Source organism: Vigna umbellata, chromosome 9, assembly GCF_029865625.1.
Source record: "Vigna umbellata cultivar VRB3 chromosome 9, Vumbellata_1.0, whole genome shotgun sequence".
Classification (NCBI taxonomy): Eukaryota; Viridiplantae; Streptophyta; class Magnoliopsida; order Fabales; family Fabaceae; genus Vigna; species Vigna umbellata.
This window is the reverse complement of record NC_142173.1, coordinates 24,067,829-24,139,917: the sequence shown is the minus strand read 5'-3', so window position 1 is coordinate 24,139,917 and position 72,089 is coordinate 24,067,829. Positions and strand designations below refer to the sequence as shown.

General features: G+C 32.6%; 4 protein-coding genes and 1 pseudogene across 8 annotated transcripts; 3 read left to right on the top strand and 2 right to left on the bottom strand.

Annotated features, from left to right (window-relative positions):
* Positions 1–15,495: 15,495 nt before the first annotated feature.
* Positions 15,496–19,619, top strand: LOC124823153 (putative sulfate transporter 3.3; annotated as a pseudogene). The gene is made up of 13 exons (XR_015782203.1): positions 15,496–15,849; positions 16,071–16,119; positions 16,225–16,433; positions 16,528–16,699; positions 16,785–16,850; positions 17,346–17,459; positions 17,556–17,672; positions 17,753–17,879; positions 17,982–18,268; positions 18,493–18,683; positions 18,782–18,861; positions 18,960–19,030; positions 19,126–19,619. The product of XR_015782203.1 is annotated as a putative sulfate transporter 3.3 (transcript).
* A 3,381-nt stretch (positions 19,620–23,000) lies between these two features.
* STL2P (SEC12P-like 2 protein) lies at positions 23,001–30,288 on the top strand. Of its 2 annotated transcripts, none has more exons than XM_047295305.2 (11): positions 23,001–23,461; positions 23,806–23,906; positions 25,068–25,221; positions 25,872–25,963; positions 26,124–26,223; positions 28,180–28,255; positions 28,337–28,457; positions 28,603–28,719; positions 29,128–29,195; positions 29,739–29,820; positions 30,046–30,288. In XM_047295305.2, the coding sequence occupies exons 1-10, from the start codon at positions 23,141–23,143 to the stop codon at positions 29,816–29,818; spliced, it is 1,230 nt and encodes a 409-aa protein (XP_047151261.1). In that variant the 5' UTR covers positions 23,001–23,140; the 3' UTR covers positions 29,819–29,820; positions 30,046–30,288. The 2 variants fall into 2 exon arrangements, with proteins under 2 accessions (XP_047151261.1, XP_047151260.1); XM_047295304.2 differs by having other exon boundaries at positions 23,002–23,461; positions 29,736–29,820.
* Positions 30,289–32,583: 2,295 nt separating this feature from the next.
* On the bottom strand, positions 32,584–48,058 carry LOC124823155 (P-loop containing nucleoside triphosphate hydrolases superfamily protein). 3 transcript variants are annotated; one of them, XM_088098440.1, is made up of 26 exons: positions 47,501–48,058; positions 46,768–46,880; positions 46,528–46,649; positions 45,807–45,905; positions 45,662–45,730; positions 45,414–45,548; positions 45,272–45,340; positions 43,559–43,614; positions 43,299–43,458; positions 42,280–42,444; positions 41,812–41,896; positions 41,165–41,398; positions 40,976–41,070; positions 40,817–40,859; positions 40,127–40,278; positions 38,471–38,581; positions 37,672–37,740; positions 37,426–37,569; positions 36,881–36,955; positions 36,618–36,794; positions 36,413–36,498; positions 35,865–35,919; positions 33,829–33,954; positions 33,586–33,699; positions 33,335–33,451; positions 32,584–33,221 (listed from the first exon to the last, which is right to left on the bottom strand). In XM_088098440.1, the coding sequence occupies exons 2-26, from the start codon at positions 46,817–46,819 to the stop codon at positions 33,156–33,158; spliced, it is 2,676 nt and encodes an 891-aa protein (XP_087954566.1). In that variant the 5' UTR covers positions 46,820–46,880; positions 47,501–48,058; the 3' UTR covers positions 32,584–33,155. The 3 variants fall into 3 exon arrangements, with proteins under 3 accessions (XP_087954566.1, XP_047151262.2, XP_087954565.1); XM_047295306.2 differs by having other exon boundaries at positions 46,528–46,654; positions 47,501–48,057; XM_088098439.1 differs by lacking the exon at positions 45,272–45,340 and having other exon boundaries at positions 46,528–46,654; positions 47,501–48,057.
* A 1,641-nt stretch (positions 48,059–49,699) lies between these two features.
* On the bottom strand, positions 49,700–55,059 carry LOC148192988 (uncharacterized). The gene is made up of 4 exons (XM_088099329.1): positions 54,736–55,059; positions 54,501–54,588; positions 54,092–54,387; positions 49,700–49,747 (listed from the first exon to the last, which is right to left on the bottom strand). The coding sequence occupies exons 1-4, from the start codon at positions 55,057–55,059 to the stop codon at positions 49,700–49,702; spliced, it is 756 nt and encodes a 251-aa protein (XP_087955455.1).
* Positions 55,060–67,639: 12,580 nt separating this feature from the next.
* LOC124838026 (uncharacterized) lies at positions 67,640–71,191 on the top strand. Its single transcript, XM_088098284.1, has 3 exons — positions 67,640–68,070; positions 68,187–68,573; positions 69,097–71,191. Exons 1-3 carry the CDS (start codon positions 67,861–67,863, stop codon positions 70,669–70,671), a joined length of 2,172 nt encoding a protein of 723 aa, XP_087954410.1. The 5' UTR covers positions 67,640–67,860; the 3' UTR covers positions 70,672–71,191.
* Positions 71,192–72,089: the final 898 nt, after the last annotated feature.

Here is a 72,089-nt window from a genome sequence, read left to right as displayed (position 1 = left end):
AACAAAACATTATGTATGCATGTTAAATTTCTATTCATATATTCACATGTTAAATTTCTACACATATAAATTAAGCACATCAATTATAAATCTGTTTATAACTTTTTACATCAACCATAAAAAGAGAGCCATTTTGAAGATTTTCATGCACCTCTGTCTTTATGTACTATTGGATTGTTCCTCAATTTCAATTTCATCTTATAAGTCACATTATAGGGTAGTTTATTGTACATAGGTCTAGATGAACCTTCTCCCATGACAAGTGACAAGAGATTTCATCAACTCTTTACCACTCTATTCCTTCATCTACATGATTATTGTCATTAATAAAATTCTTCATATCTCATAAGCATATTTCATAACTCATTACTTACACTAATTTCATACATACACTACAAGAAAATCATTAAATAGAAATCAATTTTAAAAACCAAAAATAATTTGTTACTATAGTAACTAATTTAGATACCAATTTATAAATTAAAACTTATTGATATCTAAAATAGTCTCTATTATGAATAAATTATTATAATTGGTTTGTGGATTAGAACTAAATTAGTCTCTAATATTAGTTACAAAGGAATTAGAGTCTAAATTATTAAAAAATATCCAACTATTAGGATGAAGTTAGTTAGGCACCATGTTCATGGCTATTAATATTAGAGGTGTCAAAACAGATGATTCGGTCTGCCGGGTTTGACTCACCATGGATTGACCACTTAGTGAGGAACCTAACCCGACTCATTGGTTAGTGAGCTTAAAAAATTTTAGTTTGGTGAGTTGAACGAGTTAACTCAATTAAAAAAAGTACAACTTTTTTCTTCTTCAGTCTAACATTTTCTTTAATATGTAGCCAAAATTCAAAACATACAAACCTATTGAAAGATTTTTTTTTTCTCATTTTAGATAATAAATAAATCTTCAAATCCAAAAACTAAATCATAATTCTAAATAAAATATAAATAGTCTCAAAGTTCAATCCATCATATTCATCATAAAGGTTAAACTTCAAAAACATTATACCTTAGTACTTTAGGAAAAGAAAATAACTAATGAGAGCCAAATGTAGAAAGTGAATGAAGTGTAATAGGCGTGAGTCTCTCTCTCCCCGAAGTTGTTTTTAAGTTTGCTTGTGTTTTTGGCTGGATTGTTAAGTTAAGAGTGAGGTGAGTTCTTTTTTATGTCCGAGTTGGTGAGCTAATGATATTCATCACGAGTTAAACTTACATTAACCGAGTTCTTAGTAGGTCATGTCCATTTTTGGCCCATACTAAAATTTGTAAAATTTTTTAACCCAACTTAATTTGAACTTGTGATAGACAGATTGACTAATAAATTTTAATCCATTTTGATAACTCTAATTAATATAATACATACTAATAGAGAAAGTGGAAAAATAATATTAGGCTTTTTAAAGAACAACTCGTAAACCAAGATAGAATCTTCCCAATTAGTACCGAGTTTCATTTACACCCTATAATTAACGTTATAATTAGTATGAGCCACAATAAAATCGACCATGTTATGAGAGCACAGGTCAAAAGTAGATATAAACTCTCCAATCATTCTCCTATAAGTAAAACAAAAAGGGTAAGCAGTGACTTCCCTTAACACTTAGAAGTGGTTGGGGTCGTAGATATGTCGTAACCCATATTTCCTCTTCTTTTTAGCCCCCAATAGGCTCTATGTCTCGTTAGAATGGGTTTTTTATTTTTATGAGGAACCAGCTAGTACTTTACTCATCAGTGGCATAGTGGAAACAACTATGCTAACAACCGAAGGACAATAAAACATATATTCTACCTTTAGGAAAACTGAGTCAATATGACTCAACGATGATTCTTCTAATGGATATAACCTTCCTACTCACTAAAACCGTATTCCTAGAAGAAGAACTGGAAAAGAAAAAAGAGGATATTGAAATGTACCTAGGTGAAGAACACACAAACGAATAAGGGATGGAGCAAAACTGGAGAAAAAACTCAAAGAAAGTTTGGTAAGGTTGTAGAGAAAAAAATTCAAAATGAAGGGTTTACATAAAAATTGAAGAATTTGTAACTTTGAAACGCTGAAACGTTTGAAAAAGGTTTTAGGGTGCAAAATGGTGGCACTCGAGCATCATATCCAACAACAATATGTGGCACTCAAATGTCACATCATAGGGAAGAATGTCTCGAAAAGAGTGAAAACCTCTAATTAATGCACAAGATACTAACACCTTTAACATCCCAAAATCTCGACCTTGTTCTTAAAAGTAAAAACTTCAAGTTATTGTGAAAATCCAATTTTAAAATTATGTTAAAGTTCAAAGAATGATAAAACTCCTACCTACTCAACCTGAGGTACATTGATCCTAAGATACTAGTTAATCCTAATATATTAGGAACTGACTCAAGATATTTAAAACTAATTACTTTACTAACAATGTTTTATATTTTCTATTATTAAACAACTTAGATTCCAAATACAATAATTTATTATCTTCTAAAATGTTCCAGATAATTGGACTCTATTTCATATAACTAAATTCATTTCCTTATCTTAAGCTCATGAAAGTTAAAAATATAAGATACAATAGCTAAGAGTATTCACTCAATTCTTTTCATTACTTAAAATACTATCATATACCATACTTTTATATTTCTTATTAAATTAAGCATTAGAGAATTATTTACAGATAAATCTCTCTTAAGACTTAGTCAAAACTCAATCGCATATTATTGAGTTATCAACTCAACACTTTAAATGTATCCCTTTATCTCCCTTAAAAAATTGAGAATGATATATATATATATATATATACATAATTATACAATATTAATATTTATGAAAATTTAATATAATCATTTTCAAATATAATATTTATTTAATTCCTAACACTGATAAGTATATCTAGTGTGTATGTACAGTACTACGTACATATGCTCAAGCATTAAATTTGGTGGATAAACTATCCACTCTTAATATACTTTTATTGAGTGATTATTTTAGCTTACTCAAAATACATATTTTAAATGTGTACTCATTCTGTTTAAATTTAGATTTAAAATGGTGTCATAATTTCCTATATAAATTAATTAGTCCATATTAAGTTAATACTAAATCCGTATTGTGTATAATATAATATGGGTATACTTTGAATCCCTGTACATAACTCATACATAATGCCTTCTATATCGTAAGCAATGTTCCATTTAATAACCCAAAATAAGAAACCAAATTTTATATTATTTTAACACAAAAGAGGAGTGTACTAAGGCATACAATCCCAATTTCATAATTAAAATATATTAGAAAACTTCAAGTTCTACATTTGTTTTTTATTGAAATCACTGCAACTAACTTTTTGTGAGTACTCGCTCATTAGAGTTGAAGGGCGTAAAACTACGTTGTAACAAGTTCATGCATGAACTGTACTGTACTTATTTTGAGTTTGACACATTTAATTTTTGTAAGGACAAATATCATTACAGTTTCAACTTTAAAATTAAAATGGTAGTAATCACCTTTCTAGATTTAATTTGTTAAAATTAAATGTTTTAGTTTATTTTACCAAAACTTCATTCCTCCAACATTAGACATCTACAATGGTCCCCTTTCGAACCAAATTTTTCATGAACAAATAGCATCCTTTAAACAATAGAAAGGAAACCTTATGAGATTGAGTTAAGACTAAAATTTACTTTTTAAAATAATATCAAAGTTATTTGAAATATATTCTAGTAAACTAGATTTATTGTACCATCCATTATTAAAACACTATTATACCATTCATTAACATCTAGTTTAACATAATGTAATCAATTTTATAAAGTTAACTTAAATTAAAGTTCACATAATAATAATATTTTTGAAATTAATTATACATGATTATCAATCCTCCTCAGTTTTTATAATAAAAATAAAAAACCGTAAAATCACCTACCATACCAATTTTTACTTAATAAAAAAACTAGTTATTTATAACGTGTAATTGAATTTAATCTTAACCATCGTCTCGATAGCAAAGGAAAAGTGCATTCAACTCCCTCAAAATTCTCCCTCCCTTAGATTCCCCTCCCTATCTCCTCCCTTCAACTTAAAATTTTAAAGTACTGGATACAAAAAAAGAAAAGACAACGTGTGGTAAAAATTTGGTCAAAAGAGGACTTCATGCCAGTCAATAAAATTGTGAAGTGTAGCAAATATTTGTGTGGTTAAAGCTTGAAGCAAACATGTACGACAAGTAATTACTCACAGGGAAAAATGTTACACAAAATCTCCTTCTCTCCAACTCTCAAAATAACACCATCTCCACCTTCATCCTTCTAAGCCTTTCTCTGCCAATCACCTTAGCCAAACATTCAAAACCTAATAACAAGGAGAACAATTTGAAACTTGTGACCATCAATGGTCTTTCTGGTGGTATAGCTAATTGGGTGATGAAACAGTGGTTCTCTCTCATGATCTTAGAAGAAGACAACATTGTTGAAACAAAATAAAACAGGTTAGTTCCAAACTCAAGCATGCTTGTATGACAATGTCCATTATTATTATAAACTTTAGTTTTGTTTACTTCTATTGTTTTATATCTTCATACAATATAACATCATTCGAAGAGAATGCATGTACATAATTTTATAGCCAATGTGATACCACAAATATCTTTAAATACTAGTTCAATTTTGTTTTCACTTTTTCATGTCAAATGTATTCACCTAAAATACTATTTTATTGGTATAGTTTAACACTAAAGACAGAGAGTTTTCTCAACATGAAACCCTAAATCAAACTTAGGATATATCATGTCTAAGGAATTTGTGTTCCTTTATCATATATTATACTTTGTCATTTTGACAATGTGTATATATAAATTACAGTAAGTACTTCAAAATGTTGGTAACGTAATTAGGTTAAAGTTTATCATTTAACAAAAACTATACTTTTAATTTGCAAAATTTGTAGCATTACGTCAAAACGTGGGTGAGTTGGCTACAAAGCCAACTTTGCTTTCATTATTATTAGTCCCTATACAAGAATTAGAAGAATGTGACTCTCATTGGTTAATTTTGAGTTACTGGTCTAAATACTAGGGTTGGCATATGTCATTCATGCTTGACTTGAAAAGGAAGTGAAAAATGAGATTAGGCAAAAAGTTCTTTAGTGAACAATTTGTCAATCCATGCATTAAGGCAACTTTATTATCCATAATGTGTAGTAAACTATTGTTGTCAGATAATGACTTGTTTGGTGCAATAAAATAAGTAAGAAGTTGAGTTGTTGAAGTTTGTAGCAAGGATGGAATATTATGTTTCTTAATAGTGCCAAACCTAGTTTTATTCAATAAAGTAAACATGTAACTGATATTCAGTAACTTGGCACATCATTTATGGAAACCTTGATATATATGAGTTACTTGCTCCAAAAGAGTGACTAATTAGCATCCTAACATATCCAAATTTTATAACAAATTTAAGGAGGCTATTAAATTAAAAGGTGGGAAAGTGCTTTATGTTATTCTTGTGAATGAAGATAGAAGAGAAGTGCTTTTGCTTCTTAATAGTAATGTTGGTGACTTGGTTTTATTTCATTAATCTACGTTAATAACTTCATTCACATTTTTATAAACAAACAATTATTTAATCTTATGGAATGATTTTACTTTAACAAAATTATCATTTAATCTTATGATAAATTAAAATTATATACATAATAGGAAAATTAATCCGATTAATATTGTTTCATAAAATCAATATTACATCCAATCTGTACTCTTTCTAAAAGGATTTTCATTATGAATCGCCTTTACAAAAGCTCTAAATAAGAGCTTTTGGTGCCATATATAACCAACAAGTAAATATGAAGATGACCACAAGCATAACAAGAACATGAATATGTGAAGCAATGCAATTTTGCTTATGTGGTTCAATACACACGTATTGTATTTACAGTCTGATTAAAGATAGAAGATGTCAAAACAGAAAAAAGCTAAAAAAAAAAAAAATAGGAAGATGAAATTAAAATATGAGGATGAGTTTTCACAAAACCAACTAGAAACTATTTAAGCTAATTTGTGTTAAGTTTAATAAACTAGTTTAAAAATTCTCAGCGAGGTTCATTTTATTTGAAAACGTAAGAATTTGCTTTTTTTAAAAGATAAATAAATAAAGTTGACGAATATTTAGTTAAAAGGATAATGATGCGACAAATGTGATGGTAATATGTCACATAAATTTTTTGACAAGTTAACAACACATTAAGAACTTAAATTTTTTTAAAAAATAGTACGGCAATTAAATCAACATTTTATTAAATTACCTTAAGAATCTCTTTTATTTTTTAGTAATATTTTACTTACGAAAGAAAATTCTAAATAACTAGTGATGTTAAATACACCTGTGGGAGAACCTTAAAGATCAATCAAAATATATATCACATAGGTAATGTCAGTGCCATAGGCTTAATTAATGAAGTTAGGTTTTGCGGGACATTATTCAAACGCTTTGGGTAGAAAAGTGTACAACAAAAAGAGTAGTTTTATTTAAAAAAACTAAGTTAGAAGTATGCCAAAAATAGAACGAATACGATAATATATTATAAAAGATAATTTATAGACACAACCTTATTTTTAATATCAACAAGTTTTTATTCAAGTGAAAATAACTTAGATGTTTTGACAAAGATTTTAAATTTATTTTTTATAAATAAAAAATATATAATTTAGACTTATGAGGAAAATTCTATAGAAAAAGGTGAAGGTAATCAATTAAATTTAGACTTGAAGTTTTAGCCATTTAAAATAGAAATAAATTTTATATTAATACTAACATTGTTCTTAATTGAATTGAAAATAACAAACACAAAATACACTCACATAAATTCCAAAATAAAATACAAATAAATTTCATTTCAAGAAATCATTAATACATTAATACTTATCTTTGAATAAAATTTTAGTTATTTAGTGATATTTTTCTATAGTGATAGAATGTTAAGAATGCATCAAACAAAAATCTTCTTTTAGGATGATTTGATATTTTTGTAAAAAACTAAATAATATTTACGGAGATATTTTGGTGATATGTTGTTTTAATTAATTAATCTCAAAATATATAAATAAAAACTAACACAAGATAAGAACATATGACCTAGATTGAGTGGTTGATTTCACGAATATAAAAAAAAACTTTTATCATATTCTTTATATTTCAATTGAAACATATACATGTACTCAATTTAATTGTCAAGATATTTAAATATTATTATGTCATATTAAAATATTTAAAAATAAATAAAATTACTCATCTAATCATCAACATCTTTTATTTTCTCTATAATTATGAAAAGATGGTATATGATTTTATTTTAACGGGAGACACATTACAAATATATAAAAGATTATAATGAAAATATAAGACGAAAATAAAAACCTATTGGCTTGAATCTAATACCAATTGCTAGAACCAAAATTAAAGTTAATTCTTTGATGAAAAATTATCATTTATATAAACCCTAAATATAACTTATCATTTATATTAATGTGGGACCTAACCTATTTATCGAAAGATGAAATGTCCTTTGGTATATCTATTTACCCATTACAAAATAGAATTACTGTAAGTGTTCCTCATATCTTTAATATATAATTATTCATATATAAGATTATTAAGAATCCAACATAATAGGTGTACATGAAATCAAGGTGTATGAGTATCATTGCTCACTTTTTTAGTAAATAACAAAAAATTCTTTGGTTATTATTGGTCACTTTTTCCCTTATTTCATTTTATTTCAAAGAATTATTCTTCCTTTTAGAATCATCCTTGTTTTCATTAAATAAAAACTATCACAGAAACTTATATATCTAAGCATATATGAATTTAAAATGATAATAGAGAGCGAAGTAGTTTGGCCTTCAAGATCAAACATACTCTATGAGGATCCTTTAACTATCTTTTTGTTTCTTATTGATAATGTGATGTCATAGTAGAAAAGAATGTTGTGTGATCTAGGGACCTAACCTATTTATAGACAGGTGACAGTGTCATATGGTATTTTTAATTACCACACATTAAAGGTCTTATAACTTTTAGATACATAATTATCAAAATACTTTAACATGCTTTGATCACTTTTAATATGACACAACAGTAACAATATGTGTATTCAATATTTTTAATATATAATTATTCATATATAATACTAATGTTGGATTAAGGATTCATCAATACTCCATATCAATTATATATATATAACTTTATAATTATATAATTTACTAGATGTATCTTTAGTCAATTCAGTCTGATCTTCATATCAACATAGGATCAACGAGTCTTTGCTTCATTTATCATAATTAAATCTATTAATGGTCCATATATTAACATAAATGAATACCAAATGTCTAGTATGGAATTTTCATGTTATCTTAACATGCGTAATTCCAATTAAGCATTCCTTAAACCAGAGTGGGATCCAAACATAAAAAAAAAAATCAAATTTTAAATATACTAAAACATTATTTTTGCATAAATTATACTTGAACTATATAAGTTTATATCATGAAAACATCCAAAATTAAAAATTCCCAAAATTGAATATCACTTAAAGAGATAACACTCTCATGAAACATTTTAAGATTAATCCTTTAGTAAATCCACAACCATGAAGTATGTGTTTATATGTTTTATAAACATGTTTGTTTACTCTGAAATTTTTAAACAAAGAACTTGATGACTATATGTTGTTGTTGGAAATTAGAACTGCTAATTTACTATAAAAAATAATAATTTAGGTGATCTTTCTATATCATCCACTATATAGAATTTTTTTTTGGTTAAATTTTAAGATTAGATGCCTCATAACATTTTTTAACTTTCGTTCATAAAAAGAAAAATAATAAATATACTACACATTTTCAATTGAATTTTTATTAATTGGTTATAAAAATTGTTTTTTATAGTATTTATTAATATTCTTTTTATGAAAAAAAATTATTAAAGAAAAACTAAATATGTAACATCCCAAAAATATATAGCATAAAATTATATAAAGGAGTTATCATATAATAATATAGTAAAACAGTCACTGGAAATAAAGTTAACCTTACAGTTATTACAAAATAACCATAAAATTTAAAATTTTACAAAAGTCCTACACTATTCCAAAACTATGTGCATAACCGAACGGTTATTACCAAGTTAGGATTATAACTGAGCGATTCATACAAAACTATTAACAAGATTAAACAATAAATTACTACTAAACGAATGGTCTTTCTTCTTCCTCAAAAGCTTGCTCCACCAAGCACTACTCTACCTCTGCTCACACCCAAAGGTGATCATTGCAAGAGAAAAACCGAACAAGAATATGGACAAAACAAAAAATAAGGGTAAGCTAATGTAATTTAATTGTATATACATACATACATTTTGCACAAGTCCAAGCAATGCAAGGCCGAACACTACAACATACCAAAACCGAATACAAGCAAGCATATACCAATCAAACACTCAAATAGTTATGATCGAACACTAAAATTCATGCATAGACCGAACACCTGACTTGACCATTCGTATTGTATGAATGTGTAGCTACAGGAATTCCTGCACTTGTGGTGGTGAAACAACAAGACCCCCATCAAGCTACCCCACAAGGTTAGTCTAGTGAAGATTACCTCGATACCCTGAGGTTAAAGGACCTCTTTCCATTCTCACACATGAGTTACTCTTCTCTACTTGAGAATGAGTAATCATAGAATATCAGGATAAACACCAGCTTAGCATGATATCCACATTCATACTTTATAATTCAATAACCATTCACGAGACATTCTGCCTTGGAATTCTCTTCCACAATACTTAAAACATAATTCTCATCATTTAACGTATAATTTCATTCAAAAATCATATCCTCACTCATAAGACTGAGAACTTTGTGAACGTTGGAGACCGAACAGTTTCTCACCTCCCCAAGACAGAATGGAACGGTCTATAACAAACAAGACCTAACAATTGACCGAACACTGGCGAAGGCCGACTACTATGGAAAGCCTAACACTATATTAAAGTTGAGTACTAAAACTAGGTTAAATACCAAGACTAAATCAAATACTAATATAATATCGAGCGCTAACACTAGAATAACTGCTAATGTAAGACCGAGCGTTAACACTAGCATAATTGCTAGTATAAGACCGAGCGCTAACACTAGCATGATTGCTAGTATAATACTGAGCGCTAACATTAGCATAACTGCTAGTATAAGACCGAGCGCTAACACTAGCATAACTGCTAGTATGAGACCGAGCGCTAACACTAGCATAACTGCTAGTATAAGACCGAGCGCTAACACTAGCATGACTGATAGTATAAGACCAAGTGCTTGACCAAGACCGAACGGCCAAACGTGCACACTCCGCTTTTTGCATAATTCTGCAGAATTACGAAGAACACTAGAATTTACCCAAAACCAAATATTTTTCTTCTAATCCTCCAAACCTGATTCTAATAGGTCACAATGCACTTATTCAAACTCATCTCACTGCCAAAAATTACTCCCAACCTCAAACTCTCATTTTCACCCTCTCACTTCCTCAATTTGACACTGGCCAAACACTTTTTCTGCATAATACTTCCCAAGTCCGGTTCATAGAGTTCAGTCCTCACATTCAATCGAAAACAGAAATTCAACATGCATTTCAATCAATCATACAATTCATTACAAACATATAAACATACAAGTTAAATTATTTAGCTTCCCTTACCTCGAATGAACCAGACAAATTCTACATTTCCACCGTCTTGCCTAACCCGCAAGTGACTAACTTCTAAGGCAACCTACAAATTTCTGATCGGTGAAAAGGAACCAACCAGAGGATCAAGACAGAAAACAAATTCAGAGGAGTAGTTGATGAACACATGCAAGCTGAACAGTGCTTGCATGTAACAAAAAATGCAGGAACCTCAAAGGACGAAGGAATTGAACTTACCAACTCCAAAATAACAACTTGATCGGTGAAAAGAGAAGCTCTTGGCACCAAGAGAGCTCAGGCACGACCTGATTGATGATCAAATGAAGAAAATGTGAGACTTTCTAGAGAGAATTTCTAGAGAGAAGGAGGAGAAAGGAAAAACTCAGAAGTTTGGAGAGAAGAAGTGCATGCAGAGAATGACACGAAATTTTGAAAAGTTCATTTATATACTACCATCAAAACCGATCTATCCACTCAGATGCATACACCTGTCTTCCCCACTTTCTCTAGATTTCTCAGTTCTTACAGAATATACATAATCGAACTTTGGTAGTATAAAAGAAAACCACAAGAAAAAAATGAATTAATTATTTTATAACTTAAAATAATTCATCCACAAATTAAATGTGTGTGAAATAAATTTTATAAATTAATTTTAATTCATGGAAACGTTATTTATTTTTTATTCTTAGAAGTGCTTATAAAGAATTTTATCTGGTTATAATTTTATTCTTAGAATATTGGTGTCATATTTAGGAACGAAACAGTAGTTTCAAAGATGAATCATCGTTCCTTATGAGCACGAAAAAGTAATTTCAAAGATGAACTCTCATTTCCTTAGCTTTTAGAAGGGGGAATGGAAAAGTAGTTTCGAAAATGAACTCATGTTTCCTTTAGACCTCAGTTGATGGCTTGTTTTGGTATATTTAATAGTCTCACATTACTTAGAATCGAGATTAAGGACAATTTAAATACACTAAGAATGAACCCTCATTCCTCTAGGACTTTGACTAAGGGCTTGTTGTGGTATATCCAATAGTTTCATATCAATTAGGAATCAAAGTCAAAGACAACTTAAATACACCTTCCTCCACTATGATATTCAATTTAGGAAATGACAATGATGCCACACTCAAGAAAGATATTAATGTGAGTAATAAGTCATGGAGTTAATCACAACAATAAGTTACTCTAAGATCATCAAATTTGGGTTCACATAGTCATAACTCCAAAATAGAATTTAATTTTTTTCACAGGAATTCATATATATCATCATATTACAAGTTTATCCTTTCATAAGATGAATTAGGTATGACACTCTTAATTTCACATTAATTCTCAATAAGTAATATTAAATATTCATTAGTAACTCATATTGATGTTGACTTTAACACCCATTGTATGATAAAAATGACATTAACATCCTCAGGATCATATCACCCTCTGAGGTATGTTTTAAGAACAAAATCGTGATATAATTTCAAGCTATAAAGAAAACAATATCTTGAATGTGGTGATTAACCTTAATGATAATTATGTCAACAAACTTGAAGTTGGAACATTAGCATCATTTTTGGAGGCAAAACCAAAAGGGAACCATTTTTCCTTTTCCCTTATTGGGGTGAATGAAAAAAGTTTTTCCAAAGATGAACCCTCATTCTTCTTAGGTCTTGATGTGAGACTTGTTTTGGTACCTTTAATAGTACCATGTTTCTTAGGAGTCAATATTAAGAGAAATTTAAATACTCATTCTTCTCTTAACCCTTCAAGACACCTTTTAAGAACAAACTGTGATAGAATATGTTAGCATGAAACGACAAGTGCATCGGTCGCAGCATAGCAAGTAATAAACATTGTGTTTCCAAGAGACTTGTACAAGACATAACAACTCTTCCATTCATAACTTGTTTAGACAACAAAGCCACAAAAACACAAAACTCTTATTGGGTTTTTTATTTATCAAACAATTAGTGTGTAACAAAATTTTAACATAGAATATTTATAATTGTCAAGTCTAGATTTCATTCATTTCATTCTCATGCATTCACAATCATCTCAATTTGAATTTCATGTCAAGATCAACTTATAAGTCACTCAATTTCCTAGTGACTTTGAGTTTATGAAAACTCATCAAGTTTCAATATCTTGAATCCTCAACAAGCAACCAGGTATTAAGCTCAAGAGTCTTAAGATTATTAATGAATCATGTTTTATCCCTAGATACAATCTTCATTAGGTATTTAATTTCAATTCTAGGTTTCCAAAAGACATTTTTTAACACCTTAAAAGCTAACAATCAAGTTATGAGCGATCAAGCCACAACAAGCATTAAGAATAAAAATAAAATAATAATATAGAAATGGAAAAACATATACATTAACAACACAAATACATAAGAATTCAATTTATTACATATAATCTCAACAATAGGTTTAGTTCTCCATGGTAGAGAACTTAGGGTTTACAAAATAGAAGAGATAGGGAATAAATTAAAACCATAGAGAATAAGATATCACTCTCCCATAGTTCTTAGCAATTCTTTCATACTCTAATGGTGCCTTCCTTTCGCATCTCCACCTCCAATTTCATAACCCCTCTTCCTTTTCAACCCAAAAGAAGAAAAAACCTCCATGGATGAAGGAGGATATTCAAGAAGGAGAGGGAGAGCTTCCCAACACCCCTAGCAGCCTCTAAGAGCCGATCTTAAGCACCCAATATGTTTCTCTTTGTGCAAAAAGTAGACACCCCACAAACCCTCGTGGAGAACATGATTAAATACACATTTTTGACAGCTCAGTGTCTTTTCCACCCGGTGCCATTTCATCACTTTCAAGCCACCGCTCAACATTAGTTTTTACCGCCAGGGGTGGCTCTCTAGGTGTTGGTGGCGCCCAATTCCAAATAGCCCTAAATTGGGTTTATTCTCTAACTTTGTAGCATTGGGTGCAATTCTAATGAAGCTTAACATAGGTATTTTCTACAAAATTCATCTTTGTTATCTAATCATGTTCCTAGGTCTAGGTTGTTATCCTCCACCATAATTTCTTCATATTCACTTATTTCAAACACTCAAAAGGAGATTACAAGTAAAACAAACACAAAACAACTAAAATCCAAAACAATGCAAAAACATACTAAACTTGAGAATTAAACAAGCTAAAAGCAAGGAAGAATTGATTTTTATTCACTAAAACGAACACACCAAAATAGGTAAAAAAAACAAGATCATAATAGGTGTTCTAAAGATGTGTTCTTGTTCTTTTAACCCTTAATTGAGAGAAATGGAAATGTTGTTCCAAAGAAAAACTTTTGTTCCTCTTAGACCTTGATTGGTAGACCTATTCTGAAATGTTCAATAGCCTCACATAAATTAGAAGTCGAAGTCAAAAAAAATTAAATACTCTTTTTCTAATAACTTTTCATATTGTTTTTTAGATACAAAATTATAATAAAACTTTAAGTTCTAAAATCTAAATTTTAAGGGACTTGAAATTGAAACAATCTACCAAAACATAATAGTCATGAAAAAAGAAATTGCATGGTACATTAAAAGTGTGTGCGTGGAAGAGTGAAAAAGTCTCTCATTTTCCAAATTCAAAATAAGCCAAATTTAAAATCTTAACAAATTATCAAAGTATCATAAAATATTATATTGGTGCTTCAAAAGTAAATACTTGGTTGAAATTTTTGTGTGAATAAGTTCTTGAGAAATAAATATTTGATTAAAATTTTTCTGGTAAATAAGTTTTTGAGAAAATTATTTGTTTTCATATAATTTTTTTATCATAAAATAAAGCAAAAATCGATTAGGAAGTTCAAATATCAAATAGTCATAAAAAAAATTATACGTAAACATAAAAAATTTGAATAGCTGCGAAAATTATTAGAAATTAAGCAACTCAGTTTTATTGTGAAAGAAATCAGCCAAAAAGGCTTACTCTGTGAGCTAACTACCCGTGAAAAAATTAAGCACCCCAAATGAAGTTTATACCAAAATCAAAACATGCAATAACAACTACATGTATCTGTCGTGTGTGTGTATATATATATATATATAATAAGTGGGTTATAAGTCGGGTTTTTCTGATAATGAGTTCTAGGTTTGTTAAAATAAATAAATTTATTCTTTAATATTGAGTTAGAAAATTATAAGGAAAACGTCAAAATATTACTGTTGAAATAAGACGAGAATAACCAGGTCTTTAAAAGTTTTTGGTGTTGAACGTCTCTCCCCTCCTTACTCTGGTAGCCGATTGTGTAAGAGGTAATATGCTGAATACACTCCTACGCTTAAGTCAGAATTTTTTTCTATAAGCCTTAGTAATTCAATAGTGAGTAAAAAGTGAATTTACCTCCAAATTAAACCTCTAATCTGACTAATTCATTTATCGCTTAATATCATTAACGCAAATTTTAATCACTTAATGCTTATCCAGTTTGTCACCGTATGATATCACATTGGTAAGCTAAAAACTTAATGCTTATCCAGTTTGTCACCGTATGATATCACATTGGTAAGCTATAAGCCCACGGTAACACAGAAAGTATTATTGAGTTTATATCTACTTAGAAGTTCTACAAGAGCAATATTCCTCGTTACAATATAAGTGGATGTGTATATCTAATGTTACAAGTCCGCGACATTTATTTATAGCAGATAACCTCTTGTTCTGTGTAGGATTTGTTGAGGGTGCAAATTAATGGAAGAAACTAAGGAGAATCAGAAGCATTGCTGACATGACATGAAAAGGAAAGGTATGCGCAGCATCACATAATTTTCAGCAGTTTAGTTTGGATCCATGGAACGTAGCAATAGCACCATGCAGACGGATTTCGTTGAAGTAACATTAGAGGAAGGAACCTCGGGTTTCATCAAAGTACACAAAGTTGTTCCACCACCCTACAAGAGCAGCTTTCAGAAGTTCTTCGCCAAGGTCAAGGAAATTCTGTTCCCTGATGACCCTCTTCGCCAATTTAAGGGAGAACCTCTTCAGAGAAAACTAATCCTTGGTGCTCAATATTTATTCCCTTTGCTTCAATGGGTTCCTACTTACAACCTCAAACTCTTCAAATCTGACCTTATTTCTGGCCTCACAATTGCAAGTCTGGCCATCCCTCAGGTTAGCAAGAGTTTCAAATTTTAGAATTTCTTTTCAAATTGTGACCACATTGGACCTTCATCAAGTTCAGTTTGTTTGTTTAATGATTTAAAAGATATAAATGAGTGTAAATTTTCGCTACATGGAGGTAGACTTTTAAGTTTACTTAACATATGTTACACAAATATTTTTGATGTTTGTTTTGTCTTGGTTTTGTTCTTAAATTATGTGTTGTCATCCAGGGAATCAGCTACGCTAAGCTTGCAAATCTTCCTCCAATTTTTGGACTCTGTGAGTGTGTTGATTTTGGCCGCAGTCTATGTTTATTTTAGTTCGCAAATCAGCAGCTTTGTTGACTAGTGCTGTTCTTTGAACTACTTCTGGTGAATATTTCAGATTCTAGTTTTGTTCCTCCCCTTGTGTATGTTGTTCTTGGAAGCTCAATGGATCTTGCAGTAGGGACCCGTTTCAATTGCTTCCCTAGTGCTAGGATCCATGCTGAATGAGGAAGTTTCTCCCACTGCAGAACCTGACCTCTTTCTTCAATTAGCCTTGACTTCAACATTCTTTGCTGGGATCTTTCAATCAGCCCTTGGAATTCTAAGGTCATCATTTCCTTCTTCACTCTTTCATTTTCACCTTTATCTCCATTGAAATTCAAAGCTTTGTATTAAAAACTGAGACCAAAAATGATTGTAGGCTTGGATTTATCATTGATTTTCTATCGAAGGCAATCCTTATTGGGTTCATGGGTGGATCAGCTGTAATTGTAGGTCTGCAACAGCTGAAGGGTCTTCTCGGAATCAAACATTTCACCAGCAAGATGGCCCTGGTTCCTGTTATGAGTTCCGTGTTTAATAACATCGACGAGGTTCATCCTAAATTTTTTGCTCTCTTCGTCTCACTGCTCAATCTACTATTATTCTAAAGGAAAATGTTATGTGCTATTTTTGCAGTGGTCGTGGCAAACAATAGTGATGGCGATTTGCTTCTTGGTGTTTCTGCTGGGTGCAAGACACGTGGTATGTTTTTATTTCTCATCTTTTACTATATGTTTTTATCTTACACTGTTTGTAACTATTTAATAAAAAATCATACCACTTTAATTTATCAGTATACAAAAGCTATTCAATTATATTGTTTTGATTTTATAATAGCTTTAATATATGACATAATTAAATTATTAAATAAGATGACTAAAACTATTTATTAGTGTGCAAGATTCACATGAAAAACACATTAAAGTTAAGCATTCTTTTGTATTCTTTTTTTCGGTATGTCTTTATTTTCTGAACGAAGTTATTACAAATTAAAAAATATAAGTGTAAGAAAAATGTTTTTTTTTTATATGTACGACTTTCAACTTACTTTTAGATGTATTGATATCATTAAAAAAAAAGTTAATTTTTATTTCTATATTTGTAAAGAAACCAGAGTTACTTTTAGATGTATTGATATCATTAAAGTTTTCTATATTTTTATTTCTACTGACTTGTACCAAAAATAAACTTGTGCAGAGCATAAAGAAACCAGAGTTATTCTGGGTCTCAGCTGGTGCTCCTCTTGTGTCTGTCATAATTTCTACTGCCCTGTCTTTTGCAATAAAGGCTCAACGTCATGGCATCAGTGTGGTAATTGCTTCTGTAATCACTATCAATGAATTTTAAGAGCTACATCTTACCATCACTCTAAACCAATGTTCTGTTACATGCTGCTGTGATTGCTAGATTGGAAAATTGCAAAGAGGAGTAAATCCTCCTTCAGCAGATAAGCTACTCTTTCGAGGAGATCATCTGCCTCTGGCCATCAAAACTGGCCTTATTACTGGCATTTTATCCCTCACAGTAAGTTTCATTCTTCTAACAAATACCTTTTTCTTCGATATCTCACATCAGTAATATGGATTGGATTTATTTTGAAACAGGAAGGAATTGCAGTGGGAAGAACATTTGCTACCATGAGAAACTACAAAGTCGATGGAAATAAGGAAATGATGGCAATAGGATTCATGAATGTGGTTGGCTCCACAACATCCTGCTATGTTACAACAGGTTGGAGTTCGTAGCCTAAAAAAAAGCCTTGTAAATTAGTGAAGCCCATGTATGAAGGTGTCAAAATCAATGATATTAACCCCTTTAAACTATGAACTTCAGGATCTTTCTCTCGCTCAGCTATCAATCACAACGCAGGTGCTAGAACAGCAATGTCCAACGTAGTAATGTCTGTGACAGTCTTAGTGACACTGTTGTTTCTGATGCCTTTGTTCCAATACACGCCAAATGTTATATTGGGTGCAATCATAATATCAGCTGTAATTGGCCTCATTGATATTCCTTCTGCTTATCTCATTTGGAAGGTAGACAAATTCGATTTCGTTGTGATGTTGGCAGCCTTCTTTGGTGTCATTTTTATCTCTGTCCAAATCGGCCTAGCTGTTTCAGTAAGCTCATTGTTTCTGCAATTTCTCTACAGTTCTGCATTTTTAGAATTTAGACTGTTCAATGATAAAATCCAGATCAATCAGTATTCGATCTGTGGAAACTTTCGGTACCCTTTTTGCAAGTTGGGAATAAATATTACGAGCTCTTATTTCTTGATTTAACATTCTAGCAGCTCTTAGATTAATCATGTGATTGACAACAGAAATACGATCTTGTTGATCAGGTCGCATTATCAGTTTTAAGGATACTCCTGCAAATTACAAGGCCTAAAATAGTAATGTTGGGGAACATACCTGCGACAAACATATATAGAGATCTTCATCATTATAAGGAAGCCATAAGAGTACCTGGTTTTCTTATTTTAAGAATAAAGGCTCCCATCAACTTTGCAAACATCACATATCTCAACGAGAGGTTGATTTCATATCTACAGATTTATAGACTTTGTGAAACTTCTCAGCTGCATTGGTCATTGTTCTCACTGTTATTTAACCATTTGCACTTATTCTTAGAATATATCGGTGGGTAGAAGAAGAACAAGCTGCGATCAAAGAAAACGTCTGCCTTCAATTTCTCATTCTTGACATGTCAGGTAACTAAGTGAGTTAATTACAATTCTTTGTATGCAAAATGGGATATACATAACTAATAAATTATATGCATCAATGATATGATCTTTGGGATTTTCAGCTGTGAGTACCATAGACACAAGTGGAGTCTCACTTTTCAAGGACTTGAAAAACGCATTGACAATGAAGGGTGTTTCGGTAAGTACGCTAAACTCTGGCAAACTTAATCATTACACAAGTTCATAGATAGGAATTTAACCTCAACTGTGAGTAATGAATTGTGACAGATTGTGTTGGTGAATCCTCTGGCTGAGGTGATAGATAAGCTGCAAAAATCAGATGATGCTAATGACTTCATTCGAGCAGAATACCTTTTCTTAACAGTTGGAGAGGCTGTAGCTTCACTTTCATCAACAATGAAGAGACAAACACCAACCGTGGAAGACGCAAGGTGGAATATACCATTGTGACTGAGTACTACTGATTTGAACTTAAGATAGCAGAAAAAAAGTTTAAAAAAAGAAGCAGCAGCAGCGTTGTGGCACAGTGAATAGAGTTGGTATGGACTAACTAATGCAACTATTTAGAAAAGTTGGTTCAACTATTTATTATCTCATGAAATTGAAACCCTGTTGTTTCCTAGATTCTCTTCAAACTCAAGCAGCCCTTGACAGTGAATTGAAGTGTGGTAACAAGTTATTGGCTGTGAACTTAGACATTAGAAATGTAGCAACACACAAGCTGATTTAGACATTCAAGTTGATTTCCATGTTCTGACTCAACAAAATCTCTTGAGAATATCTTATTTATATAAAGATAAAACCCCAAAAGAGTGTACTACGTAATCCACAATGCTACTCAATCAATGTAAATAACATTCGCTTCTGAAATAAAATTGTTTAGGAAAGCTAAATTGAACTGCACACAAGCTTTAATTGAGTTTAAGATATATGTTCTAACAGCTGGTTCCAAAAAAAGCAATAGAAAGGTATATAATCATTTGCATACATAAATAAGAGTGTGTTCTGGATGAGAATAAAGGAGCGACTTATAAAAACTAAAATTGAATGCAATCATGTACATGAACTCAACTGAAACCGTCTCTGTCAGTTGTTCTACTTCTGTGAAATTGCTACATTCTATTATAATTTAATAAATACAATTAATGAAATATATCTGAAGTCAAAGATCGGAATATCTTACACTGATGTAGCTGTAAATATTTCTTCTTTCTTAAATAAATATTAAATAAATAATAAACTCATTTAATATGTTGAAAAATAAAATATATTTGTAATTATTTCGATCTCAAGTAACTTGAGATAACATATTTAGTATCAATTTCTACATCAAGGTATTATTTGTTTTGAAGTCTGAATACATCCAATAGTCTTACAATTTAAATATACTTTCTTTTTTTTATCCTCTGAGATACTTAGACCAGGACAGTAATAATTTTTATTAAGAAATTAAATTACTCAATGTGTGTAATTATTTGAGAATTTTCAATGAATAAAAAAATATTTGGAAATTTTGATTTTTTACCAATAACTTGAGTTACATTATGTGTATCCTTTTCTGGTGCACGTGAATAAGAATTGTGAGAACATACAGATACACAAAGCTACATGTGCATGACATGCCAAAAGATTAAAAATATAGTTTTTTCTTGAAAAGGAAGCATTGTTGTTTTTGTCTTTTGATAGTATTAAGGTTATGTTTGTTATGTATCTTTGATAACCACGTTTGTCAAGAATTTGCTACATATGTTACTTAAGTCGCAAACTGTAGCAGCTTTCCAAGGTTTGCATTGATGTATATATGCAACTATGTTGAACAGTGAATAGAAAGTTCATAGTGGAGTTGTGGAAAGAACTAATATATATCATAATTTGAACCTTCACAAATAAGTAGTAGAAATGCCACCATGTTTTCATTGAAAAAATAGGTAGTCTGATCTCAGTTTGTGCTCCACTTGGAAGCCTACATAGTTAGTTGAGAAAGAGAATGAATAATTATGTGAAAAAAAAAGAAAGAAATAAGAGTTTCTTCAATGAAAGAAAACTAAGTATAAAAAAGAATAATGAAAACAAGTTTTTAGATTATCTAATAAATTGAGTATTTTATTAATTAAAAACTAGAATGTGGACATGAACAATTATAAGAAAATGTATGGAGGTGAGAAATATGTATATACTCACCTACGTCTCATTTTCGTTTTCATACTTAATTTAAACAAACAAGTATTCATACCTAATATATTTTTCATCAAAATCAAAATGAATTCAAACAATATATGTGAAAGCAAATTTAATTGTCATATGAAACCAAGTAACATCTTTTATAATAATCACTTGACTACAACTTTTTCACCCATCATCTTTTCATCATCATTTCATTGAGTCGTATAAAATGAATTTCTTTATTAATATATTTGTATAGTATACTTTAGTTTATTGTCCTCAAGACTGTATCCCTCATCATACTTGAAGTTATAAGCCTTTTAATACAATTTGTAATTTCATTATTAACTTGTTATTGAAAATTCTTTTGAAACACTCATGTATTAATTTCATTCGTTCATACTTTCATAAATACTTTTGAAGGCCAGTTCATTTCAACTGGAGAAAGAAATTTCATACACTATAACAATATACTTAGTAAATTGTTCACCAAAGGTTTTAAGCATTCATAACTATATATGTTCGTTCAATTGATTTTATAAATTTTAGACATAATTCATTAGACGCAATCCATGAAATAAAATCGCACAGTCAATTTAAATATGATTTACTGATATAATTATCTTTATACTTTGTCACCTTATATTTTTTTTATTTATTTATTGTTTCAATAATTTCATTTCCAATAAGTTACTTTACTTTTTTTTTTCTTTTACTACATTCTTGCGTTTTGTCTTTATAGTTTTTATTTTCAATTTTGGAGACATTTTTGAGAGGCGCATAAACCATCCTAACACTACACCTTTTAGAGAAGTGAAAAAAACTTTACACCATATGACATCATTTGTTGTGTACAGTGTCATTTGGGTGACAAACATATTAACATGCTCATCCAAGTTGGTAGATCCATCATACTTCTTAAACACTAACATTTTTCAATTGTTAGGTAAGATAGTCTCCCATGATATTAGTATTAAATGAGTGCATTCTCAATATGTTCACCATGACCGTGACAGATAGGTCATGATGATTACTTCCACCGATGTTGCTTCTTTGAATTGTCTGGTCTGATTAATTGTGGTTGTTTGTTTAGCTCGGGTTGAATTAGGGTAGGAAGTATAAGCTCTCTCACTCCGTATTCCTTATAAGTGCATTCTTGACACAAGGTTTTCAATTCCTCCTCATACTTCCTTTTCATTTCATCCATTCCTCTCTTCATTTCTTTCATCATTACTGTAGGGTCCATTTGTTGCTCCTTTGATGCCTCTTCTACTATTATGTTGCTCGTCATGTGTCTCGTGGTCACCATGAGAATTAAAGAAATTCACACTCGCCCCACGGTGGATGCCAAAATGTTTCTATAGGACCAGTTGGACACTCTTAACTACTTGAATGCTTGGTCTTCTAGTTACTCTTGTCTTCAACTTATCTGTTCTTAAGTATATTCTATTCGTCTTAAACGGCTCGGGTGGTACTTGTAGAAGACACTTTGACGGTTAAGTCCGTATGTGACCGTGTGCAAGGGTATTGACTGTAATAATAAATGTAATCCAACTATCTTACCTAGACCTCCTATTTATACTATTTGTAATGGACTTTTACTTATCACGAACCTAATTACATTCTAATTATGTCTTAACACAATTATTTGGTTGATTTGTGTTAAAAACTGCTTTTGGATTGACTAATATTTTGAAAGCCAACCAATAAATCATGTTTAATATTAATCATGGACATATAGACAATAAATCATGAATCATCGACATGAAACAGGTCCATTACCTAACATCTACACAGAGGAGATAAGATAATTTAAATATTTTTAATCTTTTCAATTAAATTATCTTTATTTATGCTATTTTTTCCATACAAAAAAATCTATATTTTCACTATCTTTTCTTTCACCTATTTCTCTTTTTATTTTCTAAATCACTTCCCTCTCGTATTTTTTTTTTAGCAAAAGGGAGTTGATTATTGTTTGCTTTGATTATTGATGGGCGTTTGAAAGATTGAAAAAGGTCTTACCGTGTTATCGAGGATAGCAGAAAACGCTTTGACAAATCCACGCAGCTGAATCAAATTCACGCCAAAACAAAAAAAGTTGAGAGAGAGAGAGAGAATGGGGAAAAGACAAATCCCAGACCCTCCCAACTTGAAGAAATACGGCGTTCCATTCTACTCCGTTGCTTGGATTCCTCAACATCTAATCAAATCGCGCCAAATTCAAACTGCCGATGATTCCTCCGACTCCGATCATAACTCTGCGCTCTCCACCGAACCGGAGTCAGAGCCCGCGACTAAGGCGGAGTCGGAGCCTGCGTCGGTCACCGGTAACTACCTGCTGTTCACCGGTGGCGGTGGAGCAGGTCGCAGTGGTATTCCTAATGCTTTGGTGATTGCGCACTTCGATATTGCATCCAATTCTCTCTCCAGCCAACCGGTACGAATTTTCCTTTTGCTTCTCGCTCGATTACGCAATTCTTATGAATTTGATTTTTGTGGCGAAAATTTCGAAACTAGAGGAATTGGATCTGGTTTGGATTAGGATCTTCTTCGTGTGATGCAATGTGGATTACTGCTATGTATTTTTGTTAGAATGTGAGGAATCTGTTCTAGTTGCTTGATTTTGATATTCTGTGCATTGTTTTGAAGAAGTAGATTTGTTAGAATTGAGAGCAAAGGATGCATTAAATTTTTTTTGTTTGTCTAAGATAGTAGAATGATGATGTTCATGTGTTTATAATACTAAACTCTCTTGTTTGAGTAACCTTATCAATATTTCAGGTGTTTAAGTTAGGAACTGATTCCGAATTGCCTTATAGGATGGCACTTCAATCCCAGGGTGATGGCCTTATTTGTGCAATGGAAACGCCAAAGGTTTGCAGGTCTTTGCTTCTCATCACCTCTTTTCTTAATATCTTTATAGAATTCATTTCTAGGTGTAAATCTGTGTGTCAAATGTTTTGGATGAGCGAACCTGGACTAGTTCGAGCATACATGATGTAGAAGTAATGCTTGGTTGATCAATTGGAAAATGAAAGCATGTTTCATCTATACTTTACCATGTGGAAATAAATTTTCATTTTCGTCCTCCCAACCAAGTTGTGTGAAATACTGGGTAGGAAATACAATCACAATTCAAAATTGTGAGCTTTACATGCTGAAGTATTAAGACTGTCTAGAATGTCGAGGAACTGTGTGCACCCTATATAGTTTAATTATGTATATCATATAACCTTTTTTACCTTGACCAACTAGGATGAGGATTATTCATAGTCTCAATGAATTTGGACTTGACTAAGGTGTGAAAGTAACTCATGTTCATCAAACTATGTGAGGACTTAGTTTCGAATAGATTAAAGAAATTTTTACTTATATACATTATCTGTTATTGTATATTACAGAATATTGAACTGGAAGGTGATAAACCCAGTAGACAGTATGGTATATTAGTAGTTCTGTCTAAGACCATAGAAATGATGCAAGAGAATCTTTGGCAACTTGAATTTTGCTCTTGTTATAGTATCAGTGCAAAGTTTGATTGACAAAATTAGCATGTGAATATGCCATATTTTCCGGACAACAGTTTTCATGGAAATAACTGCCCAGTTTTGGTAGTTTTGGGAGTTTCTGTTGTATAGTTCGTTTTCTTTTTTGTGGAAATTTGTTTACTTCAGAACAAAATAAAGGCAAATAACAAAAGCACATTGTTACGTCAATGTACAAAAATATCTAGAAAATTATCATTTTCTTTTCATTTTTTTAAATTCTTTTAGGGGATTGGTAGCTCGATGTTTGGTGTATGCCATTGTAAATTGTCCAAATATTTCCCTAGTGTTTCCACCAACTAAATGAAAGTAGTGATTCATTTAATAAAGTTTACACAAGAATAAAGTAGAAAGAGGAAAGTAAAGGTATTTTTGTCACTCCATAATCTACATGCTGAACTGATATTTTAGACCAAGAAGAAGCTTTGATTTCATTTTGTTCTATAATTTCATCTAGCTATAGAACACTATGATCAGCATTATGCCTCGTTTATATAGATGGTTTGACTGGGATTATCAAAACAAGAGCTCTGAAATTCATAAGTTGAGTCTGAAGATGTCAGATAAAGTGCTCACGCAGTTGGAGGATGTTGGACAGCAATTAGCATTAGCATTCAACAAGGAGGGTACTGCACTAGCTGCTGGTGGGGAGGTATGGATTTCCTTTATATTTACTTTAGTCAAAAGAAACAATATAAGTTTGATGTTAATTTTTAGCAACATGAAGGAAAGATGGTTTTTGGAAAAGAGTTCCACCAATTAATTATTTCTGCACTTCATTTTCAAGTTATGAATTATACAAATTGATTAATAACCAAATTCCAAACTTGTTTTACTGTGCTTCATACAAATGGTACCAATGTGAAATTCTCATTAAGAAGAATATGATGTAAGTAAATGGTATTACAAAGTCGAAATGAAAATATGCTCTCAATAAATTGTTTGTGTTTACTGAGAACCAGTTTGAAGAGATCACAAACATCAAATTTGTTTGTCAAACATTGCTTCAAAAGCTGTCAAAATCTAAAAATGTAACCTTTCCTGATGCTTCTCCAATTTCTTCAATTCATTGTATGATGTGATATGTTGTCTTTGTTTTTCACTTTTTCCTAATTGATATTAAATGATGAGAAACTTGTTTTATTGGACAGTGGTTGCGTGCCATATATATGCTTTAAAGTTTCTTCATTGCAGAATTACAATGCTTTCATTCTTCTGAAAAATAAGCATTAACTAGTAGATAATTTCTTTTTTGATCAAGGAATGAAATGCGGTATGATATTGTAATTTGGTGCAGTACAGGATGGAAATATAAGGGTTTTCAAGTGGCCTAGCATGGAAGTTATTCTCAACGAGTCTAATGCTCATTCTTCTGTGAAGGATTTACATTTCAGGTTTGATGTGCATATAATCATCAGCATTTCACAGATGTGTTACTCTTTCACTCATTTACTTATAATTCATAAAGGAAAAATGACAGATGACAATGATCTCTTTAAACCCCATTATTGTAAAAGGATTGTGCCTTACATTTTGGTTTTACATGTATGGCAGTTCTGATGGTAAATTACTTGCCTCTTTGGGAAGTGGTGGCCCCTGCAGAGTTTGGGACGTTTCTTCATCAATGGTCTTATCTACTCTACCAAATGAAAATGTGAGCAATTGATTAAATCTTACTGGATAAACTTTGCATGGGCTTGATAGCTTTATGTGCCTTTTTTTAATTTTTCTCTTCTTGATAATTGATGAAATTTTCATGGATTTGCTCCATACTATTACTAACATAATATTTAGAGATATGAAAATTTTATAAATCACAATTAACTAGTAAAAGTTATATTTAATTTTTATTTGTCTAGACTGTGGATGATACTGTTAGGTTCCTGGGTTTGAAACCTAACTAAGAACACTAACAGTAGGTAAAAACAATAATGAAAGAATGAGTTTTTCTATTATTCACAGTAAAAGAACTCTCTTTACAAAGAATGGTTGGGAGCATAACCTCCCTCTATAGGCTAAAATCCTGTCTTTACAACAAATTCACTCAATAAATTCCCCCTGTACAGAACCCACTTCCTATTTATAAAGTTTCTCTTCCCCTTCTCACTAACTAACTACCTACCAAATAACTCTTCCCTCCTAACTGCCCTCTTATTTTCTCTTCCTTCTATCCTAAACCCATTATAACCTATCACCCTATATCCTATCAGATACATAATATTTTTTTCATACATTCGTGTTAAAACCTTTATAGCTGTTATATATTGTATAATACTCATTTGCTTACAATTTTCCTATATCAATTATTATCCAGGACCTACGTGATTATTCATCTATTACTTAGAGTAGGGGGGGAACAACTAAAGACATTTGTTTCATAGCATAGCATAATATTACATGTTCCCTTCCCTCTCAGTAATATATCTCTTGGCCCAGTTTAATATATATTTTATAATAAAATGTTCTTTTTATGTGATTTAGGTTGGTTCATGTTGAACCAGTGGTCAGAGAGCATCACTGTCAACCAACGGCTTTGTGCTGATGTTGATCTATTATGAATGATCATTAATAATTCTGACTTACTCAGTGACGAGACCTGTGTTTATGGGAGGTTTTCAGTTTGACAGATGTAATGAGCAGATTACTTTTGGTCTGAATTTACTAGTTTTGTGATAATAGGCTCAGTGGATCCTAAAGCAACCTCAAAGAAAACAAGATGAATTGATTTCCTTGTAGAGACCTACTAATGGGAAAAATTAAGGAGACAAAAAATAGGAGGTTAGGATCCAATATTTTAAAGGCAACAGCATATATTCTAGGAGTAATTAGAAATCCCAAATAATAGCTATTCTTGAAACTTTGTTCACCATGTATCATAACTCCCATATGTCTTGATCTCATTCTAGTCATTATTGGCAAATAGGTTACCTTTATCTGAAGTAGAAATTAGTTATAATCTTAAAGTCATAACTACCATGTTGTATCAAGTAAATCTAGCATTTAACATCTAGTGGGGAAAATTCTATATTGCCTAGCTTCACCTTAATGGTAGTTACCCGTAGCCCACCTCAGTTGTTGGCCTCAAGGGTGGTGTGTAGTCCCACATTAATGAGAGATATGACTTAAATTAAAACTTGGACAATTCTCACTTTAAAAGTTAGTTTTTGAGGATTGTTAGACTAAAACTACCCTTGATACCACAATTAAGAAAATGTCTAAATAGGTTGCAACTAAGGCAAGGTAGAAGGGCAGCAAGCATGGCAGTGAAGGTTGCCCAACAACGAATTTTAAGATAGATTTTGCTAATATTTTTGGATTTGGATTTAGGATTTAACTCAAACCCACAAAATCAATGAGTAACGTGAAGACTGTTCAAATTGTATGAACTCTATTTAAGTTATATCTCTTGTAGATATGTAACTAAATATTTTCCTTAAGACTACTATGAAGGAAACCTCCACATAGACTGCAACTAATACAGTTTTTGTGACCATAATTAAGGCTTCTAACACCAGGGTTAAACATGTGCCCCTATTATTCTCATATTTGGTTTGGTGATTGCTTTGTCAATAACTATGTATTCTAATCATATTTTGTTGAATTTATGTAGCGTGAAACTTTTAGCTCTTGCAGATTTTCTCAAACAAATGACAAGACTCAAGTCTTGTATATTGCTGCCATGACAGGTAAATAATTTTTCAGAGAAAAGTTATCTTATCTGTCTTTTGTATCTTTTAACTGAACGAAGTTTTTATTGTTGTCTATAGATAAAGGTGGAAGCATCCTTACCTGGAATACACAAACATGGGAAAGGATGGGCTCAAAGCATATTATACGTGATGCAATCTCTGCATTTAATGTCTCAGCTGATGGAAAGATTCTTGCATGGTACATTTTTCTACTACTTAAGATGGCACCCCCATCTTTTCTTAAGCTACTTGAAGAAAATGTGCCTTGACTTTTGTGGTTTTCAGACCTCGAGGTGCACTTTGACAAAAACTTATTTCTTCTGTTTTGGTGGATTTCCATGCAGTGGAACACCTTCAGGAGACATTGTAATTGTAAATTCAACAAATATGCGAATTCAGACAATGATAAAAAAGGCTCACCTTGGCATTGTAACTGCTTTAGCATTCTCCCCTGATTCAAGGTTTGAACTATGTATTATATAATTTTCCGTAGAAATTTTATGTTCGATAATGATGATTTTGGTTCCTAAATAGGTAAACTGGTAACAATTTAGTTCCTCAAAGGCGGACTGTTCTTATTTAATCTCAAAATGTATAAAAAAGTGACAGTTATATTAACAAATTGATTCTTGAAGTTTACAACTTAATGCCAAATTGACATTCAAAAAATATCACTCAGGGTCAAATTGATCCTTAAACATAACAACTTAATGACAAAACACAATTGTTGTAAATTTTACACATTCAAGGCTAAATCATAATTTTTGTTTTTTCAGTGACCACCCACATTGAAATATCAAAATGGTCATTTACCCTTTGCTGTCTTATGCCATGTTTAAGGGTAGTCATATTTGTGCTTCTGTATTTAGGGCTTTGGCTTCGGTATCCATGGATTCAAGTGCAAGGGTAACAATAATTGAAGAGAAGAAGACAAATGGTACGTGTATATTTCATAGTTTGTTCTCAGATTAACTCTGCATGTTCTTGCTGTACACATACATACTTGTTTTTGAAGAACTCTTTGTACATAGTGTATAGTCCTTTTGTGCGTGGCTATAATGCTGTATTGTCAATAACACTCGGTATTAGACTCTCAAGTATCGAGCACGTGTTTAAACATCTGACAAGTCTAAATTTTCAATTCCTGCAAAGTGAAATTGGGTCATATTAGCTTAAAATATAGTGTTGTAGCGTGGTTGGTTGAATATTTATCATTCACGTTCCGTAGTTCTGTTCAAATAGCTTATCCAAAACTTTCTGGATTTGGCTAAAGAGTCGAAGGTAACAACTTCCAAATTTGACCAACCGCACACCCGAAAAAAAGTAATTTACAAAATAATATGATACAAAAGAAATTAGAGACGACTCATCGTTCAGTAAAATATATAATTGATTTTACTAAATGAATGTTGTATTTGATCATGTTATAAGTAAAAGGTTAATTTTGCACTCGACTCACTTTTTCTCTTGTTTCAAGGAGGGCTGAGCTTGTGGATTGCAGTATTTATCATCCTACTTGCTATTGCTGCTTACTTTCTCCAGCAAGGACTTGAAAAATGAAGGTTCAAGATTTTGCTTATTTCAATATGAAACATTTAGCATCTTTGTGAATGCCACTGCTCAGTTCTGATGCATTTTCGTTTTGAGGGGTTTTCTGATACTTTTTTCTTTTTTTTGTATTGGCATCTTCGTGAAACGTTATTCTTGGACAACCCTCTCTCTAAAATGCCTTGTGTAACATGGGTTGTATCGTTACCTTACATGTGTTGTGCAATTCTTCCTTGTAGAATTGAGCAGTTATTCATTACTTGCTCGCTATTTTGATGTTATTTGTTATGTAGCTTTTCAGTGAGAAATACCCCAAAGGCACGGGTGTAGTCAATAGTCCATAAACTAATAAATATTTGCCATAAGGTGTGTGATTACATATTACCAGTTCTGTCAAATGGTTCAACCATTATACAAGACTTCAAGGCTGAGTTTTTACTGCAAACTTCTAATTTTGATGAAAACATATATTTTTTTATCTATATGTTATTGTTGGTAAATTATTTACTTGTCTCTTACGTGGTTAAAAATTATGATGGTGACGGTGGTACAATTTTCCTTGCGAGTACGTTAAACAAAGTTCGTTTATCCGATATTCACAATTTCGTAAAGTAAAAGTAGTATGAAGAACGCAAACAAAGAATAAAGAGTAATTGTCATTTTTATATTCTTAATTCACAGTAAATAAATGTATTTTTATTGATTTATTAATAATGTAAACTATTTATGAAAAAATCGTTCTTGTAATCACTCATGAATAACGTTGTAAAATATAAATATTTAACAGTTTCATTATAATTTTTTTTTCTTAATTAAGTCTCCACAAATTTGATTATTTTTCATCGAATTTTTACTATTTTTTTGTGTTCAAAATTTTTATAATTTTTAATTAAATTCTGTTATTAAATCTTTTGTTTATCTTTTTGTGTCATTTTATTTATTTATTTTTACATGTTAATAAATATGAAATCTTTCTAACTAATATAAAATAAGTTAAAAATTTTACATTGTCTTCGTATTTTTATTGAAATTTCTATTTGATTTTTAAATTTTAAGTAGTTTAAATTGAGTTTCTTTTCTAAAAAAATTGTAATAAATTTAAATCACGTAAATGGTTAATGGTGGTTTATTTTTTGATTGTGTTGAATTTTGACACTCCTCCTAAACAAAAATGGGAGTCTATTTTTTTTTTCTGAAACCCTTCCTAACTTAGTAGAACTCACAAACATTATCTATATAAATACACTAAAATTCACATAATTCACCGACATAGTTAACAAGACAAGGTTTTCCACTTTTGAAATATCTCATATTACTTGTGACAACTGGTCCATTGCTGATTCCTAAATTTCTGCATCATAGATAGACATGAAGTGATTTAAAAATTAACTTGATGATTATTAAATTGCCAGTTGGTAAGGTTCAATAACTGTATGTTGCGCCAGTTAAAGATTGTGTTACACTATTCTAGTCTTAGTCATTAATAACATTATTTGATCTAGTTCATAGTGTAACAATCTTTCTAACTCAAAACACCATTCCTTATGTTGTTGTTTGTGGAACCTAGATGATCTTATTGTCTTATTCAGACCACTACTCATGACTGTTGTGCCCTCCTGTATAATTTCAGGTTTTGATTTTTCACAAGCTAGAAACTCTCATGATCCAAGGACCTTTCAAGGATCCAATAAACCAATCACTTAAAAGAAGAGGAGTGCACACGTCAACTATTAAAATTATTCAACCAAATAACCATCTTTCACTAAATATTACAACTCACCTCATCTTTTCACTAAATAACTAATTAACGAAAATAACTTATTTGTTACACATTAAAAAAAAAACCTAATTAAAATTACTTAAAAGGTCAAATTGAGATTTTAATACAAATATGAAAATTATAAAAGGATTTTAACCATATAAAATATTTTGTGATTAACAAGTGATTTTTATTACTTTAAATGTAGGCTTACAATGACGGTCTTCTATAGCATTTGTTATAACCTGCTTTTAGAACTTGGCTTTTTTTTTTTAAATATATCTTTAAAAGAGACTGTTGTATAGAAGAGGTCCTTTCAAATGTTTTGGAATATGAATGAAAAGTTTTAATTTTTGCATATCCTCTACAATTTTCCATGAGAAGTTGTGTGTGGCACCGTGTGTGCAGTGTGAGGCATCTGTGTATCGAGAAACAGAGTGTAATATAATTTATGGTTTATGATAGATCCATCACCACAACTTGCCTTATCATTAATATAAAAATATAAGAATAAAAAGATAGTGGTAAAACATGTGCATGGCAGATTGAGGTCCTCTCCACCAGTTATATAGTCACTCATGAGATCTTCATAATTCTAAATCATTTACTTTTATTTGATGAAATACAATATAAACTAATATTTAAAAAGAATGAAAGGATAAAGTGTATTAATTGATATTTTCATATTATATTTTAGAGGGAATCCTTACTTGCATGTGCTATATTAGGTATGATTTTTCATTATTGTAAACAAATATTAATTCTCATTTAACCAGTCGAAGAGTATGAGATAAAAGAGTGACTTTTTGAGTAACTCTATATTGTAAACAAAAATAAAATTCCTTCATATATATATATATATATATATATATATATATATATATATATATATATATGAATATGATAAAGATCAATTTACTCTAGAAGTAACACTGAATTTTTCTCTTAATCTAATGATTATAATATATAGCATTTTAACAATTAGATTCAAGATAAAAGAGAAGACGTAAATGAGGAGTAGCTCTTCTTAAAGTTGTTTTTCTAATAGGCCTTCTCAATATGAAAACAAAGTCTGATTATTAAATATATCAGAACTCCGATTTTTTTTTCTTAAAAAAAAAACCTACCTAACTTCTTAAGAAAAATCCCATAACTTTGGTAAGAAATCATATAAAATATTTTTACAAGTAAATTTAAGTTTTAAAAATTCTTATATTTGATCTAATGAGCATTCGCAGTTCTACAGCCCAGATACCTGGATACTTTTCCAGCAAACATCGAACAGTCCACAATCTGTCACGTGTCTGCTAATACCAGTAAAGCCATTTGCTGAATGCCAGACGATTCTCTTGCTTGTGGTCATCATAATTCTCTTGGTTGAATAGCAGGAAGTGGGTGGGGGCTGCATAAATCCCTCATTTTGGTCACCAAATCATGTACGTATGGATTAATCAACAATTAACCTTTGATAAAATGTAACCTAAAATCGATGGGTTAATGGCAATAGTTAGTTTATAGACTAGCCACTTCAAAAAATTGGGCCCCATATACACACGTCAGTGCATGATGCAGAAAATTTCCACAAGGCCATTATTGACGCCTCCTTTGATACAGTGAATAACCAACAAGGGCAGACATCAGAAATGTCCATAGAACCTGTCCACAGTATAAAAGTAAACAAAATAATTAAAATAAAACATGATAAGTACAGTGAATTCAAAGAAAAAACAAATTCAGAAAACAGTTTGAAATAGAGCTTCTGGGAGTACCGTATTTATCGCTAGCCACTTTTCAAGCCTTCTAATCCTTGATTGCATCTCCTCAATAACTCCTTCAATAGGAGAGACTACTCTACCTGATGAGGATTCTGAAGCAGAGCTACTCCCCTGTTTGTGTCAACATAATACCGCTATATTATAATGCCTAAAAGTGATATTTCATGCTTAAAATACTTAAATCAGATGGTTAGTAGTTGAAGCCATAAATAAATAAGACCAAAACCTGTTGAGTAAAGGCCTACCTGAGATTGAATAAATTCAACAATCTCTAGCAGCCTTGCTGATTGTTGAGAATGAATCCCACCAGAAGTTCTTTCAATCGCTGGTAGTCTTTCCAAAATTATTTCAAGATAACTCTACCAAAGTAAAAAATTAGAACAATAGAAAGAAACCATTATTTAGACCTCCATGACATAATTTATCCAGGACCAGCAAGATGCACCAGACACAAAAGATTAATTACAATAAAGCAAGAAATTTAATACCTTAGTCGTATATGAAGTATCCAATTTAAGCATTGAACCAGCTGCGGCTACTGCATCTTTATTAACACCCTTTATCTGAATGTATGGGCCAGGTACATCTTGAAGGTGATCAACCTCAATTAAAATCTACCCCGATATAAGAAAAAATAATGTAAGACAGAAGAACCATAAATTATTCCAATATGCATAAGCAGCAAACTTTAGGACGGAAAACAGAAGTAAAAGAACCCATACAGCAACATAGCTAACCACAAAGTTACTTTTATAGTTGCATCATGCTCATTTATTATATGGATGTATGCACGCATATATTACACAGGTCCAGTATAGAGTGCAATAGGCTACTGTTGTAATTAGTTTACATCTGTCATTATCTGATAGCTGTATAGTTTGTTAGAATTTTAGCTAGTCTGTTACCTCCTTGTACCCAGCTATATGTAAAGGGAATTTTATGCAATCAACAATCTAGAAAATAATACACTTTCTTGGTTTGTACTCTCTCCTTCCCAACATTTTTAACAGGAACACTTAGTTATAAACTAAGAACATTTGTCAATTTTTAAATTAAAATCAATAAGTTCTCACCATCAAGTAGTTAGAGCTTGGTGAATATTTTTTATAATTTATGCTAAGAAATATAATATAATAGTACTGCTAACTTGCTGAACAACTAGGAAACCCCCAAAAGTGAAGGGAAAATAAGGGCCATTGTTCAGTCATAGCATTTATAAAATAGAGGTCTAACTGCTATTAACCATTCTGAAGTAATAGGACTGTCCCTCTGAATCTTGTATCTCTCTTGTTTTCCAAGGATAAATTTTACATTAAAACCCAGTTCTATTGTAAGAGAATGTTCATATATACTTGGATAAATTGACAAAATCTTCAGTTGTCTGATTGACTTCACAATGCTTACTCCTTGCAGAGCTATTAAATACCAATAACAATTATAGAATAAATAATTATAATATAAATCTGATCTCAAGTTCTTGTGAACATAAACAATAACAAAATTCAGTCAAGTTTGGGAGAAAAGGAAATCAGGAATAGGTTCATCTCAGCACTGTAAATTCTATCAAATAATTAATGGAAACAAGTATTTTAAGTCAAATGTATGATAGTTTCAAGGGAAATGTTTATATTAGGAAAAATTAAAGGGACAAACAGACTGTCTGTGGGTAGATTTTATTGTCTCAGACTTTTATAAAGTCTGTGTAGACAGTTGTTTTTAGCAGTTTTTCATTGTTTTTGTACATTCTGAAAAGAATAGGAAGAGTGGAGAGTCTGGTTGGTAGGATACTAAGAGTCTATGAGAGAAGGAAGAGAACATAGACTGTTAATGTGTTAGTTAACTACTCTGAGTAAGGGGGGATGCATTTGTTGTAATGCAGGGGGGTAGTTAGTTAGACTGTTAGTTAACTACTCTTGAGTAAGGTCTATCTAAAGATCAAACCTCACAAGCAATCGTCTATACCAACGAGAATACATCCTAAGCTATCAGCTAGATTCTATGGGCCATTCGAGGTGTTGAAACAAGTGGGTTATGTGACATTTAAGCTGAAGCTACCGGAGACAGCAAGGATACATCCGGTTTTTCATGTGTCACAATTGAAGTTGGTGGTGGGGACACAACAAATAGAGAAGGAACTACCCGCGGAATAGAACTATATAAATCTGTAGAGGGGTTAGCGATTGTTTCATTGTATAGACAGGACAATTCATATCCTGTGGAGGTGGGATTTATCCCCCTTTGGAGGCTTGTACAGTTGGGAATTCTATACAGAAGAGATATACAATTCTTTTCTTCTTTTTGGTGTTGGGTGTGTGATTTACTGTTGCGTATTGATAGTTCTTGGTCCTTCTTGACCTAAGAACCTATCACTGGTTCTCTCGAATAACAAGAAATTGTATGTGTTTGGTTTCTCCACATTGGAGGAAACCTGGTATGTTGTTGGAATAAAGATCTGCAGTTTCTAAAACATCTCATTATAGGTATGAAAACCAATCAATGTAACTCTTAAGATAAATCAACTGACCTTTCCATCCTGATAGATGAATGCAGACGCTTCAATATAAGCTACTGCTTGATACCTGACAGAAAATGCTATTGATCAATAAATCATCGATGGTAAATAAATATACTAACTGTCAGATACCTAAACAGAAACAAGTGATGGAGTGAAAAGTAGTATCGAAGAATTGTGTTCTACCACATCAAAAAGGATGTATATACAAGATTAGTACAGGAGGGCAGTATCATACCTATTCATAGGCACTATTTTCTATTTGCTGCATATTACAAAATCAAGTAATTTGAAATCTTAAGAAGTGGACTTAAAATCAGTTTATAAGGAGAGGTTTACACTCTACTTATATTTATAATTTGGCTTTAATTGTAGTCAATACGAGGTACCCTTTCTTTTAAAATAGAAACATAGAATCAGGACAACATCAATAAAAATCTACATTCTACTAGCAAACAATTCTCACTCTTTAACACAAAAACTTAATCATCAAACATGAGTCATTCATTTATTAGAAATTTGTATATAATATACTTTTGCATTATTGAATTTTGGCTTACCCAAGATTAAGAAGGCCAGCAACCGTACTAATGCTAATATCAAAATCCACTTTGGGCTGAATAATAAAGTTCCCTTCTTTGATGGGCTGGCACATGAACAAGATAACAAAATTTGTTTAGTAAAATAAATCATGAAAGTGCCACACTATCAACTATGTGTATAATTATGTTAAGCTATCATCAACAAGCAAATAATGTTCCCAACCTCTCGTATCAGCAACGCAAATCTGCCTTCACATATTCTGACTCGAATACAATCACTGTCCCTCAACTGTCCATTAGAAGGGATCCCAGGAAGCCTAATATAGATGTCAATAAATTTCTGCACCGAACTGCAAAATTTTGCTGAATCAAGAATTGCAACAATATCTTGATATGCTACCTGTAATTTATTACTATACTTTCAGTAAACATGTTGAACAAAACCTTGTCACAAAATGTGTGTGTGTGTTTAGAGTTAAAACTTACTTTTTTGTTACTCTTTAATACAAATAATGAACTCTCAGGAGAAAGCACAGGGTCAAAATCATTTCGAATTTTAAGCTGCAAGACAACATTAAATGATAATGTGATATATATTCATCTATTATCCAAAAAGAAACAATTGCTAATCATAATAAAAGGAAAACTGAGATGCTATTACAACAAAAGGGTGACTGGTGAGTGCAGCAAATAGAAAGAGTGGACTGCAAATATCAATTAAAATAACCAACCTACATTGTTATTCACATATACACATAAGAAGACAGGTCAGTCATCATGGATGAAGCCGAAGTTTTTCACAAAATTAACAGAAGTACAAATTATAAAGTAGGCATAGTTAGAGAGCATTGTAAAAGGCAAGGAAGTGTACTTGTTTACATGGAATCATTGATGGTTAAACTGAAAAATCTAAAATCATCAAGGCTTTTAAAATATAAAAACTTGTCAGTTGACATTGAAACGATAATGGTTTAACCATTAATTCCAAAGAAGTTTTACAATATAGGGGGGAAAGCATACTATCCACTAACATGTGCATGAACAAGATGAGGTTCAATAAGCTGCTGGAACATGGGAAACACTGTCATCATGATCTCATTTTGAGAAATAAAGCATCCCACTCTACTCTTATCCCTTTGAACTCGTGAAATCAAATGTGAATGAACACCTCCAACCTGTTCCAAATAAGAAAATCAAAGTACGAGGCCTTCTTAGCCCCACAATAAACTAGAAAATAAATGAAACAGAAAAGGCCTTCATTGAGGACTCATTCTTACAACAGCAATCCACAAGTCAAGTGATATTCGGATATCAGGATGCAAAGCAAAGACGCCTTCAAATATAATCTGGTCAAAATTAACAAATGGACTCTCAAGAACCACATTGAAACAATTACATAAAGAACTACCATAGCAGGACTAGCAAACTATATCAGGATTTCAGCATACAGATAAAGTATATATAATGTCAAGTTATCATGCATACATTTTCCTGGTGTCCTTGATTTCTGAAAAAACTAAGAAACAAGTAAAAGTGGGTAGTGGGGGGAGACAACATTGTATATAAAGTGTAAATGGTGGGCAAATCAATTGCTATATCCACTACCCCAGTTCGATGTGGGATGTAAAAGAAGCAGAAAGCACACTGTACTGTAGTCAGTATTATGGTAAATGACTTCATTTTCCAGATCAATAGTGATTTCATTCTACGGAGGCACTTTTAGAACAAGCCCAAAAGCCTGGCAAACTATGAAGGGTTAAACGCTAACACCATGTGGAAACTCCTTAGCAGCTATTGGCATAAACTTTTCTGACCAAGTGATGTGGAGTTAAATTTTTGCTTTCCAGTGTTCTACTTAAAATATATATCAGCAAAAGGTTTATGCAAGCTTTCATTTTGTCCTAACTTTAAGCTCAAGGAGCACTAAATTCAAAATCTACTAAGATATATTTTCATGAAAACAAAAGCGCAATTAAGAAATCACTTTTCAACTTTAGGCTATATTATTAAATCTCACAAGAAAAGTCAGTACAGAGACAAAATCTTAGGCACTTCGGGCGCTATTTAATAACTGACCACTCCACAATCTTCAGAAACCTCAAGATCCTTGAAACCATTCCGAGCACCACTTTCCAAATCAAATATAGGTACTTTTGTTCTTTGGCCATTTCTTATGTCATCAATGTTCTGCAAGGGAACCGAGAACGAGAAAGTTTAATAATCCATTAGTAATTTGTCTGAAAATATCCACAAGCTTAGACTAACCAAGCATTTAAGGCAAAGAGATATTACCATCAACCTTTTTCCTGGTGAATATAGATATTACCACAATCTTTATTTGAACAACAAATGGAGAAAGCAAAAGAATTTTACAATAATTCCAAAAACCAATGCTAAACAGTTACATTTCATGATACAATTAGGAAACAAATAACTACTACCAACAAACTTTGCAGCAGGAATCACAAAAGGGACGTCCATAAAGTTTTTGGACAGTGACAAGTCGAGACTCTGCATGAGAATGACACTTTAATTACTAAATGAATTTATTATAGTTTTGGTTTTTGATAGTTCTCCAAAATTCCTTTTCATCCAAAAACTAGCTTCACTCAGGCTCCATATGAATAAATTTGTCTATAGATTGTAGGAGAAGAAAATAAGAAAGTAAATTGATTGACCATTTCTATACGATAAAACAAAAGTTATGCAAGTTGATATTATATTTGGGTAGAAGTTTGATTTATATTTCATTTTAACTTCAAATATTCTTAATTTCAAGTGTTTGTAAAGAAATTTATCTAAATATACTTGTATAAAGATTCTTTGTAGTTACTTTTGAAGAAAATTTATTACTGTATGGCAAACAGAAAGCAACAGAAACAATGTAAAATAATAATCATATCCATTGTCAGACAATGTATAGAGTTTTACTCCCTGTAGTTTTTCTTAGAATCGCTGTATTTTCAGTTTTGAAGTCAGTTAGCTGTTCATCTATCTAACTGAAAGCTATTAGTGGTGGTTGTTTGAAGTCTGTTGGGAGTTAGTTTCCTTTCTTAGCTATATCACAACAATTAATGTTGTTATAATAAATATTTCTCCCCAGCAGTAAAATCAAGTTTCAATTCTCTGAAACTTCTATGAAACTTAATAACTCCAAATAGCACTAAGTATCAGTCAAATATTTATATAAGGTTACAAACTTACAAATATAAAATAAACTGTGGGAAAATTATACAAAATCAAAAAATAAACTTTTTTAAAAGAAGTCTTTCCTTTGCTTCAAATCGTTAACATCTACTGATTTTTAATTAACGGCATTGTGTTACTGAGTTGGATTGTCACATCATTCAGATTAAGGAATAAGAATTTTGGGCAATTGACAGGACAAGTTTTGGAGCAATTAATAGGACGTGCAGACTCTGTCAAATTATACACACAAAGCTCTTAACTAGATCAAGTCTAACCAGAGTTTGTCCCCAACCATGCAAAGGTTTACATCTTCTAAAGCAAATGCTTCATATTAAGTTGTTCATTACTTCAAACCATGAAATAGGGTAATCGATGGAACTAAAAATAGTGACACTAAATTAACATGTCATGGTAAAAATTGATTCCTCAGAAGAAATAAAACCATTTTTATTCAGAAAAAGTAATGTGTGTGAAGGTGTGACATCAATCAATATCATGCAGAGTGACCTAATCAATTGCATCTAAACTGTTTAATTACCTTACCTTCGATAGCAAAGATAAATCAAGTGCGCTGAAGTCGTCATATTTAAAGTCCTTTACTTGTTTATAATAGCTTTCCAGGGAAACTACTTCACAACCAATTATATTTGCCATTTTATGAGCCAAACTAGTCTTCCCAGACCCACTTGGACCTCCTGAAATGCATAACTTCTTAAGGATAAGTGATTCTATTAGAACTACCGTTGTTAAAAATGCATGCTGAGACTGAGATGAAGCAAAATTGATTCAGAATTATTCAGTACAGCAGTAACCAAAAGAAAAATCTCGATATGATTTTTACATGCACATTCAAGCTGAAATCATTGGACTAAAATATTTAATTAAGAAAAGGATCAATTTTGGCTAATGAAAATGGGGTGGGTAATGGGCTTGAGGTGATCTGCACTTGAGTCAAGTTAATGGACTCCATTTCCTTTTAAGAAAGTTTGAGATAGCAATATTTTGATTCAGCTCAATTAGTTTCCAGCTTTATCAGCAAGCATGTGAAGAACCAACCTGGTATTTCAAAAACGATAATAGCCAAAGTGAGTGCCATTTATCTTTAAATGCCTCCTTATATAAATTATATCAGGGTGAAGTCTTATTCCTCTTAAATATTTGTGCGCTAATGGGGATAGGCAAAAACTACAGACAAAGGAAGGAGGACGCTGTATCAAGAAATGTCCATATTACCAATTCCAACTATGACCGGAACACCTTTATTCTCCAACAATGCCTGGAAAAAGGATAAATAAGCAAATAGGATTCCATCAAACACATAAATATGAATGTCCTGTGGAATTGTAATCTTCAAAACACACAGAAGAAATTTCCAAGCCTTTTGCTCCTTACTTGTATTGCTTGAACAGCCAAAAGCAATCCCCTGTCCAAGTCAAATGAATCAGGCATTGGAGCAAGCCTAATACTATCCCTGAAAGATGAAGGATCTGTGGTTGCTTCATGAGAGAAGTCTTGATATAAAGGAAATTTTACATAAACATGTACAAAATTATTTGCATTCTCCAATTCAAGGAAAAATACCTAGAACTGAATTGTCAGGCTGGGAGGAATCTGAAGATATGAAATGCCATGCAGCCACAACAGGTTCCATTTTAGATTTTGTTGGCGATCGAGTCCATGGCTGGGGTAAATCCTCAAACCCAGTAACAACACTAGGAGTAACACGGATTGGCTTTGGGGCAATGATTGCTGTTTCTTGACTAGCAGCCACAGTAGTATTAGACACAAGTGGTGGAGTACTAAGACGAGGTACACCTGCAAATGAAAGTCAGAAGTTGAATACAACTAAATGCAACATAAGACCTTTTCTCTAATTTGTAATCTATAACTATAATATATCTATAATGTAAATCTATAACTACAACAAAGCGAATTTCCCTTTCTGGTCTCCACATTTTATTGGACCTATTTACTCACTGCACAATATTTGCTTCTATCATAGCCTCTTGTCAAATTAATTTATATTGAACTGTTTTAAAAAAGATTAAATATGTGTACAGATGTTTCTGTCTTTGCACTAGTCTAGATAACTGGCCCAATGTTGTCCTCACACTCTTCAAACCACAATATTTTTCATGTTGCAGCTTTTATCATCACTTGTAAGAAAAACAACTGAATTAATTAAATGTGCATAAACTATATTAAAGAGAGAGCATCCCAATCCCTACCTTTTCTCTCCAGAATCATTTCCAGATATGATTTGGTAATCCAAGGTCCATCAATACCCATCCTTGATGCTTCTGTTCCGACAGTCTGAGATTTTTTTTTTCCATTTTTCAGATAAGTAACTCACCATATTATCAACCAGACAAGGCTTAATCAGACTGAGCAGAAAGTTAAAACAAACAAAAATGCTATTTAATATAAAATGGAAGAAACCATGGGGAGCCTTTCATATAAGAAATTGTAAAAACAAAAAATCCTTAAAAATGAGAAAACAAGGTATTTTAAATGTGATACGGAGGATTAACCCTTATTTATACTCCTATGGCTAGACCTTGATCAAACAAAGAAACAACAGTAAGTATAATGAAATCTACAATAAGATGCTTTACATAAAATACATGGTGACTGGTGAGTCCTCAATACGATTGCATTTTAATTAGAACATGTCTAGTGGGATCAGAAAAAACTACCTTTCTATTAGTTCCTCTCATCACCATAAACGTCTCACCAAGAACATCAATGGTCTCAAAAGAGATGTTAACCTTGCCATTATTGACAATTGCCGATGCACGCTTATAACTAACCACAACAGTATACCCAAGAGCCAACAGCCCACCCAATGTCATTCGACCAACCTGTTTCAACATTAAAATCATAAAAAGCAAACAAAAATTAGCTAAAAAGGAGTAGGTTCATTTTTCTCGTGATGGATAATAGGTTTAAAGGAATAAAATGTCAAAAGAAGTGTCAGCAATTATCTTTGCTAATCAGGATGAATTAGTATCATGTATATCTTGTAACTTCAACCTGAGAAAACAAATATATCTTGTAATACTGAAACAGTATACCACTATGTTTTGTCTTTTCCTCATCATTCAAACTGCAACCATAACATTGATATGTTGGCACAAAACGAAGAAGCTATCCAAAATTTAAATTCTAAATAGTGCTCTCTAGGAAGGATTAAAGTTCCAACTTCCTAGCATTATTGAAAGGGGCAGCATCTAAGTCATGGGAAAGGGGGAGTTAATGAGTTAAATATATAGGAGGAAGTAAAGGGAAAGGGTGTTGGATATATGTTCATTTGTAGATTGAGCATTGGCTCCTTTTGAAAGGAGAAATCATTTCTAAAGAGGAAATCCTTGAACGAGACTTCTCCCCTATTTCTTGTTCTGTTCCTCTTAATAAAATCTTTCTTTTCTTTCCCATTCAAATATTGGATCCTAACAACATGTCAACTACTAACTGTTTTAATGTTGCCTATCGAGCTTGAAGGGCACATTTACAAATTGCAGATACCTCAAATTTTTTTTAAGCACGGACAGGGACAAAACCATAGGCCTTCTAGTTAATGCACATTTCTATTCAAATAAGCAGGCTTAAATATACAGTAATTAGGTAATATATTACCTAATGGGAATATGAGATCATCCCACTCATCTTGCTAATAGCTTGTTTTCCTTAGAAAGGAAACGGAAAATATCCATACCTCAAATTCAGCTTTAGGCCTGATAATGAAATTCTTGTCGACAATCCTCTGGTCACCAAGTGATAGATAATATCTAATTCCAGACTGCCGCACTTTGATCCAATCATTTATCCTTGCTTCTTCGCTAGATGAAGGTGGTCTAAGGTACATTTCAATAAAACTGAAAACAAGGCAAATTTCCAGTGAAAAAATTTTAAATTCTACATACAAAATTAACTAGTTACAATCAAACTCATTCTTTCCACAATCAAAATACTAACTTGTCTGTTTGGGCATCATTTCCTTGAAAAGCAGAACCTGAATGTCCATCTGTAGACTGTCACAAAACTTTTAAGTCAAAAACATAGTCTTTATGCCAAACACAGACGTAGACACACAAATACTAGAAAAATAAGACTGAAAAGATATTTGCAAAAGTTATTCTAAATTGAGACAGGAGATTATATTAACAATAAAAGGACATGCAGACATATCCATGCTTGCTTTATATTAACCATTATCAGGGAACTCTAAGTTAAACATTCCCTTTTTCTACCAATCTCTAATAATCTAACACGCAAAATTATGAGTTTGTGACAAAATAACCAGTGAAAAAACCAGAAAAGCATAGCAGATAATCTAATAACAGAAAATGGAGAGCCAAAGAATGCATAGCATACATTTAGCAGCCAAAGGATGACCATTCTAAGATATACTGTTGAGAAGTCTCACACCCCCTGCCTCAAATCTTGGGCTGTAGCTTGTATATTTGTTGGACAACTCCGGTTGATGTCAATTGGTTTTGAAATGAAATCTGACTTGATATCAGAGCCTATGCCTCATCATGGTAAATAACCTATTCTGGTAGGCTCGTCTATTTAGCAAACACCTATGGAGGGGTAGGGTGTAGCATATGTATTTGTTGGAAAACTTCACTTAATGCTAATTGGTTGAGATGAAATTTAACATTATATCAAAGCCTATAGTTCATTTTGGTCAATCACCTATTCTGGTAGGCTCATCTATTCTAGAAAACATCTATGGAGGGAGTGTTGGAAAGTCCCACGTCGCCTACATAAATCTTGGGGTGCAACTTGTGCATGTGGGTGTGCGTGTGCACATGGATGTCATGTGTTGAAAAACTTCAATTAACGCCAATTGGTTTTAAGAAGAACTCTGACTTATGTATAGTGTTGCGTAGTTAAAATGAAGAAGGAAGAAAAAGTTACTTTTGATCAAAAAATAACATCATGCTCAAAGGGTATATTATTGTACTACCAAATAACCAATAACTTAGACTGTGAATGTTTGGCTTTAAAGGGAAGAGAGAACAGTACCAGTAGCATAAATGAGAATGTTAAGAAAGATGCATCGTCACACTAGAAAGTACAAGATATATGTAATTAATGTAGTTAGGGGAATATTAATGTGTTATCTATAAACAAAAGATGACAGGAAATCAATTCAGATGTTTTGGACATGTGCAAGGAAGATCACCAGATGCACAAGTGAAACGAGTAGACTGCATGGTTTCTAATGTTGTGAAAAGTATAGGAAACAAGAGAGTATGCACATTGGAGAAAATAATTAAAAGGAATTTCATTTAGCTGACCTCACCAAGTAAGATAAAGTTATTTTTGTTATTGTGTTAAAATTTCAAAAAAAAAAAAAAACAAAAAAAAAAAAAAAAAAACTATCCTCTTCATTCATCTTTAAACTTTAAAACTAATTCAAGAAGAAATTTCAAAGGGAAAAAAATATTCAAGCCATGAAAGAGTAAAGCTTAAAATTTCATATTATTTAAACAGGTCATGCTCAAATTTTAATTTAGCTCATTTAAATGAATTAAGCATGAACAAACCACACTTGAGGTTCAAGTGCTCAACTTAGCTAGACAGACTTGTTTGTACCTTTAGTAATAGACAACTAATGGAAAATAAAATTCACTTATAGGAATACAATAATTAGTACTAATGTAAAGGTCACAGACACACCTCACTTATGCATTTAACCTTGTATATTGCCTCTCTGAATGATGAGACAAAGCTGTTATTAATTCTGATCTGCCAAAGAAGGGCAGAGGAAATTAAAAGATTTGCGGTGAAATTTAGAGTAGAGAATAAAAACAGGACCAACCTGTGCATGATGAAGATCTGGCTCAATGTGTTTCCTAAACAGTGGAAAAATGCTATCTATGAGGTAATCCAGTGAACAAGAATCTCCAATGTCATAGCGAACTTTAGAAAGCAAGCTAAAATGAACACCACCAACCTGATTTATAAGAAATGCATGCTCTGTATTATTTTGAAACTTCTGAGCAATTGATAACATAATGATGGGAACAAAGTCATTGCAATATTAAGAAAACAAATAAAATAATTTACCACAGCAACTCGAATGTCCAGTAAAGACCGCAGTTTTGCATGCAATGCATATGTGCCATCAACTATTACCTGAAACCAATTGTATAGAAAGGAATAAAATGGTGAAACACGGAACTCCTCCAAAACTTCAATTAGCAGAGCTTACCACCCCAGATGAAGCGCTCTTTATTGCTTTATAGCCCACACGCTTCTTTTTCTGATAGTCAAACTTTGGGATTAATGTATCCTTGCCTTTAGTCAAATCCTAATTAAAACAGAGAAGCTCATTGACAAACCATGAAATAAAAAGGAAAAAAAAATAGACAAAAGCAACAAACAAGACTCGTTTGGATTGCTTACTAAAACCATATGCTAGTCCTGGACAGTACATGTTATACTGACACATGATCTAGTCTGTTTCATTCCAAAAAGACAAACATGTAAATAATTACTTAACCAACAATCTTTATTTTTTGTTTTCATCTTTTGGTGTTCTTTGTTTCAGTCAGAATCAGATCATAGGACTGCTGAATTTCAGCAACATCTGAAGCTACAGAAGGCCAAAAAGTAAAGCATTTAAAGCCATCATAAGATCGGCCTTGTAAACACATCAGGACCTGTTAGAATAGGCTTACTTAAATGTTGTTTTTCGTTGTACCTATCTGTACCTAGGGTCCTAGAGGTGTCTTTACTTGTTTTCTACAGTTTTCTCTCTCTCATTGTATCTCAAATTAATCTACAAATTATACATATAAATGTGAGAACCTCAGAGAGTCTTGAAAAAGCACTCTGAAATATATTTTCTCTCTTTATACTTTTCTCAAGTATATAAGGGATAGCCAGATCAGCATTTAAGTCATGGTAAAGTAACAGAAGCAAATTCAAACCTCAAGATTCTTGATCAGCGTATCAAAATCTATAGAATCCACATCATTCCCTTCATCATCCCCATGACGGTAATTCCCCATTGATATAACGGTACAACCAATAACAGATGCCACCTTTTCTGCTAAGCTTCAGAACCACGAAATTGAAAAAACAAATGAGGAAAACTAAGGCAGCAGAGCATACATACTCTAGCAAAACGTATTCAAAATAATGCATTGACAACACTATCAACACCTTACCTTGTTTTACCAGATCCACTTGGACCACCAATGCCAACAGTAACAAGGCCATCCTTTTTCTCTCGGAGTTCTTGAATAGATTTTACCAACAAATAATATCCATGATCAAAAGACTGCACCATTTCATCCACGTATTAGCAACACTTACCACAAATCTCACGAATCATGAAAAATTGAGCACGCAAAAAAGCATCAACATACATGAATAGCAATACCATTCAAACTTCAAAATTCTACAAACAAATAAATAAACAAATGATAACAGTAAACTGATAACCATCATGAAAATCAATTTACCACTCCACGTTGAGGAGTCTTCACCGACATGTAAAAGTTCAACATACATTAACACCAATACCATTCAAAATATAAATTTCGTCACAATAATAAGCAAAAACTCTGTCTCTTTCCCTCTCGTCTAAAATAAGATGACAGTGAAGTGGAGTGATTATGTAAAAATGATACCAGTTCTAATTTTCAGTAGTTATGAGTGCTTGCTGATACTAAAACTATCACGTGATTAAAAAAAAAAAAACAGCCTAAAAATTAAGTTTCGAACCCTAAAATTGTGTCAGGGAGGGAAAATATAAATTTCAGGGACAAATATACATACACCAAACTCGGTTAATCCAAATTGCAAACAATTTCGAACAAAAGCTATAATATAAGAGAGAAAATGGAGAAAGCAAGATAAGAAAAAGGAGAAGATAAGATTGCTGCATGCTACATATACCACATGGAGAGGGAGAGATTGGAGGATGGAAGACGAAGACGAAGAAGTCGAAGGCTGTTGTTGGAAGTAATCGCGTCCTCCTTCATGGAACACTCGCTGAACAACTTCATCATCCATTTTCGTTCTCTTCTCGATCAATCAACAACACTATCTCTTTCCTTCGACACCTTGTTTTGTTGCTTGTGTATGTGCGTTTGTGTCAGAGAGAGAGAGAGAGAAGAATCAATGTTTGGTTTGGTGGAGTGTGTATTGCGATGGAATCTCTCCCAAAAGGAGAATACGAATTCTTATTTTTATTGTTATTGTTTTTCGGTTGGTGCCGGAAAAATAAAAATATACAACTAATTTGGAATTTCAGTTTTCGTGTGAGAGTGGGGTGTATGTGCCTTGCACCACCAAGTTCTCACTCACCTTCTACTACACGTCTTTCCCTTCGTGCACGCTTTTTTTTATTCTTTTTTTTTTCACTGCACTTGCTGAAAAATTCAGTTTTATGTTCTTGCTTCCCTCGCGTCTCAACAACATGCTTCCTTTGTTTTTTTTTTTCTGATTCTTGTCTTTGTCGTCCTCTGCTTTATATTTTCTTTCACGGTCCCTTTGCTAAAGAAAAGGATGTAAAGAAAAATAAATAACAGAATTTTTTTTTATTTTACTTGAACTTTGTAAGTTTTATAATGTTATTTAATTTGTAAAAAAAATTACAAATTTTTGAATACTTAATTTAATTGATGCTATAAATTTTAAGATTAACCTCTTGGATAAATGCTTAAAACGCTCTTTTATTTATTTCTCTTATTCAAAGAAAGATTTTCATAAGCAATTGTACATTTATATGAACATGTCTTTGTTTTAGAAATAAAGTCTGTTAAACGATGTTGTTTAAGTTGAGATCTTCTATAAATAATTAGTAAATAGTTATATTGGAGATAGCTTTTATTGTTCGTAAGTTATTGAAAAATGTGTATAAATAGGCAAATGCGTTTTAGAAAATAATTGTCTCTAACATTTTGTTTATCACAATAGGAATTGCCAAAAAAGGAAATTTTTTTTATGGTAGCATAATAAAATTAAAATAATTACTTCCTGCACCCCACTAATTTCTATGTGCAGTCCATCCATTTACGGGATTTTCAAATTGACCCTCAGCTGTTTTATTTGGAAATTGTCTCCTTCTTAGAGACAGTGGTTTGGTGTGGTTGTTGGTGATTTGTGGAACTCAGACAGGTTGTGGTAGGTACATTGAGATATGGAATGAGTTTTTTTCTAATGCATAGATGGGTAAAATGGTGAAGTTGAGGTCATCGAAAATCGGACATATGCTTCTGGAAAATATGATCCAAAATAGGTGTAAAAGATGGGAAAATGTTTCCATATTCGTATTTCCGAACGAGTAATGTAGCATTCTGGAAAAATCATTTTGGAAGGTGTTGATGAAAAATCCATAACACTGCCGCAAATATAATTCCGTAATAATAAGGTTGAAGTTTGTTTCGGAATGGTCTTTTCTTGAAAGTATATTTATATTTCTACATCTTTCCCAAACATATCACCTTTATTTCAGAAATTATTTTATGAAAATTAAAAAATATTTGTTTTGTATTTTACCTAAAATTATTTTATGACAAAAAAAATTAATATGGAAGAATTCTTATTGCAGTTGTATTGGATGATGGTCAAGTGTGTGCGTGTGAATATGATACTGAAATAGAGAATGTTGTATCTTCTAATGAATTGGGCAATGAAGGTAGATCACAACATTATAGTAATGTATTTATAACATGCGCGCGGTAAGCGTTACGGACACATTAGTAGTTGAAGATGTATTTATTAAATTAAATATTGTTGGAAAAGCTTATAATAAAGAATACTTAAGGACTTATCCGCGGTGTATTGCGCATGCCTCCAGAATACAATAGAAACTTATCAGAATTTCTGATGATCTCATAACTAGCCAAGATCTTTAAAAAGAGAATAAATTAAACCTAGAATATTTTTAGGGAAAGAAGAAAGAATGAAATTAATAGAAGAGAGAAATAGAGGAGAGGTTCTGATGGTTTTCAGAATGGATGGAAGGCTATATTTATAGAGCAAGAAAGGAGTCACTATGCCCACAATATCAGTAAAATCCCATGGCTTAAGGAAGAGTTCAAACTCAATCCCTAGCCTTGCGGGAAAAGAATTGGCATTCAAAGCTAGCATTCAAAGTGGAGGAAACTGCCCGAGAAACTTGCGGAAAGCACCAACATTCTGAATCATTATACTTTGCAATATAATATTCAAATTTAAAGTACCAACATTTACCAACATAATATTTTACAATATAATATTCAGATTTATAACAATCCCCCACATATTGCAAAAGATAAGAAACAATGATTGAAAGAAAGAAAAGAAGAAAAATCCTGGGTTTTATAAGATATAATGCATCAGAGCTGGTATAGAAAGCTATATGAACCAGTCCTAGATTGAGAAACTTAACACACAGTGTAGTTGGTATAGCAAGCTATATGAAGCAAAGACATTTGAGTGTGTAAGAGGTTTATCAATCACAGTACACCCCAACAATCCTTGTTGTTATCGATGTGATGCGCTTACAAGGTCATGCGCGTGCACAATATTCATGAGTGCTCTAGAAATCATGCCAATATCTCATGCAAGCGGCCCCACTTGACACTCATATAGGTGATTTCATCAAGTGTATGCTGCAAATCATACACCACCCATAAGGGATATGAAGATCATTAAAAACTTTGTTTAATTACAAAGTTTAACCTCTCAATAATGCAGTCTCTAGCACTTTCACACACCATAGGAATGGACATATTTGATTTAAAATCAAATTAGTGCTATCAGAACTAACAAGTGACTTGTTTTTACCCATATGAACCTTATTCATGGGATCTCCAATCACAAAGGTTGGGTTATCATCACTTGTTTATTTATTAGTGGCTTAAGTCTCATTCCCCTCGATGTTTCTAAGATCATATTTCTTCCTAAGGGTTTCGTCAGAGGATCTGCTAGATTCCGTTCTGACTTCACATAATCAATGGAAATAGTTCCATTCTTTAGCAGCTGCTTCACCAAATTGTGTCTCAATTGGATGTGTCTATTCTTTCCATTGTAATTCTTGTTTTTAGCTATAGCTATTGCCGATTGGCAATCACAGTGTATTGACACCGATGGAGTTGGTTTCATTCCTAGTGGAATGTTTGCTAAGAAGTTTTCAACCACTCAGCCTCACTACTAGTCATCTCAAGAGCGACAAACTCAGATTCCATTGTTGATCTTGCAATAATAGTTTGTCTGGCTGATCTCCATGTAATCGCACCACCTCCAAGTGTGAATACATAACCACTAGTAGATTTTGTCTCATCTGAATCAGAGATCCAGTTAGCATCACTGTACCCTTTTAGTACATCAGGAAATCTATTATATTCAATGGCATAATCCATTGAACCCCTTAAGTATCTCATAAGCCTGGAAAGTGCATCCCAATGTTCTTGATTAGGACATTGAGTGTACCTACTCAGTCTAGCTACTGCATAAGAAATATCAGGTTTAGAAAAGTTCATCAAGTGCAATAAGCTCCCAATTATCAGGGCATACTGAGGCTGAGATAATGATTCTCCTCTATTTTTCATTAATTTAGAGTTAGCATCATAAGGGGTACTCACGGGTTTGAAATCATAATACCCAAACTTCTTAAGAAGTTTCTCAATGTATTGTTCTTGGGATAGTAATATATTATCTCCCTTCCTTATGATTTTAACACCTAAAATTACATTGGCTTCACCCATGTCTTTCATTTCAAAGTTCGATCCTAGAAATAGTTTAGTTTTAGCAACAATTTCATTGCATGTACCAAAAAATTAACATGTCATCTACATACAAACATATAATGACACAATCACCATTTTCAAATTTAGAGTACACACATTTATCAGCATTATTAGGTGAAAAATCATCACATAGCAATACATTATCTAGTTTTTCATGCAATTGTTTTGGTGCTTGTTTCAACCCATACAAAAATTTTAAATGTTTACAAACTTTATTCTCTTGACCAAGTACAACACACCCTTCAGGTTGAGTCATATAAATTTTCTCCTCTAAATCATTGATGAGCCGTTATTTCTTGAATTATATTTAGTTTATTTGCACTTAAATAAACCAGGGAATTGTGTTTAATTGTCTTTTATTTCCCCATTTTCCGAATTCTGCTTAATTTGGTCGGAAATTTGTAATTGTGCTAATTTGGGTTTTCTGAGCTGATTAAGTGCATTTTTTATTACAGGAAGAATTTTGGAGATACATTTTGGGACATAAGGAAGAATGCAATTAAATTCAAGACTCTCCACACAGACATTTTAGAATTAATTAAATTGTAATTCAGTATTTTAGAATTTTTGAATCAACTCTAACTAACGGCGCCATTTTGTTGAGAGGGTCGCACCTCACACAAAAGTTGATTGCAAAATTAATGCAGTATAGTTACTAGGAAGTGACTCCTAGGTCGTCTCTCAAGGACCAATATTGTGGGTTCAGTCTCAGATTTAACACGAAGTGGGGGGTGTTTTGTAAGGTTTTGTGCAGAAAATTGAATTAAATTAAAATTGGGAGTTAAAGACAACTAACAAAATTAAAAGCTGAAAGCAGAAAACCGAACGGTTCCAACCATAAGTGTTAAAACCGAACGGTGATATAAAAGACCGAACGGTCTAAAGCACTGACTGAACGGTGCACTATAAATTGCACAGAAGTAAAAATCGAGCGGTAATAACATTGAGACCGAACGGTCTCCAAAAAAGGAAATGAGCGAACGGTCGCTAAATACCGAGCGTCCTAACAAGGAACAAGACAAGCCGAACGTCACAGAGCAACGATAATAAAAAGCAGAACAAAGATATGGACGAACGATCTCTAACAGTGACGTTAGAGACCGAACGGTTGTGCACCTAGGCCGAATGTTAAGAAAACAGCAGATATTGAAAACTTAGCAATCATCATTCAAAAAGACAGTTTTAACATCCATCTGATGTATCACTAGTTTATGGATAGCTGCTAGAGCTAACAACACTCGAATGGAGGAAATCTTAGTCATAGGGGCAAAGGTATCAAAATAATGTATGTTGGGTTTTTGAGTAAAACCTTTTGCTACTAATCTTGCCTTATACTTCTCTATAGATCCATCAGGATAATACTTTTTCTTAAAGATCCACTTACAACCATTGGGTTTTGCTCCTTTAGGCAAATCTACTAAGGTCCAAATATTATTTTTCTGAATTGATTCAATTTCAGTTTTAATGGTTTTATCCCACTGTTTTGCATCAAGAGCACTAATGGCTTCTACAAAGTTACTTGGATCATTATCATCTAGATAGGTATAGAAATCATTACCAAATGAAGTTTTCTTCCTTTGTCTTTTACTTCTTCTTAATTCCTCACACAAGGCATCACTATTATTATTATCTACAGGTTGAGATGTCTCACTAACCTTTAAAGGAAAAACATGTTCAAAAAACTCATCACTTTTCGTCTCCATTATAGAATTTCTTTCAAGTATATCACTTTTAAGAACTAGAAACCTATAGGCAGCACTATGTTCAACATAGCCTAAGAACATACAGTCAGAGGTTTTAGAGCCTATTTTCCTTTTCTAAGGATCGGGTAACATCACCTTAGCTAGACACCCTCACACTCTTAGATATTTAAGGTTAGGTTGATAACCTCTCCACAACTCATAGGGAGTTTTACCAGTTTTCTTATGAGGTATTTTATTTTGTAAAAAACATGCAGTAAGTAAGGCTTCTCCCCAAAGGTTATCAGGTGCATTATAACTAATAAGCATAACATTCATCATCTCCTTAAGAGTTCTATTCTTTCTCTCAACTACACCATTAGACTCAGGTGAATATGGTGAAGTTACCTCATGGATGATACCTTCTTTAACACAAAATTCATAAACAAAACATATTCACTACCTCTATCTGATCTAATTCTTTTAATTTTCTTCTTTAATTGATTTTCTACTTCTGCTTTATAGGTTAAAAACATATCAAAGAATTCATCTTTATGTTTGATTAAGTATACTGTGTGTATCTAGAATAATCATCTATAAAGGTCACAAAATAGTTTTTACCTCCTCTAGACATAGTTTGTTTCAAATCAGCTAGATCAGTATGAATTAACCCTAACAGTTCAGTTTGGCGTTCTACAGAAAAACATGTTTTCTTTATTATTTTAGATTCTACACATATATCACATTTACTACTCTTTTTATCATGCACATTAATTAATCCTAGTCGTTGTAATTTCATAACATAGGAAGAATTCAAATGTCCTAATCTAGCATGTCATATATCATATGAATCAACAATATAAGCAGAAGAAGACAATTCATTAATATTCTTAGAAATGTTAAGTACAAAGAGACCTTGATCACAATATCCCTTCCCCACAAAAACATTATTTTTTTGTCATTACAATCTTGTCAGACTCAAATGACACTTTAACCCCCACTTTTCGCAGTAGTGCTACAAAGATTAAATTAACTCTCATTGATGGCACATGTAGCACATCACTCAAGGCTACAGTATTTCCATATGTGAGTTTGAGAAGAACTTTCCCTTTTCCCAAAACAGGAGTGGTCTTGGAATCACTGAAGTAAACGTGTTCTTCTCCATCCCCTACACTAGTATAAGAGGTAAAGGCACTTCTGTTTGCATAGATATGTCTGGTAGCACCAGAGTCTACCACCCACTTGCTCACATTGGTCATCAAATTTACTTGAGAAACGACCACAACAATAATGTCATCTCCTTCGGCTATATTGGCCTTAGAAGAATTGTCGTTTCTTGCTCTACGCTTGTACTGCGATGCATGATGGCCTGACTTCCCACATACGAAGCAATTTCCTTTCTTCTTAAAGGTGGGGTTAGATGCGTTAGGGAGATATTTTCGAAAATCATTTTTCTTATTGTGATCAGGTTTGTGTTCATACCTTTTTGGAGCAGTTTGTCTTCTACTATGTTTGCTTTTGCAGACAATGCTTTGGCCCTCACAACAACACATTCTTTCACTGTTGGTATCTTCAATAATTATGTGAGTGATCAGCTCTGAAAGTGACATTTGCTTGTGCCTGTGTTTTAGTTGTTGCTTGTAATCAGTCCAGGAAGGCGACAATTTCTCGATCAGAAGCTCTGAAATAAACTCATTTGGTAGAAGAACGTTCTCACTTTGATGTCTTCGAGTAGCTTGTGGTACTCATTGATTTGTGACTTTATGTCCTTGTCTTCAACCATTTCCCAGCGATAGTAATTCCTAATGATGAATCTTTCTCTGACTATATCTTCAGCAGTGTATTTGAGAATCAACGAATCCCAAATGTCTTTCGCTTCCTTATAGGAACAGTACACATCGAACAAATCGTTAGAGTGTGCACTAAGTAAAGTATGACGACATACCTTGTTTGCATGAACCCAATCTTCAACTTGTTCTGAATTTGGAGGGAGACTAGAGTCGGGTTTTGAAGATGAAAGAGCAAAAACGACTCCGTACATGTCTAAGAGGGATGACACATGTTCTTGCCAGTGCCGAAAATTCTGACCAAAGAAGACTTCAATTCTTGATACATCCAGGAAAGGTTTCACGAAGACTGTCTAAGTTCCGGAAACACTATTCTAATTCTCCGAGATTGAGTTGTTGTTGTTGTCAGCCATAAGATTCTTGTAAAAGCTGACAATAAAGAACAAAGATCACAAACAAAGGATTTCCTGAGGCGTGTAGATCATTGTCCTTAAGGACTTATCTGCGGTGTATTGTGCAAGTCCCCCAAGATACAACAAGAACTTCTCAGAATTTCTGAGGATCTCAGAACTAGCAAGGATCTCTAAAACGAGAATAAATGAAACCCAGAATATTTTTAGGGAAAGAAGAAAGAATGAAATTAATAGAAGAGAGAAATAGAGAAGAGGTTCTAATGATGATTTTAAGAATGGATGAAAGGCTCTATTTATAGAGCAAGAAAGGAGCCACTCTGCCCACAATATCAGTAAAATCCCGTGGCTTAAGGAAGAGTTCAAACTCAATCGCTAGCCTTGCGGGAATAGAATTGGCATTCAAAATGGAGGAAAATGCCTGAGAAACTTGCGGAAAGCACCAACATTCTGAATCATTATATTTTGCAATATAATATTCAAATTTAAAGTACCAATGTTTACAAACATAATAATTTACAATATAATATTCAGATTTATAACAAATATAAGGTCTCTTACCAATGGAGGTATATTACGTGTATATAAATTCATATTCATTTGTTGTTTTATTCGATGTGGAACTTTTGATTGTATCCTAACACAAAGTTGGTTACAGATATAATTTGGACATACCCCGTTTCAGTAAAACTATTGAATTCCTTTAATATTGTATTCATGATGAATAACACATACAAAACCAATAGGTATAAATGTTCCTCCCTATGTCACATTCTTTCTCAACAAGCATAACACTCACATCCTCGTTTAATATGTATATTGATGAGTGCATATTTATGCCCACATTTATGCTTTAAAATTAAATTTTTTTATGAGATTCATGTGCTTAAATGGTTGATTTAAAGTGAATTTGTGATGATTGGAATTTTGGGTTTAAGAATTAAAGAGACGTAAAAAGCGAGTTTTAGCGCATAAATTATTCTTGGATGTTCTAATATTTATTTGTGCAGCTGAAATTAAAGCTTTATTGGTCTAAATTGCAAATTAAGGCCCAAAATTAGGTTTTATTTGGAAAATAATGTACAGATGGGCCAAACAGGCAACTTTTACCCTTGCACCTCCCAATTTCCCTACATACACCCCTATTCTCTTAACTAGGCCCAATACTAAGCCAAACAATAACCCTATTCTAAATACACCTCCTAAATTTCCCTACCCATACCCCTCCTAAGCCAAACTTCACCAGATCATGCCACGTGGCAGTCCACCACTAACAGATTGAACCACTCAGATGATGCCACACCACTGATCCTTGCACTCACTAGTGAACCAATCAGAACACGCCACCTCAGCCCTAACACATGAGCATCATCTTCCACCCACTAAAACCCTAGCCGTCGTTCCGCTTCCGCCAGGCCATGCGCCGTCGCAGCCATCATCATCGCGCCACCATGCCGCAGATCCAAACAACCACGTCGGCAACCACCATCTTCTTCCTTGCGAGCTTCTCGGCAGCCAACCCCAAACCAGAGCCGCAAGCCCTCTGTCACTCTCCTCCTCCATCGCGCACCATGCCGCTATCCTCCATGGCAGCCACCGCATGTCGCACATCACCTTCTTCCACCACCTTGCCGCCGCGCCACTACAGGCCACCACATAGTCTCACCGTCAACCAGCCGCCGCAGAATCGTGCCATCAACTTCATCATTTTCTTCGTTTCCACAACCACCATCGCGAGTTCTTCCACGCACAACCACCACCACCCAAACCGCCCAACCTCCACTGCGAGCAACATCATCGCTCCACCATGTCGCGCCGTCATGACTCCACCGTAAGCAACCCTTACCTCTGCAAAACGCAAGCCGCCGCGACTGCATCCAGTCTCGCTGCCAACCGCGAAATCACCTTGTCGTCGCCTATCCAGACCGCGACACCACCATCAAACACGAACCAGCCACCGCGAGACTTCAACCACGTCCTCCACCGTCAAAGCCGCCGCTGCCAGCATCATCAGCAACCTACAGAAAAATCCTAGGCAAAGTAGCCACCGCAGGAGCAAAGGGGGAAGCCCTTTCCAAATCTGAAACCCTAATTGGGTGAGAAAGAGGGCTGCCATGTGGCAAGCTCTCATTGGCTGCGTCCTTCCTTAGTCAAAACTGGTCAACAGATTTGAATCTAGTTAAAGCTGGTCAACTGGGGTTTTGGTGCAATTTTGGAGAATTCTGAAGGGGCTAAAGTGCAGATAGAAGAAATTTTAGGACATTTGTGCAATTTTGGAAAGTCAGAAAAGCTAAAAGATAAAATTCAGTTGTTGAATTGATTTAATTTGGGAATATCAACAGAAAATATCTTCCAAATAATGTTATAATTATCTAAATCTTTTAATTATTTGGAAGATATAAGATAAAAGATTCTGTCAACTAAATATTCAGAGTCCAAGCCCAATCAAGCCCTATATAAAGAGACCCAGGGGAGGCAGAAAGGGACTTCACTTCATTCATTCATTCACTACTTCTCTCACTTTTCTTTCATCTTGTATTCAACTCCATTCATGGAGAGCTAAGTATCTAGGGCTATCCTGCTGTAATTCCATTATGGATTCTGAGGTTAGATTGAGTTAATGCAATTGTTTATTTTGATTATTGATTTAAGTTGTTCTCTCTCTATGTCTTTCATCTCTCTATCAAATTAAAAGCAAAGATTTTTGCATCAAATGTATTTGAATCTACATGCATATTGATTATATGAGTTCTAGGGTTTCTATGTTTAATTGAGAATCTACTTTGATTTAATTTAGGAACTTTCATATGATTAATTGATTTTTACTATCAATTGAGAATGTACTTTGATTGGTAGTAATAATTTCAACTATAATCAATTGAGAATTTACTTTGATTGATTAGTTTTTAATTTGGTTAGGCGATTTAAGAATAGACATGATTAAACACAATAGGATTTGATTGAGAATGTACTTTGGTTGAATTCATTGTGAATAATCTAGAAAGGTTTTGCATTTGATTGAGAATTTACTTTGGTTAAATGCATGATCGCCCTCAAATTAATTAATAATGTACTTTAATTAATTTGAAACTTAAATAATAATCAATTGAACAATTATCTGTGAATAACCGATGATGAATCTATCTTGGAAAAGCAGTGGAATTAGCCTATTTCATTATAATCGTTTTTAAGTTTCTTATTTGCTCTTTAAACCTTCTCCAAACATCATTTTTATTCTTGAACATTGCATTGCATTCATAAGATTCAAATATTAAAAGGCAATTCCGTATTCGTTGGGAGACGACTCAGGGGACTCAGGGTTACTTTAACCCTATCTACTTTCTTGAATACTACTTGGTAATACTGAAGTTGCCTAAAAAGTGGTATTAATTTGATAGCTTCAACGACAGCGTATCATATATTTATAGGCTTTCACACTCAATCTTAAAATCATACATGCACTAAAGAGATTTTAAATGATCTTTCTAATAACTACAAAATATCTCATATATTTTTTCCTACCTTTTTGTTTCTATCTCTTAAAAAATCTTTTAATTAAAAAATAATAAATCATTATATCTTATAATAAATTTTTAAATAATCCTTTTTAAATAATTAATTATCGCCTCATTTATTTATTTTTACAAGGTCTTACAGTTTTTGTTGCACGATCAACACATAGTGTCTCTACCAAAAACTTCGTCACTCCAACTACATCTAAAGTTGCATAAATATGTAATTGCACGAAAATGGGCAATGGCAACAAATTGGACAAATCATCCAATGTGATGGTCATCTCACCAATAGGAAAATGAAATGAATTTTTATCTGTGTCATTGTGCAACAAGTACAAACAACAATCATTTGTTTACAATCTCATAACTAGCTCACACAAGACCCCTTAAGCTTAATTGTTCAACTGCAACTTTTATCTATTCATGTGGACCTCATAACTTATTCATCTTTCTACAATGTGATACCAACTTCAACTCACTATTATACTACAACTTTAAAATATTATTTTAGCATCTCCACTGCATAACATATTAATCTCAATTAAACTATATGAACATATTTACTTATCAATCCATTTCATAATTGTTGGGCGACATATTCATCATAATTAACAAGTAATGACATGTCCAATGATCCTCCCAAATAGTCTTCTTCCTCAACAACATGTGACTTCTGAATAATAGCATTATGTTCTACATGGTCATCTTAAATAATGTTACTCAAGTCACTTCATTATTTTCATCTAACAAACATAATTAACCTATATAATCAGTTTAGGACCCACCATTTGTAGCTCTAACCATTATTTTTCTTCATATACATGAACAAGATTAATATTATACAATATTTGACACATTTAACACATACAAACAATCAACAAACAAGAAAGCAATTTAATCACCAAACAATTCTATAAAACACATATTGAAATATAAAATCCAAAATATACTCCAAAAATAGTCAACTTAGAACATATTATTGAAAAGACTTTCCAAAATTTGTTTTCAAAATCGCCTTTCTAGAACATATTTCTGGAATACCTTATCCAAATGTTTTTCTGAAAAGTGTATTATAAAAATATGTTTCATAAAGCTCATTCTAGAAATATATTATGAATTTTTTTCACATGTTGTTATTTCCACCTTTACACATCCCCCTCAATATGGATTTATCATTCTAGTAAAGTTTTGGATTACCCATTCTAAAAAAGAAAAAGAAAATTCTTACCCAGTCGTTTTCAACATAATGCATCACAACAAGTCCCCTTTCCGATGCTCCAAATGCATGGCCACAATCTCAACCAAAGTAGCAAACAACTCAAACTTCACTTCAACCCACTTTCAAATTAAAACACAATGTGAAAAGGGGATATGAATGTTGGTTTAGAGAGGAGGAGGTTCACTAGAGAGATACATCACCAGTGAGACCTGAGCCTAACCACATAAAGGATTGACATCACTCTCTACCCAAAACCTTAAGGCAATGGGTTAATGGGTCTTCACTTTTATATAGTGTTATACTTTCTCATTTCTATCGAATGTGGGACTTGGACTCACACTTAGAATTCTAACAATATCCCCCTTTAAGGGTGAGTCCTTTCCATATTGATACAATCCTCCTCCAGTGGACCTGAGTCCAACCAGATAAGGGATGGACACCACTCTCTACCCAAAACCTTAAGACAATGAGTTATTGGTCTTCACCTTTATATAATGCTCTACTTTGTCATTTCTACCCAATATGAGACTTAGACTCACACTTGGAATTCTAATAAGGAGAATTGATATTACACACACGTAGGGGACACACTAGGTCAAGGAGAAGATAGAAAAAAAAAATAGTGTTAAATTACAAAATTCATAAGATTAGTTTTGACATTTCATACATTTAAGGGGTCCATGCCTAAATTTGAAGGAGTACAAGAAGAAAATCCCTATAATTTCTCCAAATAACATATTTATAATATTTACATAACACAATTTATTGTTTATGATCATAATTTTGTGAAATTATTTCTGAAGTAACATGATTCCCAATAAATTTTTACAAACTTATTAAATATTATAATGTTTTTCAATAAATTTATTGAGTTACTATGTAACATATCAAATTATATATTAAATTGAATACTTATTAATAAAAGAACATGTTAATTTTTTTTTATTCTTGGTGTTTTTTAACTTCAAAAGCATGTCATCTCAAAAGTTCTCTTCTATCAAAATATGTTCAATGATTTCTCCTTCAAAGTCCTATATGATTTTGATGACTTTGTGGTAATATATTAATAACAAGGGTACATGACTTGGAAGTGTCCATTAATGTGATTAACCATGAGTTGTGAGCCACTCTTGCATTTAATACTTATTGCCCTCATATTTTTGGCTAAAAGTAACCCTATAGTTAACATACTCAACTTGATTATTTGACGTTTTAAATTCAAAATGTAAGGATTTCTCTACTACCATGTATTTTGGACCTTCTAACATTATCCTGACCTTACTTTGTTTATTATGGAAGATTCATCTACATGTAGCATCCACAAGCGAAGTCTGCTAAGGAATGGACTTCTACTACCATGTTTCTTGGCCCGTCCAACATTATCTCGACCTTGTTCCATTTTTTTATTGGAAGATCCATCTACATGTAGCATCCACATGTGAAGTTTGCTAAGGACTGCACTTTAACCTTTGAACTCATAGTAGAGGCCGAACTTTGGTAATTCTATCCACTAGGAAATCAAACTTTCAACGAGCTCGGGTTTGCGAAGTACTTTTGAGATTGGGTAGCTTGTCTTCACGATAACCTTAGGCTTTGAAAGTCTGGTCAAAGCCAAAGGGTCACGTTAATGATTGCTAAAGTCACCTTCTCAACAAGTTGGTATCTCGTTTTCGTATCTTGGAGTACTAAATTATAAGTATTTTGGGTTTTGCTCTAAAGCCTCATGTATGAGAGTTGTGATGACCCCTTCTTCTGATATCAAGAGGTACATAATTAAATTTTTCTTTGGAATCAGCTTGCTAAGGATTGGTGGTGAAGAAAGGAAATATTTCAACACCTTAAAAGCTTAGTCGCAATAATCATCCCACTTAAAGGTTTGTGAGAACTCTTTGTTAAAATTAAAATGGGCTTGCTTTTCTCAACCAATCTTGGAAGCAAATGAGAGAGTGAAGTTAGCCTTCCAACAAGTCTTTGTACTTATTTAGATTGTTGGGGATTCTCATGTCAAGGAGTGATTGACACTTGTAGGGATTTGCCTTAATTTCTCAATGCATCATCATGAAGACTAGGAATTTTTTTCCCTCTATCCCAAAGATGCACTTCTCAAGGTTCAATTTCATGCCATATTTTTTTAGGTTGGGTGAAAATATCAATAAGATCAGAGATGTGATCTTTGATTGTTGTTGATTTTACCAACATGTCATCGATATATAACTCTGTGTTTTTCTTTATCTAATCACATAATATTTTGTTAACAAATCTTTGTTATGCTGCCCCTGCATTTTTCAAACTGAAAGGCATGACTTCATATCAAAAGTTGGTTGTCTCAGCGATAAATGTTATTTTTTCCTGGTTTGGATGGGGAATCGAAAATTGGTGTACCTCAAGTAGGCATTATGGAAACAAAAAGCCACCAAGTGATTAAATCAAACTACTAATTAATTATCTTAACAAGAATATCAAAATAAGTTTTAACATCTCTTTGTTGTAATCAATTATTCCACATGAAAATAAATTAAACATAATCCTAGTTTATTATATAAAACATATTTAACGGATTATAAAAAAGTATAATTGATTATAATTTGAGAGTTTGAAAACACTTAAACCACTATTTGATTTAATCGATTATGATATAAGATAATCAATTTATTATTTAAAAACCTCTCAAGAACAATTTAATCGATTATAGATAACATCATTGGTTAAATACATTGAAAAACCCTTTATACTTCATTTTAACTTTATAAAGCCATTTACTTTCAAATTCTTTTATGGCTATATGCAAAGTTAGAAAGACTTTGTGAGTATCTTCTATGAAGGACACAAACAAAATTAAAGAAAAGCTAAACTCTAAGAGACACATCTTCAACATAAATATCTTCAAGCATCATCCAAACATCTTTATCTTCACTTGAGTCTTTGAAACTTCTCTTAAGGTTCAACAATATGTGGTTATCATTTCTATGACATTAACTATCTCAAACATAGTTAAAGAGGGAATTAGAGGTTTAAAGGACAAAAGTGTTTTCCTTAACAAACTTATAAAAGACCATGTTAAGAAATCAATTAGAAATTACTAACTTAGTTTTCTCAAAATAAACAAACAAACAATCTTAAAATTATTAAGAAAAGCACTAAGTATAGCAAACTCACTTCCTATAAGTTTGTATAAGATATGACCAACTATGATATAAAAGTATAATAACTCTACTATTGTTATTAAATTAAAATTAAAGTATAATTCCTAATATTATATGTAATTAAAACATATTACAATTCACTTCTCCTAAGGGCTTCAAAAGATAATAATATATAGATATGTCAAATACATTTACAAAGCATCTTATTATTATCTATAACAACGTCTTTCACCTATATCTTTATCTTCTCATATATTAAGACACGATTATTACAATTACAAAACAAAGCAAGTTAAAAAACAATACAGTAACAGTAACAATTTAAAACATATAATATAAATTAGTTAAAAATGATAATCAAACACACTCATGGCCCACTAAAGGTATGGAAGACCATTTACTTAACAACTTGCAGAGACTATAATAAGTCTAGAATAAAAAACTAATACTTGTTTACTTATCTAGTATGCTTGGAAACTATATCATTTTTTATATAGATCTCATTTAGCAATATTTACACAATAAGGTGACTCCTTACATATTATTGATTAGAATGACTCTTCACTCTTGACTAGATGGTAGAAAACCTCATTCTGTTCTCACCATCTGATACATTTTTAAGTCACATCAATTGATGTAAACCTTAGAACGTTAGTGGGATTTTGATAAATTGGGAACTTAAAAATCCATGGAACTAACCACAAAGTTTGCCAAAACATATGTATATGGTAAGTGAAATTTACTTTCCATAAAAAAAACCCATGTAAAAATAAGAATAAGTAACAAAAGAAAATATAAAAGAGATTGAGAAAAGAGATGGATAGAACATGCCACCATAAAGAGTAATATTAGAGGATAAGTGTCATGAGAATTTGTCATGTTTTTAAGATAACTAAAACAAGAGAAGAGAACTTTGAAGACTCTCAAAGAAGCCTCGTAAGAAGAATTTCATTTAATCTTCAAAAATAATTTAGAAGTGAAGCTAGACATCTTATTTATAGCCTTATGTAAACCTGCTAATTTAGCTCAATCATATGGTTTGATCCCGATCCACATGAGTTAGGGTCAGAAAAATTTACAAGGCCAAAAAACACCCTATTAAAATAGCTCAAAGCGTCAAAATATCCCCAAAAGCTCTATGGGCCAGGGCCAGCCCATGGATCTTCTTTATAACACATATTACGTCATTGTAAATTAATAAATAAATTTCAGTCAGTATTAAATTATATATTATATATTTTATTTAATAACATAATATAAGTATGATATAAAAATATTAAGAATTATAATATATTAGACTATCTAATAAAATATATAATTTATTTGTGTACATAAATGACATTGTTTCTAAAAGTCATTTAAAGTCATCTAGTAGGATCAAACTCACCTTAATTCTAACCCTAACCCACTTGAGAAGAGACTTTGGGGGTTGGGGCTTTTTTGGGTCCTTATATAAGAGGGCCTCTTAAAAGAGTGATTATTTGATAAGCACATGGAGTTAGTTACATGAAACACATGGAAAGTTCTTTAATCTAAAGATGAAATATGTGAAGTAATTACAACTTTCACATGCACTTGAAAGTAAGTGACATGTGAAAGTTATAAACTCTTCATGTGTCTCATAATCAACTAACTTTCATGTAAAAGTTAGAAACTCTTCATGTGTCTCTTAATCAACTAAATTCCAAAACACTTGAAGGGACATTTGAAATAGTTGTCTTCATTGCCTTTGTTGATGAAGCCTTGTGGTTATTCAACATAAATCTCTTATTGGAGCACTCCATTTAGAAAGGATGATTTGACATCCAATTGATAGATGTTTCATCCTTTTTGTGTTGCAAGAACTATTAAAACTCTAATTTTATATCTAAGCGAGCAACTGGAGAAAATGTCTCATTATATTCGATTCTTGGTTATTGTGAGTAGCATTTGGCAACCAATCTTGCTTGTGCTTTTGTGTAGTTCCATCATGATTGAGTTTTGTTTTATATATCCATTTCACTCCAATGAAGTCTTTCCCATGAGGGAAATTTATAAGCTCCCAAGTGTTATTCTTCTTAATCATTTTAATCTCTTCTTCCATAGCTTTGACCCATACTTCTAGATTTGATGCTTCTTCATAAGAGTTAGGCTCAATCATGGCCAGTTTTATATATGTCTACCAAAGATCTTAGTCATCTTAGATTGGATTAATGTGAAGAATCTTGTTGTTGTGGAGGTGGAGAAAGCGTACCTAAATTTTTTGTCTCTTCTTAAGATTGTTGCACAAGAACTAAAATGTTGCTTTTAACAACTTTTTCTTCTTCCCAATTCCAAGAAGCATTTTCATCAACTTCAACATCTCGACTAATGATAGCCTTTTTGTTTGTAGGTTGTAGACTCGATAGCCTTTCGATTATGTGCTATATCCGAAGAATATTCCTCGTATAGTCTTGTCTTCAAGCTTGTGTTTCCTTTGATCAGGAACATGTATGTATCAGATAGACCCAAATACTCATAGGTGTTTAACTTATGGCTTTCTTATACTCCAAGCTTTAATAGGAGTCTTGTCTTGGACTGCCTTAGTTGTACATCTGTTTAGAATGTAAACTATAGTGTAGGCTGCTTCAGCCCAAAAAATGTTAGGCATACTTTTCTCTTTTAGAATTGATCTTGCCTTCTCCATGACTATGCGATTCTTTCTCTCTGACACACCATTTTGTGTTGGAGTGTATAGAATGGTAAGTTGTTTCTATATGCCTTCATCTTCGTAGAATTTGTCAAACTCGCGAGATTTGTACTCCTTACCACGATCACTTTTAAGTACTTTTATCTGTTTCCTACTTTGCTTCTCGACACAGGCCTTACATTTCTTGAATACTCCAAAGACTTCTAACTTTAGCTAAGAAACAAACTCATGTCATTCTATGTACATGTTTATGGTGGTCATAGGTGGTGGCTAGTTGGGCTGGTGGTGTGTTTGTTGTGTATGTGTGGTATAATGCTTGTGATTGTTGGTGGTGTGATGGTGTTGCTTGCCATTGGTGGTAAATGTGCTCTTGTTGGTATGGATCATTTGTCTTTGGAGGTTTGTTAGTGATGGTTGTGGTAATCGTGGTTCTTGTTGGAGGTGGTGGTTGTTGGTGTTTAGGGTGGTTTTAGTTGTGTTTAGTATGCTTCGATTTGCTTTTGGTGGTTGTGGTTGCTCGTGATTGTGGTTTAAGGTGGTGTTGCTATGATATCCTCTAGTTATATTTTTTACGGGTAAGAGAAATTTAATTATTTATTTCTATGGGTATTTTTCTCCTTAACGTAGTTTATTTATTTAATTTAACATGATTAATTTATGGTTATATATTACTTTTGTTGTATGGTTTAGAATTTAATTGTTTATATTAGGAGTTTTAGTTTAAAATTAATTAATTTGTGTACCAAAATTATGAAATATAATTTAAATATGTTTAAATATTTGAAAACTGATGATAGTATTAGATAAAATTATGATTTAATATCTGTTATCCTAATGACAAAATTATAATAAGTTAGTACCAAATGTAGTATAATATTGTTTTCTAAAATTAGCATGAACTTAATTTAAATATAATTATAACATAATCATTTTTTTAAAATTATCATTAACTAATAAATAAAATTGTAAATTTATAATCTAAATTTTGTAAATTTATAATTAGCTGTGAATTGTAAATTTATAATTTTTTATAACTAATTGTTAATTGTAAATTTATATAATTTATAATTTATATTTTTATGAAATTTGTAAAGGTAAATATAATTAATAAAAAATTGAGAATTATAGAGATTTATTTTTTAAATGGTTTGTGAAATGCACACACAAGATCCATTGACCAGTGTATTTTTTTGACAAAGATATTAAAATTTCATTGGGAAATAGCAAGGTTGACGATCCTTTGCAGTATTGCTTATGTACAAAATGCGTTTGACGTCAACTCTAAATATTTGAGAATTTGTATCATAGAAAGAGTCTCTGCTGTTGTCATATTTAGTGTACATGGAACAATCTTGTGATATAATTCCAATGAGACCTAAAGTATTTATTATGTCGTGGGAGTGTTTATGTCGTGGGAGTGTTTAAGAATAACTAATTTGGTAAAAAAAAATACATTTCTATTAATCATTGCGGAACAAGTTCCTAAGTTTGTTCACCTTATTGAATATAATTGAAGATTTCATCCATTTGAAAAAATGGTTCCTTAAAAATTTAATAATGTGTTGAATATAATATGAAGACAAAATTTGTAATTCAACCATACCTCCAACCTCATGTTATGTTCGGAACGGTCTATTTTATTCATAAGTTAAGGTAATATCTTCTCAACTATATAATCACTTCACATACATAATCTATTACTTCTTATTTACATTACCAATTTTTTACCCTTTAGAATTTTTTTAAGTTAATAAATAGATAACACTCGTGTACGTGTTAAGGTAATATTTTATTTATTTATTTAATTTAAAAATGATTATAATTAAATAAATTATAAAAGAAGCATGAAAAATGCACGTATAGCACTGAAGAAGTGAAGATAGCTGAAGCGAGAGTAGTATCTGCTAAACCTACGAATTCCAATGCGCCGTCATACGCTAGTGGTTCACCTCCGCGGCTGTACCACTTATTTTGGAACGTCGTTGTAGAAGTCGCGTTGAAAATGCGCCTTTTCAGCAGAAGATACATTATACCTGCAATACACTTTACGTGAAGTGTCACAGAAACTTGGGACCAACGCAATTCTCGAAGAAGACACTCATGGGGACGCGAACAAATCCCCGACCAAACCCCCAAGAAGATTCCAGAACCACGCGCGTCATGGCTCACCTCAAAGACACTCTCATTTCTCAACTCAAGAAACTCGACCCTTCTCTTTCCCTCCACTCGCGCCACTCCGCCCTCATCGAACGCCGCCTCCGCGACCTTTTTCCCGCGTTCCACACCCCCACGCACCCTCCATATGCCTTGGTATCGTTATCGTTTTTTATTTTTCGTTTTTTTTTTTCGGATTTCGGATTCGTAATGCTGTGCATTTACGTTACCATATGAATGTTTGCGATGTTTATTATTATTTTTTTTTGTAGATGATACGTAGTGCGATATTAGGGTTGGAGGATGGGTCGGGGTCGACGGAGGAAGCGATATCGGAGTACATTAAGAGGGAGTACAGTGATTTACCGTGGGCTCATGCCAGGATTCTAGGTCTGCAATTGGAGAATCTTTGTGAGATAGGGGAGATTGCGCGCGTTTCCGGTTGGAGGTATGTGCTGAAGGTTGAGGATGAAGTGAAGGAACAATGTGAGGGTAGCGAGAAGAAGAATAAGAGGGGCAAACGGAGAAGTAATAAACGTGGCGAGACAGGGAGTGCTGAAGAAGAATGCAAAAAGGGACGGGTACTAGGGCTTGGAAAACAAATTCAACAACACCAGGAAGTAGAACCGCAAAGGGGTTTAGTAGAGTCACAAAATCAGGTGATGCAACATTTGGTAAAATCTTTATTTTGATGTGGTTGTTTTGTTTTTATTGGGAGGGTTTACTGTTTGAACTACCTACTATCTGTGTTTATCTGTTTATGGCATGGATTATAGACACTCTTTCAAATGATAATTTTCTAGTACTTGTCTTTTTTTTGGTCATTTTGCTGGCTTGTTATAAATTAACCGGGAAAGGACATTTTGAGGATTTGAATCTCTCGACCTTTGTTCCAAACCTCTCTATGATTTTTTTTTTTCAGTTTTCAATCCGTTTTACTCAATCTAGCTAATTATATTATAATGGCTAGCTTGCCCCTAAAACGTGTTCCATGCTATGCTTCCGTTCACTATGGTAAACCCGCTTTATTTGTTTCCCTTAACTTTTCTTAATCTTTTGTGAGTCCTTGATGTCAATACTTTATTAAATTATTCTTGAAATGTAACAGTAAATGTGAATCCTTGTCCGTTGTATTTGACTCTGGATTGTACAGATAAGTTCTAAATGTTAATGTCAAAACAGGATTCCAGTGTGCATTTGGAAACAACTTGTTCCTCCCAGCCAACATCATTGGAGTGCATACCAGCTGCAAACCCGTTATCACCTGCACAATTGCAACAGCAAAGGCCTTGTAATGGGACTTCAGAAAGTAATTTGGATACAGTAGACAAGATTTCGGGTTCATTATCTTTGAATGTTGAGGTATGCAAGGGAGATACGACACTGATGACTGTGCATCATCATCAATCCAAAGAGAGGGAGCCTACTGGGTTTAAGCAAATTGCAGATCACGAGGGGAAGTCGTTGTTGCCCTCATGTGATACTACTGTTGCCGAGCAAGGGCCAAATGAAGAGAAAACTGATGAAAGGTGCCCGTCACAAACCCAAGGTCAAGCTACAACTGGAGGAAGGGGTCGTAGGCTACACAGAAATGCCAATTGCTGCAATCAGAGGATACACCTACATGATCAAGCTGAACATCTAATGTGTTCTTCACATTCAAACCAAAAAGAATCTAGAGAAGCACCTAATTTTCCTGTTAATCCATCGCACAATTTTGGTCAGCAATATTCGGTTCCTACTTCACAAGGGTATCTGGAGGGCATAATATCAGCAGAAATAAAATTACCTCCAACACAGGTGCAACATGAAGTTTCTTCAGATATTGATTTAGGTAGATTGTGCAGAGTAAAAGCTTCATCAACTTTAGGAAATGCTCACGATGATCAACCCCAGCATTACAATGAAGGAAGTTCTAAAGGGAACCTAGACGAGGGTCCTATGTCCTGGGATTATGACCAGAGGCCTCCAAAACGTGGGAGAGGAAGGCCTCGAAAGTTCCAGACTGTAGCAAATTGTGCAGTAGGGACATTGTTGCCTTCAGATGATGGCAATCTTCACGAACATAAACCAAATATAAACGAAATGGAGAAGCAGGATCAGTATGGCGGGGGTAGAGGTTTAGGGAGATTTGGTCGAGGTAGAGGTAGAGGTAGAGGTAGGGGCAGATCTCCTACACTAAATAGAAAAGCTAATCAATGTGACGAGCAATTACAACAAGGACAATCTAAGCAGCTTGGTCGAGGTAGAGGCAGAGGTCGTCGTGGCAGGCCACCAAAACAGAATGAAAATCCAATCCAATATGAGAAGCAACCACAACAAGAAGATCAACATCAGCATCGAGGAAGGGGGAGGCCCCCTAAACGGAACATAATCGATTATGAGGCACAATTATCAGAAGTTCAAGCTAAAGAACAGCATGTTCGAGCTAGAGGCCGTGGAAGGCCTCCTAAACCAAATCAACATGCAAATCAGTTTGAGGACCAATTGCAATCTCCTAGTTCAGGGAGGAATGATAACCAAAGTTTGGAGCAGAAGCAGTTCAGTGTACAAAGTCCGGTAAGGCGTCATGAATCAGAGTCAGGAGAGGCAAAGTCACCTGCAAAATTAAGGCAGGAATTGGAATCAAAGTATGGGTCGGGTGAGGTTTCCCGGTCAAACGTTGAAGAAAATGATAACCCATGGCGGTTAATGCCAGTACAACGTAAAGTTCAAGGTATTGATGGATGCTGGCCACTTAGGCAAAATCAGAAATAGAATCGAGTTATCAGTACTTGGAATACAAGCATGACAATATCAGGAGAGGGTCTCCTAATTCACTTTGCAGGTTTATGGAAGCATAAAAAACCCGGTTAATTTAAAACCACTCATGATAACCTTCTGGGTCTGTCGGGAAAAGTTGCTCTAGCTGATCCTTTTTCTCAGTAGGTATATTTTGTTAAATGCAAGTCTGATAGATTCTTGTAGCTCTTCGTGTCTTTTCTCTTGGTATTGATGGTGAAAGTAATATTTTCAAACATTCTGTCTCCATATTATGTCAAACATTCTTGGCTTTTGGATTAACCAACCATCATTGGAATACGGAGCTCTATCTCCCTATTTTTCGATGAGGAACAATAAAGCTGCTGAGGATTGGTATTGACCAAAAACTTTAGGTACTTGTGACAATGTGTTTTGATGGGCAGGCACAAGATGGTGTGTTTGTGTGTTGAAAGCATGCTAACTTTGGAATTTCGTTGTTTTGTATATGAAATAAATGAATTTTGCCATATACCTATATACCTTAGAGTTCCCCAACCCGAGTTTGAATTTCCAATCTTTAATTCATTTTGGTCTGTTGAAGAATAATCTTAAGTGATGAAAGTTAAGAAACAAAGTGAAGTCTTTTGTTCAATACTGTAGACTTGGTGATAAGCAATCCGTTAGTTGATTAAGTATTCCATGAATTCTCAGTAGGATCTGAAATTTTATTACCATCATATTCATCATTGGGTTATTGTTGTCTTCTGATAGGAAAATTTACACGCTCGGTGTATCTATTATTTTTTTTTAAATTTCTAAAATCAGTGTAGATTTAAAAAAATTGCACATGTAAATACTTTCACAAACAACTTTATAAGAAATCATGCTTAAAAAATAACTGTGTTTTAATATAAGTTTGTATTTAACTAAGTTGAGTTCTAGATAAATTCGGAAATTTTTGAAAATTTTTAATTGAGGTCTTATTAAATTTTTGTGGCTTATTAAGTCTTTAATTTTAAAATTTTTTAATTGAGTATAAATTTTTTTGTTAATTATGTGATGCAACAGTTATCTTACTCTATCACTGATTTGAATGTTGTCACATATGATTTTTCAAAAAAAGACTACTATGATAAGAATATCTTAAATATTTATAATGTTTAAATTTTTTTAAAGTTAATAAAAATTATAGAATATTAAATTAAAAAATAAATATAAAATTAAGAAATTTAAAAAATTACGAAATTAAAAAAATATAAAATTATAAAATATTATAAAATTAATATATATATATATATATATATATATATATATATATATATATATATATATATATATATATATATATTAATTTTGCAACATGAAAAAGGCTTATACCGACTTGATCATAAGATATTAACCTTGTCACATAGGTTGGATAGAGTAACTCCTCC

Coding starts and splice junctions, on each gene's coding strand:
- STL2P (XM_047295304.2), top strand. CDS start 23,141: ATGGGGAAAAGACAAATCCCAGACCCTCCCAACTTGAAGAAATACGGC. Junction 25,964..26,123: donor GTGAAGGATTTACATTTCAG/GTTTGATGTGCA, acceptor CATGTATGGCAG/TTCTGATGGTAAATTACTTG. Junction 28,256..28,336: donor GTATATTGCTGCCATGACAG/GTAAATAATTTT, acceptor TGTTGTCTATAG/ATAAAGGTGGAAGCATCCTT.
- LOC124823155 (XM_047295306.2), bottom strand. CDS start 47,617: ATGGATGATGAAGTTGTTCAGCGAGTGTTCCATGAAGGAGGACGCGAT. Junction 45,341..45,413: donor CAGATCTTCATCATGCACAG/GTTGGTCCTGTT, acceptor CTTCTTTGGCAG/ATCAGAATTAATAACAGCTT. Junction 41,399..41,811: donor AATGATTCTGGAGAGAAAAG/GTAGGGATTGGG, acceptor TTTCATTTGCAG/GTGTACCTCGTCTTAGTACT.
- LOC148192988 (XM_088099329.1), bottom strand. CDS start 55,059: ATGTACGGAGTCGTTTTTGCTCTTTCATCTTCAAAACCCGACTCTAGT. Junction 54,589..54,735: donor AGCTACTCGAAGACATCAAA/GTGAGAACGTTC, acceptor TAATTATTGAAG/ATACCAACAGTGAAAGAATG. Junction 49,748..54,091: donor AACTCACATATGGAAATACT/GTAGCCTTGAGT, acceptor ATAATGATTCAG/AATGTTGGTGCTTTCCGCAA.
- LOC124838026 (XM_088098284.1), top strand. CDS start 67,861: ATGGGGACGCGAACAAATCCCCGACCAAACCCCCAAGAAGATTCCAGA. Junction 68,071..68,186: donor CGCACCCTCCATATGCCTTG/GTATCGTTATCG, acceptor TTTTTTTTGTAG/ATGATACGTAGTGCGATATT. Junction 68,574..69,096: donor TAGTAGAGTCACAAAATCAG/GTGATGCAACAT, acceptor ATGTCAAAACAG/GATTCCAGTGTGCATTTGGA.